Source organism: Eublepharis macularius, chromosome 1 (assembly GCF_028583425.1).
Source record: "Eublepharis macularius isolate TG4126 chromosome 1, MPM_Emac_v1.0, whole genome shotgun sequence".
NCBI classification, from domain to species: domain Eukaryota; kingdom Metazoa; phylum Chordata; class Lepidosauria; order Squamata; family Eublepharidae; genus Eublepharis; species Eublepharis macularius.
Window position 1 is genome coordinate 250,186,855 of NC_072790.1, and position 71,533 is coordinate 250,258,387.

The following is a 71,533-nucleotide window of genomic DNA, read 5'->3' on the forward strand; positions in this document are numbered from 1 at the left end:
CATAAGCAAAACTTCAACAGGAAAGAAGAAACCTTAAGAATGAACCGAGCATGGTTGCCAGTTCTGAAAAACACCAGGCTAACAAAACATTCTATCCTTGACAATAGCCCTGCAGAGAAGATTAGCACATCAAGTACCAATCCATATGGAAAAGAACCTCCTCAGGATACAGTGAAGCCTCCCGCCATTAGCATTCCACACCCTGGGAAACTCTTACAGGATGACTCAGCTCAACCCCACCCCTCCTGAGTAGATACAAATGACCTACATCTTTTCCACACTGTGACACTGAGAGATCTCTGTCTTTTGGTGCTACACCTCTGAAGATGCCAGCCACAGCTGCTGGCGAAACGTCAGGAACTACAATGCCAAGACCACGGCAATACAGCCCGGAAAACCCACAACAACCATCGTTCTCCGGCCATGAAAGCCTTCGACAATACACCTTGTAAATGACATCCTGTCCCAGTTGTTAAAAGGGACATTGTTTTCTCCAAGCAGTTGGCAACCTTACCATTGACCTTCCATGTTCAGAAGCAGTATACCTCTGCTGTCACTGACAGAGGGATTCAGATGAAAGCAGGATGCTGTATTATTTGGACTTGTTTACCAGCCTTGGTGACTAAGCAGAACCTCCATATACAGAGGCAATCAACCTCTTACTACCAGTGCTCAAGGTAACATTAGGGGGAAGACCTCTGTGCTCTGTTTGTTTCCCTCCCAGGACAACCGATCGGCCACTGTGTGAAACAGAATACTGCTCTAATCCAGCAGGGCTCTTCTTATGTGGGGCACTTGAATTCATATAAATGGGTAGGTATGCATTAAAATGCTTACCCCATGCCTTGAACTCCAGGTTCCTGTACGTTTAAATGGAGCCTCCATGTTCAGAAGTAGTATACCTCTAAGGACCAGATGCTGGGGACCAGGGCTTTTTTTCTGGGAAAAGAGGTGGTGGAACTCAGTGGGTTGCCAGCACAGGGGGCAACTCTTGGTGGGAGGTGGTGCCCCTGGTACCGCATGTGCATGTGCCAAGTGCACGCATGTTCCCAAGACCAATGACATCACTTTGGGTCAGCTGGAAGAAGGGGGGAGTTTTTAAAAGTTTAAATCGCCCTTGGGGAAAATGGTCACATGGCTGGTGGCCCCGCCCCCTGATCTCCAGACAGAGGGGAGTTTAGATTGCCCTCCGCGCTGCTCCGGCGTGGAGGGCAATCTAAACTCCCCTCTGTCTGGAGATCAGGGGGCGGGGCCACCAGCCATGTGACCATTTTCAAGAGGTGCCAGAACTCCGTTCCACTGCGTTCCAGCTGAAAAAAAGCCCTGCTGGGGACAAACAAAACGAAGAGATAATTCCCTTCCCATAGGTTTCTGGCTTGCCACTCATGCAAACTTGATACAATGCCAAGAAATTCTTATTTACGCAGACAAGTCTATCAGCAGCTATTAGACACGACGTCTTTTTTTTAAAAAAAAATTATTTATTTAAAATATTTGCATTCTTTCTTTTCCTCCAAGAGGTCTCAAGACGCCTTACACAAAATGTGCCAACAGGATCAAAAATTATATTAACAACCAGTCAACCTTAAAATGATTCACAGCATGAGTCAAGGGAATTGTCTGTAACGCGCTCATCAGAAAACACACACCCATAAAGCCTTTCAAATTGAGCATTTCCCAAGAGTCACAAACTTTTTAGAAAAATGGCTCCCATTCGTGGACTACCTTGAAATTAACAGATCCCACCCAGGCTTAAATCAGTTTTATATGTACGAATATGTGCAAGTCTTCTTCACGCTCTTCTTCTGTGGTTTCTTATGTTGTGTAACACATAGCTCACTCTCTTTAAGATATTTACTACGACATTGGTATAAGTTATTGCAATTTATTGGACTGTATTTTATCTCAGAATTTTTTGCATTTGCCATGTTGTAAACTTTATTTTCTGTATTCAAGTTTCAATAAAACCTATTTATATATTTTTTAAAAAAAGAAAACACGCACCCTCAGCTTCACCAAAGCTCCCGTTCCAATCAGCAGAAATCTCTCTGGCATACTGCAGTGCTTTTTTCCTAAGGGCGAACTATAATTCACAACTGTGCAAGGTGCCCACAGCTACTGTATGGTATTCCAGCACGGATAAGTGCCTTCGAGGCTGATATTGAAAGAGTTCAATCCAACTTCGTGCGAAAAATCACAGGTCTCCCATGCTGTGTTCCATATACAGTCCTTTGTTTAGAAAACGGCCGTAACATGGTAGAAACAAGAGCATGGCTTATGTCAATTAAATATTGGCTACGGGTGCAGTATAATGCTGGCCCTAGGAGCCTTCTACATCAAATGCTGTCAGAATTTACCATATCCAAAAGGACTGCCTTCATAGAGAAAAAAATAACTACAATGGGCTTCTCTTTAGATTCATTATTTATGCTCCCTTTTCCAAATGCACATCAATCAATTAAATGCAGAATTTTGGACACTGAATTGCAAAAGCTTGCCAGTTCTGCCCCCAAATCCTGCTGCCCTCTGAATTTTGAAATCCCTTTAATTACGGGCTGACTGGCTCCTTACTTATCTGCCTCTTATACCCCACAAATGCGCAGAGCGTTCGCACTCGCCAGGCACCTACGACAGATATAATAAGATCACATATTCTGCAGGACTTTGTGCTTGTAATTCAAGTTCAGTTGAGTCGGTTCCTCATATCCAGCTAACTGCTTTCACTCAAATTACTCTCGTTACCGTTATATTTGTTTACTGCCTGTATCGATAACCTGAGATATGCCAATAAAGGCGTTGTTGTTGTTGTGTAAGGTAGGCCAGGCAATGTTCAGCTCAAGGCCAACCAAATGAGTTTCACAGCTGAGTGGAAATTTCAACCTGGGTTTCTCTGTCCGTAGGCCAGCACTCTTACTGCTACACGGCGCTTGATGACTGGGTCCACCAAACCTCTTTGGGCATGCCATACTCTGACAAAAGTCTGGCAAAAGTTATTTGCCTCTGTGCAAGTCCAAACTCAGAATACAAAAACAAGCCACAATCCGCAACATAAGCTTTTATTAGGACTAACGCAAAGGGCACAAAACAATGTGCAAGCTGTCAAGTTCTCCAGAACTCTTCATCAGGCTGCATCCGACGAAAAGAGCAGTGGTTCTCGAAAGCTTACGCTACAATAAAGTTGGTTAGTCTCAGGGCTTTTTTTCTAGGAAAAGAGGTAGTGGAACTCATTGGGTTGCCAGCACAGGGGGCAACTCTTGGTGGGAGGTAGTGCCCCTGATACCACATGCGCACGCGCAAAGTGCACGCACACTCCCAGGACTGCACAATGACGTCACTTTGGGTCAGCTGGAACAAGGGGGGAGTTTTTTAAAGTTTAAATTGCCCTCGGCGAAAATGATCACATGGCTGGTGGCCCCGCCCCCTAATCTCCAGACAGAGGGGAGTTTAGATTGCCCTCCGCGCCACAGTGTGGAGGGCAATCTAAACTCCCCCGTCTGGAGATCAGGGGGCGGGGCCACCAGTCATGTGACCATTTTCAAGAGGTGCCGGAACTCCGTTCCACCGCGTTCCAGCTGGAAAAAAGCCCTGGTTAGTCTTAAAGATGCTACTGGACTATCTTCTATACTGCAACTACAGACTAACACAGCTAACTCCCCTTCACCAGGCTAGATGTTTCAAAATAAAAAAGGAGGGAGAGGAAACAGGATGTTTCAGGCAGTGATTTTGAGGCCTTTTTCCGCCAGCATTCCTGTGCTTAATACCAGATGCCAGTACGATGATATAATGCAGAGGATTTGGTGTCAGATTGCATACTAGTTTCTTTGAGCATGAAACAGCAAATGGTGTCTGGGCCTGGGACGGTCAAGACTAAATGCACCCAAAAGGGCTGCACAAAAAGTAGAGGCTTCATGAAGTTGATGGAGCCTCCATGTGCAGTGGCAGTATACCTCAAAATCAAGTACGTTGTGGAATCAAACAAGAAAGAAGGCCTTCTCCGTCATGCCTTCCTCATTAGCTTTTAGAGGCCTCTGGTGACCCGCTGTTGGCAAACGGGATGCCAGCCTCAGTCAGCCTTGGTTCTGATCCAGTGAAGGTGTTCTCTTCTGGTCCTTCTCCGAACAGCTGCCTCTCTCTACAGAGCCAGCGCACGTTTCCCAGTCGCCACATCTCCGCGCTGCGGGGTTGCTTTGCCAGTTGGGTTTCTGCTTCTGGTGTAACCTTGCCAGGGGAAAAAAACCCGAGAAAGAACAGGACAGGAAAGAAAGCAAATTTCTCCCACCCCCCAACACATTCTTGAGCAAGGTGGGGCCTGAGATCTCTGAACAGGCAAGTCTAGCTTTGCTGTGACCGAGGGAAGGGAAGGGGGAGGCAATTGCCAAACCAGGCAAGAGAGAAGAGAGGAAGGAGGGAGGGAGGGTTGGCCCAGGGAGGGGCAAGCCTCCCCACCTCCCCTGAAACCCATTGCTCACAGCTAGCGAGTCAGCCAACCCACAGCTCCGATCCACTTCGCCTCGCCTCTCTGCAGCCATGGTAAGTTGACGCCTGTTGCTTTTCGCTGATCTCTCAAGACTTTGCACTGCAACGTACAGGATTTCTGTTCTTCGTACTTCCCCTTCCCTGAACACTCCACAGAGAAAACAGACTCGAAAGTATTTGTTTCCATTTGGTGGAAACGCTAATGGGGAACGGGAGAGGATTTTGGCTGCCGAGCGCAAGAGGCAGGCCAAGGGTGAAGTCAGTGTCTCCACAAGGGGGGAAACAAGGGCCGGGCAGGAGCACGGGAAGGTGGGGCTGGGGCCAAACAAATCCAGTGGGGTCAACTGGGCGAGCACCACGAAATCAGAATTTTCGTGGCAATTCGTGTTTGCAGTGGGTACACTGATGTTCACTTCAGTGACTGCGTAAAACGAAAATTCGGGGTCATAAACTCGGGGTCATAGCAGGCATGCAGCAAGGAGTCAGGGCCGATCACGACACTACAGTAGGTGTGGCTGCTGTGTGACTTCCCTTCTCTGGGGTTTGGAGAACACATGGCTCTTTTTCAGGTGGCAAACGCAGCCACCATGTATAACGGAAGTTCCAACTTGCTCTGTGGGCAAATTGTGGGGCCAGTTTTCTCTCGTTTTCCTGTTTATCCATTTCATTCGAATTCCAAATCCATACTGCAAAAAGCAATTACAGTTAGGAAACGGATCCCAGGTGGTTAGGTGCTAGATTTCAAGGGAGACCTGGCATAGGGTGTGGCTGCAGCAAGGAGCCATTTTGGAGCCGCTAGTCCCGCAAGACATCATGCACACATTTGTGCACCTATATGCTCTAGGGTAGGCCCAGTACAGCCACATAAATCCTCATGTCATAGGGGGATCGTCCTGGCTAAAATTCAATAAGTGGAGCCAGGTCTGATATAGACAGGAACAGGGAGGAGCTTCTACCTGTAGAATTTCTGCCTGCCATGCAGCTATCAAAGATGTGGGAGCCAGACTGGGGAGGGAAAGTTAACAATCTAGCCCCGTTGACTACTTCTACTGCATAAGAATTCTTAATTTCAGGCTTCTAACTAGATTTGCCAACCTCTTTACCGTTTTACCGCTCCGGTGCGTGCTTTCTATGGCATGAAAAGCTTCATCTACTGATTTCTGAAAAGCACGCTATTGTTGACAGCATTAAAGCAAACCTGAGCAGCATTTTTGCTCGGAACTCTTTTGCTTACAGCCCTGAAGCCTGGACTGATTTATTGGACCAAGTGAGCTAATGGTCACATTAGTCCATACCACATTGTGTATCAGCTCCAACTCCCCCAAGGGGCTGATTTTGCACTGGTGGAAAACTTCCCATCCCCTCTCCCGGAGGCTCTGCTTCTGTGTCCTGCGTCCTAAGGCAATTGGGTTGAATGGAAGAGGAAGCTCCCACGTGACACAGCCAAAAAAGGTCTGTTTGCAGCCAAAAAAGAGCCAGCTCTGTGGATTTCCTGAGGGGATTAGAAACAACTGCAACCAGAGGGAAGGGCTTGTGTACTAGACACACACTTCCTTCCCAGGCCTACATTTGGCAATGTTGCCACCCTCCCATTTAGTCATATCTTGTGCCTTTCTAGAATTGCCAGCTTTTCTTCTAGCAGGGCAACTGTGCATTGAACAGCTGTCTGACAGGCAGAAATCCAGCCGGTGAAGCTTTCCCCACCATGACAGGAAAGGCTGCGATTCTGCTTGTTGCACCGCTATTAAAAGGCAAGATTCTCTCCACCCCCCACCCCCACCCCCAAATCTCAAATAAGCCCATTGAGCACATTTGGCTAATGGAATGATACCTCTGGGCATGGGCAAAGTGCCTTACAAAAGTCACAAGAAGAGCCTCGTGATCCGTGCCATGATTAGGAGGAGAGATCATGTCAGAGAGCCCCCACATTTCACCCAAACTTTGCAAACTGAGTGCTAATCCTGAGTCATGTATACATGTTCCTGGGGATATGCAGAAATCCCTCGCCCCTCTCATCAGAGTCGAGTTCAAGGGCATAAAGGTGCTATGGAAAACCCTCAGGGTTGACAGCCCATTTCAAGTGCGGCTTTTCTTTCTCTGGCCTGGCCCACATCTTGGGGTAGCCCAAGTTTGACTATAATATGTAAAAATGCCTCCCCTCCCATCAAACTGTTATCATTCCGGCGGGCCTGTTGAGGCCGGACCAACAGTCATCCGGAAAGCCTCCCCACCGGGCTCCTAGAAGGGGGGCCATGTGATCATCTGCCCCCCCACATGACTTACAGCTTGATCATCTGCCCCCCCATACGAGTTACCGCCTGATCAAAAAGGCCTGTTCCTCCTCTTTTTACCCACCCTTTTTGTGTTGTATGGTTGCACGGCCCGCCGTCTGGGAGTGGTGGCAACAAGAATTCCGTTGTTTTATTGACGTTTTTAAATGTAAATTATGTTTTATTGTTGTAACTCACACTGAGCCCACTTGCAGGGAGGGTGGGATAGAAGGCCAATAAATAAATAAATAAATAAACAAACAATCCCAACAGTTTGGACTACACGTGTACCAAATTTCAGCTTTCTAGCTGCTGCAAATGTACCTTCTGAGATGCTCTTCGAATCCCCTATTTGGGGGGAATGCCTTTGTGTTTAGACTTTTCAAGTAAACAGGATGCCGTGAGCGACACGTATATCAATTTTTCAATTTCTGGCTGGTGCAGAAGAACCGTTATGAATGAGTCAGTTCTCCGGGTCTATGTGTCAGTCTGTATCTTATTTTTTTCTCCATGTTCTGCCATACGACAAATCAAGAGCGAGACCTGTGCTGGTGTGTGTGTGTGTGTGTGTGTGTCTTGTTCCTTTTTCTTTCTCTGCATTTAATCCCGTGCTTTTAAAGCGAGGAGGAATGGAAACTTTCTCAGCTTCCCAAGCCAAACTTTTCCCCCTTTAGCAGACACACCCAACCCTCCCCCTCATGAGCTCATTCTTTAGCCCAAAGCAAACAGGCTGTTTCACACAGTCCCTTGGCAACAGGAATTCGGCTTCCCAAAATGATTTATCACCTCTGCTCCACCCCTCTCTGCCCATAGGCTATCGCTGCAGGGGTGCCTTTGGCCAGCAGAGGGTGCAAGAGAGATTCATCTTAATCTTTCCTTCAGTGGTTCGTAAACTATAGGTCATGATCCACGAGAGTCGTGACTCTCTCGCGGGTCGGTGGGTGAAGCTGCCACTTCCCCTCCTTTCATCCAGCAGCCGGATTCATTCCCCAAAATCCGGATTTCCCAAGAGTCTGGCATCTGACGAAGAGAACTGTGATTCTCGAAAGCTTATGCTACAATAAAGTTGGTTAGTCTTAAAGGTGCTACTGGACTCTTTTTGATTCATCATTCCCAAGAATCCGACATTCTCAATAGAGTGGCAGCAACGGGGCACAGCCTATGTCTATTGCCTCTCAGGGTTGCATTATCGGCACCCTGCAGCATAGCAACAGTAAGTCCCCAAAGGTGGCATGTAGAGGCACTTTCCAGTTCAAAAAAGTTTGTGAATCACTGCCATATGGGAAAACACCATGCAACCCTGCCATTCCCACAGGGTGGGCCAATAACCCATTTGCCAGTATCTAATAGCTGGGGTATAGAGGGCGAGGGCACAGATCCACAAAGGAAATGTTGGACAACAGTTAGCTCGCTTACCCAGTCAAATAGACCAGCTTACACTGCAGTATTTTTATTTTATTTTCTTGACTTCATTCATATTCTGCCTATCTCCTCAATGAGGAGTCAAAGCGGCTTATATCGCCCTCCTCTCCTCCACCCTCACAACAACGCTGTGAGGTAGGTTAAGTTGACAGGGTATGACTGGCTCACGGTTGCCCAAGCAAGCTTACATAACTAATTCAAACCTGGGTCTTCCAAATTCTAATCTGATATTCTAACCGCTATGCCAGACCGGTCCTGCACTGCACATTTGCAGAGAAACGAATTCCTATGTTCGCTAAAAATAGGTATACCAACATTTTAAAAATTATAATTAAAGACAGCTGCCCATTCTGTCTCTGTGTGATTAATTGCTCGAGCTTCTCTTTGCTGGAATTAGGCACCAAGGGGTGTTGCTCTCTGAATTGGATGTGTCAAGATCAATGACAGTAAATTTTTATATAGATATAAATTGCAAAGTGCTAGAAGATTGTGCAGATTCAAGACATAAATATAATCAATTTAACTAACAATATCCAACTGGTGGGGCACGTCGCAAAATATAAGGTCGTTTTCTGTATAAAATTATTCAATAAAGATTCACTACAAAAATACATGTATGACAATATATTACGTTCAATACAGTTTCTGTTCAAGAATAATCAATCCCAATTCAATATACTGAATTAGAAATGCACGCGGGCAACCAATCAAGTTCATGAATGAATCTCCATTATCCGTGCTCCAAACAGCCACACCTACGGGTTTTGCCGGCATATGTTGTCCCATTCCGTTTCATCCATTCACTTCCTCATAGGCATTTAAATAGCAATTGCTTCAGTCAGTCATATACCACCATGTTGGTTAACTCCGGACGGTCTAACTTTATATCTATATAAAAATTTACTAAGATTTTGTGATTGTGTACTTCGGGAAGGCTGTGGTTGTTGGTTGTTCTTCTCATTCCCGAAGCAGCTCTTTATGTGCTTAAACATCTGACAGTGACAGAGTCCATTTTTTGTCTCCTGAATTTGGATTAATGGCATGTTTCATTCACCACACCTGAAAATCTTTGAACTGACAGTGTATAAGATTTGAAGCCAGGGTTGTATTGTGGTTAAGATCTAGGAGACCCCAATCAGGGGTGGATCTAGGGTTACCGGCACCCAGGACAACCCAAGTCTGGCTTCCCCTGCATATGCGCACAGTGCGCATGCGCTCCTGGCGCTACATGATGATGTCACTTCTGTGACATCATCATGCAGAGCCCGGAGGCGTGCTGCCCACGCAGCAAGGCCCCCCCCCAGAGCACGGTGCGCCACAGAGCTGGCAGCAGCAGCGCAGGCGGCTGAGCAGAGGGCTCGGAGGCTGCCCGCGCCATTTGCCTGCCCCGCTGATGGGGCGGCCAACTTGCCGTGCACTCCCTGTCCTGCCCATCAGCGGGGCAGATGAATGGCATGGGTGAACTCCAAGCTCTCTGCTCAGCCGCCCGCATTGCCGCTGCCAGCTCCGGTGCGCTCCCGGTGGCTGGCAGCTGCGCCCAGTGCCCCCTCTTTGGCGGCACCAGGGGCAGACTATCCACCCTGCCCCCCCATCAATCCAGCCCTGACCCCCAACACAACTCTGCCATGAAGATCACTCAGGTAACCTTGTGCTAGTCACTCTCTCATCCTTACCTACCTCACAGGGTTGCCGTGAGGTCAAAATAGACGCACCCTGAGCTCCTCAGAGGAAGAGCAAGATAAAAAATTGTGCTAGATAAGATAGATTGGACTGGACACCTTTCCATTACTTTCCATTTGATGCCGCTCAGTTTACCTTCATTGGAGCACACCCTGTTTTTTTAAAAAATATTTTAATTATTTTATTAATTTTTTCAAACAAAAAAAAACAGGAAGAAAAAGCAACCACCATCCAAATTAAAATATTTTATATTTAAATATTTTATATTTAAACTAAATATGCAGTTTAAATAAATATTTTATTTAAACGGACCGCTAATATTTCGGGCCCAATCCTGGCAGTTTCAGGCCTGAATTGGGCAGAAACGTGCCCAAATGGCCAAAGCAGGCCCCAAATGGCCTGGATCGGGCCCGAATTAGACAGGATTGGGCCGCTAACACATGGGGGGACCCTCCCCCTCCTGGCAGTGGCCCAATCCTGGGCGGACTGAAAATCAGATAAATAAATAAATAAAATTCTTAAAAATACTCAGTCACGTGGGTATTTTTAAGAGGTACTGAAATGTTGTTCCTGGGCGTTCGGGCAGAAAAAAAGCCCTGCCGCTAGACATACCCTATTAATTTAATTTAATTTATTAGATTTATATTCCGCCTTCCCCCCGCCAGCAGGGGAGGGTGTAGGGTGAATGTACCAGCTGTTGATCATATGGACTTACATCATGTAATCCAACTTGAGTCTCAGTGAGAAAGGCGGATTATCAATAACATAACTTTAAAAAAAAAATCCTACTACACCATGAATGAATGAATGATCGAATTACACTATCAGGAAGAATCCTCTTTAATATTATGTTTTGTTATGCCTACAGTTGCCAGCCCCTTACCACAAAAGTGGGGAACGGGAAGTCACAGGCAGTCAAGGGGGCCTGATCCATATTCCTTGTACACGCATGCGCTCAAAGGTCTGATGATGTCACTTCTGGTTGAAAAACAGACACAACGGGGTCTCAGCAGGGGAGATCCCATTGCTTCCAGTTTGCAACTGAAAGCGCATCATCGGGGCCTCAGGAGTGCATGCATGTGACATTTCGTCGCATGCTCTGGTGGTTCTCAGCCTACCCCCCCCCACTCTTTCTCCCCACACTCACTGCCATCCAGGTGACCAGGGCCAGGAGGCATCCCCCACCTCAACCGGGGGGCTGGCATCCTTCGTTATGCCTAGTGGAGTTCTGGGTTGCTTATCAATACCCTATCATAGGAGGGGGGAGGAATCATTTTCTATATATATAAAAGACAAGTCTCCTGACTGACTTATCAATGGCCAGCCCAAACCCCTGGACCTAGAAACATGAAATTTGGGGATAACATTCCTTTCATGATATAAACACCCACTCAGAAGGGATTTTAAAAAATTTGTCCCTCAAAGGGGGTAAAGGCAAAAGATTTATGCTATCTGAAGAGAAACTCAAGTGTTTTACCCACTAAGGGGGTAAAAAGGGGTAAAATGTGTTTTCTCAAAGAGCTACAGCTTCCCTGTGTGGCTGGCAGGCTGCTGCCTGCTTGCGCCCCTGCCCACTGCCAGCTCAGCCACTCTTCCCTGATTGGCCCGGCCTTTCAAGGTCATTTGCATATGCGAGCTCATTGGTCCTCACCCCCCACATTCTAAATAATATGCAGTTGCTACTGGGAGTCATTGAATGTATCCTGAGGTAAAATGCAACTCCCAGTCTTCCCCTCGAAGTTCCCTCAATCTCCCTGCAGGGCCTGGCTTTCCTGTGTGGCTGGCAGGCTCCTGCCTGCTTGCACCCCCCTCTCTCTGATTGGTCAGCTGTGGAACCCTGTGTTCTAAGTTAAAAATCAAGTAAAGGAAACTGTCACATCCACATAAGTACTATAACTGGATTTAAAGTAGTTAAATACCATAGCAAAGCATGAGTATCAAGCTAGTATAAATATAAAAACAAGTTAAAACCTCTCTTATCCACAGTCGTCCAAGTACCCTGTTGGCCCCACAGAAACGGAACGCTGCATCGAGTCGCTGCTGGCCGTGTTCCAGCGCTACGCCGGCCGTGATGGGAACGCTTGCTCCCTTTCCAAAAAAGAGTTTCTGACCTTCATGAACACAGAGTTGGCATCATTCTCAAAGGTAAGATCTCTTTTCTACTGGTCAAAAGGGCTGAAATGTTTCCCTGCCACCCTGTCCCTGTAATGGGCTCCAAGCCCAGCAAGTACTGCTTGACCCGACTGCATCATGGAAGGTGGTCAGAGCCCCACCCCAAAACTGGGTGGAGCTACAGAAGCCAGAATAATCCCACCCACTTTCTGCAGTGAACTCAGCCAACAATACCATAAAGCAGGGGTGGGCAAATTGCGGCCCGCAGGCCACATGCGGCCCGCTACAGAGTTTTTTGTGGCCCGCCAAGACGGGCAGGCGGCCCGGCGGGGCATGTCCGGCGGGGCTAGGGGGACTTCTCGGCCTCCCGCACCTGCCCACTACCCCTCCAGCCGCGCGTCCAGGAGATGCTCCCTGGGGCTGCGCTGCTCTCCCGGCCCTGCCACTGCACCCTGGGCCACCGTGGAAGGCGCCCAGCTGCCGCCGGCTCAAGCTGCGTGCCACTCGGGCTGGCTGGGCGCCCCGCAAGGAGGCGAGTTTTTTTGCAGGACGCGCCGACCGGCCGGCACAAAGCCTGTGGGTCCCTCCGGGAGGGAGACGCTGCCGTTGCCTACCAACTGCTTGTCAATCTCCTCCGGCTGCCTGCTGATTGGGCGGGGAGGAAACGAAGCCCCACCCCACCCGTTGCCTGGGCAGCCGGCGCGCGCACTGCATCCTCACCACAGGAGGCGGGCAGGGGCCGCACCGCCCTCGGGGCGCCCAAGAGCCCCTGGCTCGCCGCCCGCAGGGGTCTCTGCCCCCCACTCTGCAGCACGGGGTACGGGGCTGGCCGTGGGCAGGGGCCGGCAAGCCGCGGGCGAAGGCAGTCCAAGGGGGAAAGGGCGCCTGCGAGCCCCACAATGACCCCCAGTCCAGCACGAGTAAACAGAAGGGCACAGCAGGCGGGGAGGGCGCGCAACTGCAAGGCCGTAAAGGAAAATGAATGGACGGGCACTAGCGCAAGAGCATCCCTTGCAAGATGGAGGCAGGCAGGCTCTCGGTCTGAGGGATGAAGCTTCAGGGCACGAGGGGAGGAACGTCAGCGAGGGAGGGGAATTCTTCTGCAGCTCCTGCTTACCAAAAGGACCCACGTGAGGGCCCTCTCGGAGCCAGGCCTTCTGCCTGCTGGCATCTGGGCAGGTGCAAAGCATTTCCTTGGCCCTGGGTGTGGTGCGGGTCACGTCCAAGCCCTGCAGTGACCCCAGCCTGACAGAGAACGCCCGCTGGCTCCCACTCCCCTGGTGGTGAGGAACGAGAAGCACCTTCCTGGTTGCCTGGTGGGCAGCTGGGATGCAGAATTGGCCCTGGGTGGCACCCCTTGGAAGGCAGAGGGGGAAAGGCCAGATGAGGGAGAAAAACAAAACATTTCTGGACACGAAGGAGATATCTCATGATTTTGTTACAAAAATGGAATGTGAGGAGGGGAGATATGAGATGATGTTTGCAGCTAATGTATTTGAGAAATTGAATGAACTGAATGTGACATTTCAGGGAAAGGGGTTGTTTGCACATGAAATGTGGAAGCATGTAAAATCATTCAAAGCAAAACTAGGTCTATTTGCAAGGCAAGCAGGTGAAGGCAATTTTTGTCATTTCCCTTTATTAGGAAAACAGAAAGTGCCTTAAAGTGTTTCTGCTAAGATTAGGGATCATCTGCAGAGTTTGGAGGATATTTCAGGACTTCAAGAAAATTGAGCCTAAATTCTCAAATTGAGCCTAGAATCTCAACAAGCAATCTCACTCCTGATTTCAAAAAAATTGTAGAAAAGTGTGATAGGGTACATTTGTCTCATTAAACTGATTCTAAAATTAATTGTGCTTGCAGCTATAGATGATATGAAATTAGCACAATAAATAAATTGAATAAAACTATCACTATTTTATTAAATTTATATTTATTGATTTTTATGATACAATTTATACCTTTTCTGAAATGCAAAGTTAACTAATGAATGCAATCATTTTAAAAGGTGCGGCCCTCCGCTAACCTCCGCTCCCACAAAGTGGCCCCCGAGCCAAAACAATTGCCCACCCCTGCTATAAAGCAATCCCACTACAAGTAATTCATTTGGTTTGTGACTTACTTCAGGGCCATATTTACTACAAAGGAGCAGGGCTTTTTTTCCAGCTGGAACGCAGTGGAACGGAGTTCCGGAACCTCTTGAAAATGGTCACATGGCTGGTGGCCCCACCCCCTGATCTCCAGACAGAGGGGAGTTTAGATTATCCTCCGTGCCGCCGAGCGGTGTGGAGGGCAATCTCAACTCCCCTCTGTCTGGAGATCAGGGGGCAGAGCCACCGGCCATGTGACCATTTTCTCCGAGGGCAACCCACTGAGTTCCACCACCTCTTTTCCCAGAAAAAAAGCCCTGCAAAGGAGTAAACTGATTTGATTCTCCAGGGTGAGAATTTCCTGGAGATTTGGGGGAGAAGGCTGGTGTGATTTGGGGATGGGAGGGACTTCAATGGAGTATAATGCTTTACACTGTGACTCCCAAAGCCTCCTCCTCCTCCTCCTCCTCCTCATCTATTTATATACTGCCCTTCAAGGCAACACCCACTCAGAGCAGTTTACAAAGTGTATTATTATTATTCTCACGACAATCACCCTTTGAGGTGGGTGGGCTGAGAGCGCTCTGAGAGAGCTGTGACTGACCCAAGATCACCCAGCTGGCTTCAAGTGGAGGAGCAGGGAATCAAACCCAGCTCTCCAGATTAACGTCCTGCCGCTCTTAACTCTACACCAAACTGGTTCTCCAGGGTAACTGATCTCTTTGGTCTAGAGCAGGTCTTTTTTTCTGGGAAAAGAGGTGGTGGAACTCAGAGGTACCACATGCGCACACGCAAAGCACACATGCGTTCCTGGGATCGTGTGATGATGTCACTTCCAGGAAGTGATATCATCATGCTGGGCATGGCCGTCCCTGGAAGCGTGCCCACGATTCACATCTGCTTGCCTCCCCACCCCAGGCCAATTCAGGCCCAATCCCATTTTGGCCATTTGGGGCCTGTTTCAGCCAGTATCGGGCTGCTGCCTGGCAGGGGAGTGTTCCCCCGCCCAGCAGCATCCCATTCCAGGCCAAATTGGGCCCACCTGGGATTGGAACAAATGGGAGAGAGGTTTCCAAGCTCTTAGCAGGCTGTAATATTTTGGGCCCCTTGTTGTCTAACACAAGGAAGAAAACCTCCTAACAAAGCCTTCCTATATAACCTTTTCAGAACCAAAAGGACCCAGGTGTCATGGACCGCATGATGAAGAAACTCGACATGAACAATGATGGCTGCCTGGACTTCAGCGAATTCCTGAACCTCATCGGCGGCCTGGCACAGGCCTGCCACGCCCAAGTGATGTCATCCCCGACCAGTGGTGGCTCCCATAAACCCTGATCCGCTCCCTCCCTCTCCGACCCATTACCAGCATAAGCCCAAACATTCCAGAAGAACCACCTGTGTGTGACCAAAAGCAGACGCCGCAGTACAAGCGGCACCATTTACGTTTTTATCAATAAAATCCATCCAAAAAGAATGAGAGAGCCCTAGTTTCTGAGTGGCCAGGGCCCCAAGGAAAGTAATACGCCCAGGAGATGCCCACCCGATGGGCGCGTGTGTAAAAATATGGCCACAGAGACGGGCGGCATGCCACCCCTCAGTCTCTGATGTGCAGTTTTGGGAGTATAGCATCAAAGTTTCCAGGAGTAAAATCTCAGGGAGAAGAGCAAGAACGGGGGGAGGGGGCGGCAGGCTGGTGCAATAAACCTTTCTCTGACCCCTGGGAAAAAAGCCTCCCCCACTGCCCTTTCCATTGGCGAAAGCGGGGAGGGAGGGAAGCCGGAAGCTCCTTCTCCAGGCCTCAGAGAGGTCCCTCACAGCATCAAGTGAACCAAGCGTTTTTAATTTAATTGCAATGCAGCATTCTGCTGGTTCGACTCCCACTCCTGCCTTGAGCTCTGCAGGTGGCCTTGGGTAAGCCACTCCTCTCAGCCCAGCTCCCCAGCTGTACTGTGGGGAGAATAACAGTGATTTGTTCACCACCCTGTCCAGAAGAGTAGCATACAAATGAACTGTTGGTGGTGGTTGTTGTTTATGGCGAGTTCTCCCAACGTACATCTGACTGCATGTCTGGTCGCATACCTTTGACCCAGCACATGTCAGGTGTATCATGCAGTCTGGCCCGTAGATACCTCCAAATACCTCACAGTTATTTCCCCTTGAGAATGAATGAAAACCAGAATCAAACAGATAGACAATCTAGTACACCATTCCATTTCACACAGAGGCCAACTAGATGCCCCAGGAAGGCCAACAAGAAGGGTACGGAGGTCAAAGTCTCCCCATGTTGTTATGGCCAGCACACATGCAGAGGTATACTGCCTCTAAACATGGAGGTTCCATTTAGTCTTCATGGCTAATAGGCATCAATGGATCTGTCCTTGGTGATCACTCATTCAACTACTGGTTTTGTTTAGCTTCCGAGATCTTACAAGATCAGGCTATACCATGCTGCCTGCTTACTGTCTGAAAAAGCAGTTTTCCAAAAAGCTAATGCCAAGTTTTCTTAAAGATGCCCTCGTCCAAAAAAACCAAAAACACCCTTCCCAAATGGCCAAAAAACAGGGCTGGTGACTGAGGTGAGGCAGGCTACAGAAGAGAGAGAGAATTGAAACACGTGCTTGAAACTCAATGCGTGTTTTGTTAGACAATTTCAAACCTGTTCTAGAGGAGGGGTAATGTGCAGTTTAGCCACCAGGGGGCACTGCACTGCCTACAAATATGCCATCCAGAAACCAATGCGCGCTCTATGGTACAAAAAGCCAATATCAAGAGGACGAAACTCCAAAATGCAAATCTAAACAACCCACATCCCTCTGTTTCCCTTCTCTATAAAATCACCCCTGGGAAACTCTGAGAATTATATCTCAGTGATGGGATTCAGGTTTACCAACAGCCCTTTTGCAAACTACAATTCCCAGGACTCATTGCGGGGAGGTATGATAGACACACTCTGATTATAGCAGGATTTGAGTCCAGTGGCACCTTAGTGACCAACAAGATTTTTAGTGTATGAGCTTTTGAGAGTCAAATCTCTCTGCTGGAGCTTTATAGTAAATAGTCCAGTAGCACCTTTAAGACTAACCGACTTATTTGTAGCATAAGCTTTCGAGAACCACAGATCTATGTATTGTCGAAGGCTTTCACGGCCGGAGAACGATGGTTGTTGGGGGTTTTCCGGGCTGTATTGCCGTGGTCTTGGCATTGTAGTTCCTGACGTTTCGCCAGCAGCTGTGGCTGGCATCTTCAGAGGTGTAGCACCAAAAGACAGAGATCTCTCAGTGTCACTGAGAGATCACTCAGCGACACTGAGAGATCTCTGTCTTTTGGTGCTACACCTCTGAAGATGCCAGCCACAGCTGCTGGCGAAACGTCAGGAACTACAATGCCAAGACCACGGCAATACAGCCCGGAAAACCCCCAACAACCAACCACAGATCTATTCGTCAGATGTGTTGATGCATCTGATGAAGAGACCTGTGGTTCTCAAAAGCTTATGCTACAAATAATTTGGTTAGTGTTAAAGGTGCCACTGGACTCTTTACTATTTTGCAACTACAGACTAACATGGCTAACTTCTCTGGATCTATGACATTGACTCTTGAAAGCTTATACCCTGAAAATCTTGTTGGTCTCTAAGGTGCCACTGGACTCAAATCCTGCTGTTCTACTGCAGAACAAAACAGCTACCTACCTGAAACTCTGATTATAAACTGCTTTATCTTTTAACATTTTCTGGGTAAAAACAGAGCCAAAACAAGGTTTGAGTTACCAGTAAACTGGCTTTGAATGCCCTTGAGAAACTGGAATTAGAAAGGGGCAGAGTTAATCAAAGTCCAACAGAGCTTCACGCCTTCTCTCTCTCTAAATTATGCATAAGGTGAAAGGAAGACCATAGAAGTGAACGGAAAGCATTCGGTACTATCAATAACATCAGAGAGAGGCAAAAACAAAAGCCGCATAATTCTTTTCATTAGGACTAACCAGAAGGGGCTTTAAATTCAAAAAAATGTACTAAATTTCACTGTTGGAATACGCATTTTGGTAATGCTGTGACACCTCTTGCCCTGATCTGGAGATGGAAGACCGCCAAGGAAGCCGAGGCAGGCAATGGCTGAACCACTTCGGAACAGTTTTTGCCTTGAAAATCCCATGGGGTCCCCATTAGTCAGCTCCAAAAAAAAAAAGACCTCTTAAACACAGCTTAGGGCCTTGGGGTTAACCGAAATGGCAGAAAACAGCGTGCAGGTTTTTGAGTGGTCTGGAACACTTCATCAGGCTGAGACTCTTAATAAACAGAAAAAATTGGGGGGGAAATGCATCATGCCCTGCTCTTAAATATTCTTGTCTGCATATTCCGTAGAATTCCAGGGAAAACAAGCAACTGGGCATAAAGCTGCACCGAGCACTGCTTTAGCTCTTCAAATCTGCCCGACATTCCTTACAAACGCAGACAAGAAGCCTTAAGATCGGGGCATGATACCTCTTCCCCCGCCCCTCCTTGCTTTTAGGCTGGAGGAGGACAGGGGAGACCTGGGAAGTCGAGATGCTTTCCTAACCCTTCCCAAGCAGCGAACCTCCGCAAATGCAAACACTAGGGCCTGTTGGCTGGGAGCAAACTCCTCTCCTCCTGACCCCTCCTGGTTTTGCCGCCGAGGACTGGGTCATGCCGCTCACACAAGCCGGAGAAGAATGGCTCTTTGGCTCTACATTCTAATGGCACCGGGAAGAACTGGCTCCTCGGTCTGAACTGTCTTGGTTCAGACAGGAGCCTGGAGAAAGCCGCAAGGAGCCTTTGCTTGTCAAGGAGACAAAATGTGACTGTCCAGATCGACGTCTCCAAGGGAGTAGGGCTGTGGTTCTCAAACAGTGTGATGCACCGCGGGGTGCCAAGCGGTGAGATATCAAGCTGCCATCCACCACTCATGCCTCTTGGGCGGAGAATTAATGGGGCCCCTTTCTCTCCTGCTTCTCTGAGACGGAAGGCTTCGAGATAGCCCAATGGAGCGGGCAGCTTCAAGGGACCCTCAGAAGGTTCATCCTGAAAGCAAAGCCCTAGCCGTGGGCGCTGATCCGTTTCCCTGACTCTGCCAAACTCCAGGTGCGGCCTGGATACCTCCTGGAGTTACACCTGATCTTCAGGCGACAGAGATCCATTCCAGTGATCGGAGGGCCAGAGCGGTGCAGTGGTTAGAGTCTCAGACTAAGATCTTGGAGACTCCCGTTCGAATCTCCACTCTGCCACAGGAAGCTTGCTGGGTGACTTTGGGCCAGTCACGCAATCTCGGCCTAACCTACCTCACAGTGTTGTTGTGAAGAAAAAGTGGAGGAGAATGACGAAAGCTACTCTGGGTCCCTATGAGAGAGAAAGGGAGGGTATAAGTGAAATAAATAAATAATAAATTATACCCCACTGAGGCACCTCCCTTCCTCAAACCCTCCCCTCTCCTAGCTCCACCCCCAAGTCTCCCAACCCAGAGTTGCCAACCCTACCTGTGAGATAAGTTAAGTGACAACAACCAGCTCAAGGTTACCACTTAGCTTCATAGCCCATGGGGGATTTTGTACCCAGGTCTACCAAGTACTAACTTACCATATACAGCAGGCAGATGGAAGGAGGACACCTAACCCTCCTTCAGAAATCCCATCCAGAAAGTATCATTGTGAGCTGAGTGTCTGATTACCACACAGAGGTCTATCCTAATGGTTTTGCTCAAACGGATGCCTGATGGGCATCACGGCCTTTGACAAAGGGACATTCCTGCCTTTTCCTGGCTACAGGCGTTGCCTCAGTGGGAGCTAGATGCCAGGATACAGTCTCCTGACTGTCAGCCCTCTCAGGTCTCAGCCCTCACACTCTTAACTACACCAGACCAGTTTAAAGCACCAAGCACTCAAATGCCCTACGAGCAATACACTTGCCCTTCAAAAGTGTCACGTGCTGCAGTCCTGCTGGGATTATACATTTCAAATTGCATGGATCCTGATTTTTTAAAAATCCTTGCACACAGAAATCTAGCAAATCAGGGAAAAAGCTAAGCGAGAACCCTTCTTCCCGATTTCCCAACTTTCCACCGAGAATATTGTCGACTTAGACTGGCAGCAGCTCTCCAAGGCCCCAGGCAGAGGAGGGCCTTTCATATCACCTAAAACTTGATGCTTAATTCAAGATGCCAGGAATCGAACCTGAGACTTTCTACCTGCTAAGCAGATGTTCTGCCACTGAGCCACAGTTCCTTCCCTATCATTCCAACGTGCCACGTCCCCTTTGCAAAGTTAAAATGGTTTAATTCTCAGGCAGCTATATCAAATGATAGCACTAATGACGTGGTTCGGCTCACAGAAGGAAATATGCAGTAGAGGCACAACAGCATACAGGAGGAAATGGGTTATGTTTACAAGGAAAGAAATGCATATTCAGCAAGCATCCTGTTTCCGATGGCCACTTTGCAGCGCCTGCATCCTCTGCAAAGTATGCAAAACCACAAGGCAGTCAGGCTGAATGCAGATCTTCAAATTCACCTCCTCAGCAATGTTGGATAAAAGGCACACATACACTACAACCCACCTCAGTTTTATACCATACTGACCACTGGCACATTACAATGGTTAGATTCAGGCTGCGTGCCCTGAATTCAAATCCTATCACCACCACAAAGAGTGGAAATATGTGTTGCGAATTACCTGGGAATGTTCGAGAGCAGGATTTTATGTGTGGTTCTCAATTCACGCGCAGGCTGCTCTTGCTCGGCGCACGTGCATGCCACTTTCACGGGAGCTCCCTTTGTGCGATTGCATCTGCAAGTGTGTCTGGAGGACAGAACGCCAATTCAGCTCTGTTTCCGCTGCAAGAACAAGTACTGTAGGCTCCTTTGACTTGCCAGTTTGCATTTCTTTAAGGTGTGAGAAAGTGTCAAGATCTGCATTTCAATGAATGGAGGTGGGGGGAACTAGGATACTTTTAGCAGTTGAGGAGGAACTGATAACAAACGCATGAATGTATTCACATGGAGCAAACTGAAGTGTGACAATGCAAGTGAGTACATGGGAGGGGGAACATGTGAAATGAGGTTCACTTGAGTGAACCTAGGTACTTAAGTAAAGGTAGGTAAAGGTAGTCCCCTGTGCAAGCACTGAGTAATTACTGACCCATGGGGGGACATTGCATCACGACGTTTTCTTGGCAGACTTTTGTTACGGGGTGGTTTGCCATTGCCTTCCCCAGTCCTCTACACTTTACCCCCAGGAAACTGGGTTCTCGTTTTACCGACCTCGGAAGGCTGGAAGGCTGAGTCAGCCTTGAGCTGGCTACCTGAACCTGGCTTCTGCCAGGATCGAACTCAGGTCGTGAGCAGGGCTTGGGCTGCAGTACTGCAGCTTACCACACTGCACCACGGGACTCTTTTTCCCTAGGTACTTAGTAATGTGTATTTTCACCCAATGCAGGGTGACCTTGAACCTAAAATACCTCACAGGGTGTTGTGAGGATGAAATGGTACCACATGCGCACGTGCGAAGTGCACACACGCTTCCGGGACCGTGCAATAACATCACTTTGGGTCAGCTGGAACAAGGGGGAGGAGTTTTTAAAAATTTAAATTGCCCTCAGCGAAAATGGTCACATGGCTGATGGCCCCGCCCCCTGATCTCCAGACAGAGGGGAGTTTAGATCGCCCTCTGTGCTGTGCGGAGAAAAAGTAGACGTGCTTATCTGTGACAGCCAGTTTGGTATAGTGCTTAAGAGAGGCAGGACTCTATCTGGAGAGCCAGGTTTGATTCCCCACAGCTCCACTTGAGGCCAGCTGGGTGACCTTGGGTCAGTCACAGCTTCTCAGAGCTCTCTCAGCCCTACCCACCTCACAGGGTGTCTGCTGTGGGGTGAGGAAGGGAAGGTGATCGTATTTGTAAGCCGCTCCAAGACTCCTTTGGGTAGTGTCGGCAACCAACTCTTCTTATACACAGCTCTTCTAGACAGATTAGTGCCCCACTCAGATTTATCAAGATTTAAAATTTATCAGGATATTCTTCTTGATAGGGAGAAACAGAGACCTAGGCCATGATTCTGGAATTTATGCAGCAATGCATGATGGGGACGTTTCTGGATCTTTCTCTCCACCTGCCTTGACTCCACCCACTGAGAAAATAGAAGCCCTGGGGACCCCAATAGCACACTTAAAGCCTTGAGCCTCCTGGATCCCACGGAGAGCCCCACTGTAGGCATCTCATTCCTCCGGTGGGGGCGGGGAAGCTTTCGCCTTCTGCTCCCCCCTCCACTCACCTGGTCGGCGGGGGGCACAGGACAGGTTCCAGGGGCGGCACAACGATGCCACTCCTGGCAGCGATGTCAGGACACCACCCTGAGAACACTCCTGCACTTTGACAGGCCCGTTTTGGCCCACGTAAGGTCAAAAACAGCCCATGGCGAAGAGCACAAGTGTCCCGCACCTGCATGATGACATCACTTCCTGGAAGTGACATCATCGCGTAGTCATGGGGGCGCACACAGGAAGGCCTGAAAGGTAAGCATGGAGTTGCTTGCCTCCTGCCGGGAGTCCAGTGGCACCGTAGTGACCAACAAGATTTTTAGGGTGTGAGCTTTCAAGAGCCAAAGTTCCCTTCTTCAGGTATAAGCAGGGCTTTTTTCCAGCAGGAACGTGGTGGAACAGAGTCCCAGCACATCTTGAAAATGGTCACATGGCTGGTGGCCCCGCCCCCTGATCTCCAGACAGAGGGGAGTTGAGATCGCTGTCCACGGAGAGCGATCTCAACTCCCCTCTGTCTGGAGATCAGGGGGCGGGGCCACCAGCCATGTGACCATTTCCGCCGAGGGCGATTTAAACTTTAAAAACTCCCCCCTTGTTCCAGCTGACCCAAAGTGACATCATTGTGAGGTCCTGGGAGCATGCGTGTACTTTGCACGCGCGCGTGTAGTGCCAGGGGCACCACCTCCCACCAGGAGTTGCCCCCTGTGCTGGCAACCCACTGAGTTCCACCACCTCTTTCCCCAGAAAAAAAGCCCTGGTTTATAAGCTTTGGCGAGTCAAAGAAGAGAGGTTTGTCTCTTATACTTATACTCTGAAAATCTTGGTCTCTAAGGTGCCCCGGGACTCAATCTTTCTTTGTCTGACATCCGGGAGAGCTGCTGCTAGTCAAAGGAATCAGAATTGCGCTAAACGGACCCAAAATCCGGCTTGCTAAAAGGCAGCTTCATACGGAACCCCGGAATGAGACCTCAAAGGCTCACAGTCCATCACGGGAGGAATTGAGGGCTTTTATTAGCGGCAGGTTCATTCCTGAGGAACAGCTTGCCACGGGATGCCCCTGAAGTGCGTTTGGGTAATTTAACATCTATTTGATTCTGAAACGTTGTTGAGGGGTAGACAAAGCCAAACCATTTTGGATGCAAATACGTTTAATTATTCAGAAAATCTTAGAGACTGATATAGAAATGAAACCGGAGGCCTTTTTGCTGGGATGAATGGATAAACAACTAAAAACTACTCAAGGCACGCTGGGTTTTTTGGATATGACAACAGCAATGAGATTTTTATATGCTCAAAAATGGAAAGCTACAACATTACCTACAACAGAGGAAGGGCTGGTGAAGATGATGGAGTTGGCCAAACTTGCATCTTTGATTTGGGAAAAGATATTCACTAAATTTATTGTTACCTGGAAATAACAACAACAACAACTACAACAACAACAACATTCGATTTATATACCGTCCTTCAGGACAACTTAATGCCCACTCAGAGCGGTTTACAAAGTATGTCATTATTATCCCCACAACAAAACACCCTGTGAGGTGGGTGGGGCTGAGAGAGCTCTGAGAGAGCTGTGACTGACCCAAGGTCACCCAGCTGGCTTCAAGTGGAGGAGCGGGGAATCAAACCCGGCTCTCCAGATTAGAGTCCCGCGCTCTTAACCACTACACCAAACTGGGTCTCCTTATAGACGTCTTGTAGGAATCAGAAAGAAATGAACTGATGGTTTGTGCTTTTGAAGACTGAGAGGCAAAAGAAAAAAAAACATTTAGAGGGAAAGGAGAAATATTTACTCATGGTAATTTTGGAGTTAGTGTATAATATGCAATACTTACATATTATTGTATTGTCGAAGGCTTTCACGGCCGGAGAACGATGGTTGTTGTGGGTTTTCCGGGCTGTATTGCCGTGGTCTTGGCATTGTAGTTCCTGACGTTTCGCCAGCAGCTGTGGCTGGCATCTTCAGAGGTGTAGCACCAAAAGACAGAGATCTCTCAGTGTCACAGTGTTACATATTATTCACAGAGAAAATTGGCACTTATACCCATTATTTTTCTTTAGATCTTTTTTTGTGTTTTTTCCTCTTTTTTATTATCTTGTTTAAAATTCTCAATAACAATTGTTGGGGTAGGAGGGGCCAGAACATGTGATATGGCGAGGACATCTCTTGCTATTTGCTGTACTGCAATTGCAGGAAACACTTGGATTGAATCAGAAACAAGCCCATATAAATATTATAAAGAAAAAGAAATAACTGTCCCCACAAGTAGAAAGCTAGCCCAGCAGGGGATGATGCTCTAGTCCAGCCACCTCCCTGCTCTGCTGGATTTCTAGATGGAGGGCATGGAAAAAACTAGCATGGGGTGGCAGATGGGCTAGTCTCTCTCTCTCACACACACACACACACACACTGCTGGGCTAGCTTTCTCCTTGCAAGAAAACAACATGGAACATTCAAAATCTTTTCCCACCGCATCTATAGCCTGAAGTGAGTCTGCTCACCCCATTCTGTTGCATAGATGTTGAGACAGTTGTTCCCCTGTGCCTCACAAGGTTGTTACGAGGATTAAATAGGAGGGAAAAAAACTATTGTGTACCTTGGCCAAGGCGGAAGGGCGGGATACAAATGCCAGAAATCAATCACAGTAAAGGAACGTTGCTAAGAAAACTCAGCACACTAAATTCTGAAAGCCTCCCTTGAGAACAGGCCGGATTTGACAAGTTCCTCCCATGTCACCCGAACCCCGAACGATCTAGCCCAACAAGCTGTGGCAGTTCTCCCCAGGCGTGGTAGGTGGGCTCCTCGGGAGCCACCCTCTTGCGCTAGCAACGGGATTAACGGGCGAGACAGAATAATGTGGTTAAGCACATCTTAACCACAGCAAAAAATCGCACTCCCTTCCTCACAAAAGGCCGCCTGCCAGTCAACGCCCGGCCGGGGACAATGCAGCTCACACACCTGGGAATGACTGCCCAACGTTCCTGCCAACTAGAGCCGGATCGGGGCTTTTCTGGGCCTTACACAAGAGGCGGTCGTCCAATTTTGCCCTGTGCGAGAAAAGGGCTTTAATCAACATGGTAGTTTTCCATGAATTCCCCAAACTCGGGGTAACTTGAGGGTCTCTCTGCCTTGGGAATGCTGATATTTCATATTAGTACTGGGCAAATATTAATACTGGACAGGCTGTTCCAAGCCCACTCGGAGCGTCTGCTATTATATCTATGTTTGCATGAGTTGCCAGCTCCAGTATGGGAAATTCCTGGAGGTTTGGGGGGTGGAGCTTGGAGAGGGCTGAGTTTGGCGAGGGGAGGGACTTCAGCAAGGTAAAATACCACAGTGCCCACCTTCCAAAGCAGCCGTTTTCTCCAGGGGAACTGATCTCTGTGACCTGGAGATCCATTGTAATTCCGGGAGATCTCCAGCCACCACCTGGAGACTGGCAACCTGTTGATGTGCATCTGTGGGGGGAGACAAGGCTTTTTTTTTTCTTGGACTTTAAAGGCAAAGTTGAAACAGGAAGGCGCCAGTGCACTGTTGGGCTTCTATTATTAAACAAAACATCTTAAACACAGACATTCGGGAGAAATCTACAATCAAGTGGGAAAGAACTCGGGCTACCATAAATCACGGAAACCTAGCTATGTTTGCATTACATATTATGTGTTGCTTTTAATTATTTATATGTAAATATATGATATTTTTATATCTGCATAGTTGTGTTAATTGATTAGATGTAGTGTTTTTAAATGTTTCAAAAGGTATGCAATGTTTGTATTTCTGTTATCCACCCTGAGCCTGCGAAAGCGGGGAGGGCGGAATACAAATGTAATAAATTAAATTAAATTAGATTAAATTACATACACTTCTCTCTGCCTTGAAAAATGGCTCACACTTGAGAAATGGCTCACACTTTATTTACTTATCTATTTATTTATAAAAACATTTATACCCCACTTTTCTACATGGTTCAAGGCTGCTTCCATCCCAGCAAAGCATCTGGGTGCGGCGAAAATAGGGAAAAGACTTACACGGCTTGGGTTAACTCTTTCAGGGTTTCTTCTGGATTCCGGGGGGATTCCTTTCAGGATCGGAGGGGGGGGGGCCCATTCAAAATTCCTCCAAAGGAAACTTTTAACCAATCTGCTTTCACTGGAGATGCTAAAAATGGAACCGAAGACCTTCTCAATATAAAACTCGGCCTCTGAATAGACATGGGCACGAACAGCATTACGAACAGAAAAAACCCACGAGCAGCCCAATCTGCTGTTCGCGAACAAGCTGTTCGTGAGGCCCCATCTTAAACGAACAGGGGGTCGTTGCAAGCCTCGTTCATTGCCTTCAGCAGCCATTCGTCGGGCACCTACAGTCAATCCCCTTGGCAACCGGAGGCAGGGACTGAACTCTGTCTGTACTCCTTCTGCCTTTCCTTCTGGCTTTAACCTTTCAAAATACTTCCAGCAGAGAATCCCGTTTTTGCCACTGTGAAGAGAAAATGACAGCCAACGGGGAGACCCGTGGATCAAGCCTTTCCCGGGGTGCAATCTCTCTGAAACTTGGGGGGTCTTCAGAGGACAGTGAGGACTATGTCCCCTGCAAATTTGGTGGGTATTGGACATTGGGACAGTCAGTTTGTGGGATGTTTAAAAGGCCCTGCTCCTTGCACGTGGCAGGAAAGGGCCCTTTAAACTATCAGCTGGCAGGCAGCAGGGGGGCTAAAGGGGGGTTCTGGCCCCCCCAAACAATGAACAACTAACATGTCCCGGAACAGTTCATGTTCGTTGTTTGTGGATGGCAATGAATGACGAACAGGGTGTTCGGGTTTTTTTTTCCGTTCGTGCCCATGTCTACCTCTGAACCACGGCCCTTCTACTAAAACCAAAAGTGAACCATGCAGGGCAAGACTGGGAATTGGCCCGCAGGTGTTCCTAAGATGGAAAATCATGGAAGGGGAGATCTGGGGAGAAATTCCAAATTATCCCTATCCTTCATGATTCCTTGCAGGTTTTCACTCCTCCCAATAATGAAACACAGTGCTGCTTCCATTCCCGTTAATCAGGCATTGAAATGGGGCCACAAGAAGACAAGAAGGCAGGGAGGTTCTATATGCTGATGGGGTGGGGGGGGAAATAGGTTGAAAATTAGAAAAGAAAAAAGGTTCAGAACACCCCATTGAGGACTCAACATGCGCACTGCCTTCCGGGACCCAATGAAGGCAAGTTGAAAGGGAAGAAAAAAGAAGGGACTCGGTTTGCTCAAACCTCTTGCAGTTTCAATATCTTGGAGGTAGGGTTGCCAACTCCAGGTTGAGAAATCCCTGGAGATTTGGGGGGGTACAGCCTGGAGGGTGGGGTTTGGGGAGGACAGCAGGGTATAATGCCATATGGTCCACCCTCCAAAGCAAACTTTTTTTCCAGGGGAACTGATCTTTGTGGCGTGGAGATCAATTGTAATTTCAGGAGATCTCCAGCCACCACCTGGAAGCTGGCAACCCTACAAGGGCATGACTGCTGCAGCACAGGGAAGGGGAAGCAAGTATCTTGCAGCTTTGCATCGGTCTGGAGTCAGGAATCAAAAAGTGATTCATCTCCCCCGGAGTTCAGTAATCACACACTACCGTAGGGTTGCCTAATTGTTTATCTTTCCTGAAATTCCTCACAAGTCTCCAACACATAAATACTAATTAACGCTCGAGCAAACAGGAGGGACTTAACTTGGCGTCTCCAAACGATGCCAGACAAATACGGCCCTGGAGAGAATTCTCCAGATGGGGCAGCCCCACAGAAAAGACCCTTTCCCCATCAACAGGGGAGGACCTCCAATGAAGATTGGAATTGATGGGCAGGTTCCTAGAGGGACCGAGCAAACTTGCAGATAGCCTACTCCTGGGTCGTTATGGTCTTTGTAGGTATTCCCCATTACTATGTATTAGAGTTGCCAGCTCCTTAGTGGGAAATCCCTGGAGATTTGGGGGTGCAGCCTGGAGAGGGCGGGGTTTGGGGAAGGGTGGGTCTTCATCTGGCTATAATGCCATAGAGTCCACCCCCTCCAAGGAAGCCATTTTCTCCAGGGGAACTGATCTCTGTTGTCTGGAGAGCAGTTGTAATTCCGGGAGATTTCCAGCCACCACCTGGAGGCTGGCAACCCTACTATGTATGAATGTGAACATTGGACGGTGAAGAAAGCGGACAGGAAGAAAATTGATTCAATTGATATGTGGTGCTGGAGGAGAGTTTTGCGGGTACCATGGACAGCCAAAAAGACAAAAAAGTGGGTACTAGACCAAATCAAGCCTGAATTCTCCCTAGAAGCTAAAATGACAAGACTAAGGCTATGATACTTTGTTCACATCATGAGAAGACAAGATTCTCTGGAAAAGTCAATAATGCTAGGAAAAGTGGAAGGCCTAAAGTGAGATGGCTGGTCTCGATAAAAGAAGCCACGTCCTCCAGTTTGCAAGATCTGAGCAAGTCCGTTAATGAGAGGACGTTTTGGAGAGGACGTCTTTCCTTCGTAGGGTCGCCATAGGTCCGAGGCAACTTGACGGCACATCACCGCCCAGAGCCCCTGGGAATGGGCGGCATATAAATTGAAAAAATAAATAAATAAAATAACACACAGGTTGAGAATTGCTGTCTTTGGAAGGACACTGGAAGCTAGCGAATGTCTTTTACGCATATCCCCAAGGTGTTTGCCAGTAAACAGTCTGGCTGTGGTATTTGAGAGATTATCAAACATTTCTCAAAAGCAACTCCACTTACAACATCATTAAGAACAGCAATCCCCTGACGAGGATAGCACAGGTGAGCCTGATCTTGTCAGATCTCAGAAGCTAAGCAGGGTCGGCCTTGGTTAATAATTGGATGGGAGACCTCCAAGGAAGACCAGAGTTGCAGAAGCAGCCAATGGCAAACCACCTCTGTTTGCCTCTTGCCATGTAAACCCCAATAGGGGTCGCCGTTAGTCAGCTATGACTTGAGGGCACTCCCCACCACCACCAAGTAAGAGACACAATGGGTTACCAAGTAATTCCCAGAATGCTGGGACCAATCCAAAGTTTTTCCATCATTGCTTAAATTTTAACAGAGCAACTGCAGGGAGAACCACTGCCAGGGAAGGTATGCCAAAGCGCCACCACTGAAAAGGTCCCGTCTCCGGTCACCACCCACCTTACTTCCAAAATGGGGAGGGGCCACAGGAGGGCCTCTGATGGTGCAGTGGAGTGAACTCTGGGGAACATAGGGCGAGAGGCGGTCCTGCAGAGATGCTGGTCCCAGTTCGCTAAGGGCTTTGAAGGTTAAGACCGAAACCTGGAACCTGAGCTGGAATTCCACTGGGAGCCAGTGCAGCCGGTGTCCCGAATGGAGTCCCGGTCAGAACATGCAATGCCACATTCTGGACCGAGTACAAATCAGGGCCAACCCTGTTTAGCTTCCAAGATCTGATGAGATCCAGCTAGCCTGGATTACGCAGGTCAGGGCCTCCTCCTTATTGCTATTATTTGAAAAACAGGACTAGGAACAAATGGAAGATTTGGCAGAATCTGCATACAATAGGAATTCTTCTAAAGCATTGTGTCCTGGCGCTATCAGCTGGGAGAAGATTTCCCAAAACATCAGAGCCAGGAACATGATGAGCAGAACAGCCAAGAACAACAGCTAGGGGGTGGGATTTCAGTGCGGCGGGGTGCGGCCTGGGACAATCTTCCGAGGGGTGGAAAACGGAAAAAATAAAATGGCCAGGAAAAGAACAGGTGCTCTCGGCACAGAGTGTTGTGTGTCCCTTTCTCAGTATCCAGAGGAATTAGCCGTGTTAGTCTGTAGCAGCAAAATAGAAAAGAGTCCAGTAGCACCTTTAAGACTAACCAACTTTATCGCAGCATAAACTTTCAAGAACCACAGCTCTCTTCATCAGATGCATCAACAGCTTTTGAGAACCACAGCTCTCTGTCAGATGCATCATCAGCTTTCAAGAACCACAGCTCTCCTCATCAGATGCACTGTCAGCTTTTGAGAAACACAGCTCTCTTTGTCAGGTGCATAGTCTCCTTTTGAGAACCATAGCTCTTTGTCAGATGCACTGTCAGCTTTCAAGAACCACAGCTCTCTTCGTCAGATGCTTCATCAACTTTCGAGAACCACAGCTCTCTCTCAGATGCATCATCAGCTTTCAAGAACCACAGCTCTCCTCATCAGATGCATCATCAGCTTTCGAGAACCACAGCTCTCTTTGTCAGATGCATAGTCACCTTTCAAGAACCACAGCTCTCTTCGTCAGATGCATCATCAGCTGTGGTTCTTGAAAGCTGATGATGCATCTGACAAAGAGAGCTGTGGTTCTCGAAAGCTTGTGCTACAATAAAGTTGTTTAGTCTTAAAGGTGCTACTGGGGTCTTTACAATTTTTCTCGGTTTGTGAGGCTTCTGTACAACTAGAAGAGTATCTTAGATCTTATCCAAGAAATGTGTCGTTACTTGGCAAAGGGGAGAAACCCATATTTAGCTTTTAGCATCCTGCACCCAAAGATCAAACTGCTTTTCTTTGTACTCATCTGACATTATTCCCCCTCCACTTCTAAGCCCTACAACCAGGTTCTTCTTCATCCCCAAGAACTCAGCAACCTTGACTCATGGCCAAGTTTCCTGTCTCCCAAAAGCCCCAAAAGGCACAGCTCTCCCCACCCCCACACCAAGTGGACCCTATGTCAGAATTTCCTTCTGTTTGCCTAGACAGAAACAACACCATAGAACAATATTGGTTGTATGTATGTGTGCAATTTTACAATAGAGAGCCAGTGTTGTGTAGTGGTTAGAGTTCTCGGTTGGGATCTGGGAGAACCAAGTTCGAATCCTGCCCCCCTCTGCACTGGAAGCTCACTGGGTGACTTTGGGCCAGTCACTCAATCTCTACCTAGCCTACCCCGTAGGGGTTTTGTACGGATAAAATGAGGGAGACGAAAATGAAGCAAGCCGCTTTGCATTCCCACAGGGGAGACAGGTGGAGTATAAACGAAGTAAGTAATATAAATGATAATGATAACTGGTCGTAATAGCACATTAATGGCGCCAGGCACAAATAAATAATCAGGTGTGGTGCCTTAAAGGGCAAAACGAAAAAGCAGGTGCACCTTTCAGGTATGTACCCAAACCGTCCACCAAGCCGGATGCTGCCCTTTAAACCTCCCTTTGCAGTCCCTCTACGTCCAGCCAGAGTTGCCTTTTACCCCTGCCGGGAAGGTCAGCGCCGTTCTGCCCCTAGCGCAGATGGAAGGGTATCCTAAGCCCACCTGGTTAGACGACTTCCTAGTTCTCAGCTTCTTCGACATTACAGGATTCCCCCCTCTGCACCTGTTGAATGCCTGCCTGGGCACGGGGCTGCTGAATCCACAAGAGCCCCTGCCAGAGAGACGCACAGGAGACTGGACTCGATTGCTCTCGCTATGCAGGTTGAGCTGTTCTCCTCCACGCGGCTCCTCTCCAAGGGGCCGGTCCGTTTTCCTACCCAGCCACAGAACCCTTCCTCCCTCTCCGCCCACTGCCCGGCCCAACCCCTCGCAGTTGAGGTTGGCCAAGCCTGCAGAGGCGGCGGCTAACCTCACTGTGTCTCGGCCAGCTGTCGCTGCAGGCTGCTCTCTTTGCTTCCAGCTGCTAAGCTCTGCCTCGGTGAGTGACTTGCCTTTTTTTCCCCCTGTGCGTAACGGGGACACTGTGCACCAAAAAGTGGCGCCTTCGCTGCGCGTAAAAGGGGACGCGTTCGCTGCGCGTAAAAAGGGGCGCGTTCGCTGCGCTCTGCTTCCGAATAGGAAGATTTTTTTCTCCGGAGGCAGGAGGAAAGGGGGGTCCCAACCGAAATGGAGGGGTGCATCTCAAAAAATCCTGCAAAGGGGAGGGGCTGGATCTGCATGCTTTTTAAAAAAAAAATGGACTTCAGAATTAAAAACCGCAGGGATTTTATTTCTCCCATCCAAGGCAGAAATGGGGAAAGGGTGTGTGTGTGTGGGGGGGGGTGTTCCTGGGTTAAGCTTGCAACGTTTGGGCGAGGCGTGCCCCTCGCTGAGAGCAATAGGAGAGATGCGGGCCGGATGACAAATTTGGAGAGAATTTGGTATCCCCGGTTTTTTTTGGGGGGGGGGGAGGTTTTCCATCAGATGCTCCAAAAGAAAAGGGAAGGCGCCCCCCCCCCCATTAGAACCAGGGAACGTCTCTGGTGAGAACAGTTAAGAGGGGAGTCTCGTATCTTTAAAATTTTAAATGTATTGGTCTGAGAAGAAAGCGCCGCCGCCCCCCCAGCTAAAACTAGAGCAATTCGGGATCGTCCAGCAAGAGCCATTGGCCGCTGCCAGAAGAAAAAGGGTGTGTCCCTTGGCGCCCTTTGCCCTGCCGAGTTGTGAAAAATCCAACTGGAGAAGGGACAGAAGCTAGCTTGCTCTCCCTAGCACAAAACGAATGGAGCCACACCCAGTTCTGATGTCCTAGCCCAGGATTTCCCAGAGTTTTTTCCACAGAGGAGCCCCTAAATTAATTTTCCAAATCCGGATAAGCCCTACCTATAAAACCGTTGACAGGCCAGAAATAGTTGAGAGTGTGGAGTGCAATTCACTTACTGCTAAATTATTGTCACTTATCGTCAGTGCTCCGTAAAATACAGATCCAGTACAACTAAATATAACATTAGTAACCGTGATATTTGGGGGGGACATTTGGAATGTATTGCATTATTTCAAAAATTTTATTTATTTATTCTGCGGAACCCCTGACAATCTCTTGCAGAACTCCAGGGTCCATTATTATCATTATTAGTTCTAATCCGCTCTCCCCCCAAATGGGCTCAGAGTGGAATACAACATATATAAAATACATAAACACATTACTTTAAAACCAGATAAAAACATCAATAAATATATAAAACAATTTCTAAAAAGCAGTGCCACACATATTGCGCAACCCAAACAGCAATCCGTGGGGCCCGGCGGCTAGCTATTAGACGTTAACCACAACGCAAAAAAAACAGAAGGAACCTACAATTAAAAAACGATGCAAATATCTTACAAAAGGTGTATTGATAAACCGTTCTAAAAGTGCAGAGTGCCCGATGGCTAACTATTAGACGTTGGCAGAAGAGGGGGTGACGCCCCACCCCAGCAAACTCTGGTTGGGAAATGCCGACCTAGCCAGGGAATAGCCTGTTTATTCTGCCATGGAAATCATAGTTTATGGCAAGATTAGGAGGGCTCTTTCCCTCACAGAATCTTGGTGAGCCACTGATACGTTTTGTATGTACAAAGGAAGAATTCTGTATTCAGGCATTCTTAACATTTGCAATAGAATAAGGATCAAATGACCCCGTTCCTGCTTAAGGACATCACAAGTGCTTTGCAAGCCAGGTCCAGCCCACCTTGCAGAAGTTCCAGAAGCCAGCAGCCTCTAGACAGACTCCCAGCAATTGTCCAAGGGACTTCTTTCAACTGACCACTGACTTGTGTGGGTAGAGGGTTCCCTTTGGCCTTGGTGTGTTTTTGCCCCTCAGGGGAGAGGTACAGGCCCCTGCAATGTGAGCAGCATGAGTTATTCTTTCCTCTGTTCTCCCTGGAGATAATTCCAGATGGGCAGCTGCAGAATACAACAGGAGGAGACCCATGGCACTTTAAAGACTAACGTCTATTCCAGGAGAAGCTTCCGTGACTCTGTGCTCACTTCATCAGACGCGTGGGCTGTGCATGTACATCCATCAAGCTCACATCTATGTGCAACCCAAAGGTGGTGGGAAAGGGGGCCAGAACGCTACAAAGAGAGGCTGGTTCGAAACAAGATTCAATCTGTTTGCTCGGAGTGGGGATGAAACACCCTTGACTGTTGTTAGAAAGGCAAATGTAAAACTAGTTCCAGGATGTAGTGAGATAAGCAGATCCAAGTAGGAAGCGACAGAGAGAGAGCCGAATTAATTAACATCTGTAAATAGGTGGAGTTGTGAATTATTTCGGCTATATCTTTGCAGCGCCATATTGTATTTGCTTATCTCCTTACATCCTGCGCGAGTTTTACATTTTGTCTATCTAACAGCAGTCAGGAGGGTCTGACACCCACTCTGAGCAACCGGGGTAAATCCTGTGTTGATCCAACCCCTCTTCATACCATTTCCCCCTCTGCCTTTTTGCGGTATATATACATCAGCCTGATAGATGTACGTAAACACTGCCTTCATCTGAGGAAGTGAGCTCTGACTCACGAAAACGTGTGCTGGAGTAAATGGTGCGAGTCTTTTAAGGTGATACTGGACTCTTGTTTCATTTCTTTACAAAGGAGATAAAGAGTTCCTGGGTAGAAGAAGACAGGCTACTGCTTGCTTGGTTTTATGTACTTAAAACGTTTCTAACCTGAAGTCGAGTCAGTTTTGTTGGGTGGAGATTAGCGAAAGGGAGTCAGAGCACATGGAAACAGGTTTCCTGGAAGGGGGGAGGATTTGGGGCCCCCTCTCTGCCCCCGAACATGCTTGCCAACCTGTCAGTGAAAGGAAACCACAAGCCTGTGAGAGAGAAGAGCGGCATCAGCGGATATCTAACTCAGACTAGCATATCTGGGTGTGGCCAGTTTCACACTGCTCAGAATCCTTAGGTATCTGGTTAGATGGATAGTTAGGCGGGTAGCCGTGTTGATCTACAGAAGAACAGAAGGATTTTTGTCCGAGCTCCCTTCAGACTTCTTGACCTGAAGAAGGGAGCGCCGACTCTCGAATGCCTACACCCTGAAAATCTCGTTGGTCTCGGCGGTGCCGCTGGACTCAAATCCCGCTGGTTAGATGGATTATCTAGCCTTCTTGGCTCCCTTTTAAGCTTACTCTCCTGACATTCGGCCGTTTCCTTTTTCCGGCTGAAGTTTTAAATTCAGTGGAGGGTTTTGAAGTCTGTAGTCATTACAGAGAAAGTTTGAATAGTGGTGTGCACACGGTATGTAGGGCTTTAAAAGCTCCAAATGTCTTCAGATTTTTAATTTGCTGGATTGGAGGGGGGGGAGCGTTCCAGTCGATCTGGTGGTCTGGCTATTTCCTTTGGGGCCAGGAAACTGAATGGCCCACAGCAAGCTCTTACAATGGAGAGAGGGGTAGGCGAGGCTGGGGTATCCCTTGGGAGCTGGTGTGACCTCGTTAAAATGGATTAGATCACATGTTGGCAGGAGGCTCTTCTGTCATCCTTATGGAAGTCCAAATCCCTCCCTTTCCAACCTGGGGGATAAGGGTGGGGCCCTATCGCTTCCAAAGAATGCACATTTGCATAGCAGCAATATGAGATTGCATCTCTTTGGGTCTTTAGAAGAGTCCAGCATCGGCTTACGGGTCAGTGTGTTCCAGAAAGCCCCCCAAAGACATTGGTCCTATCCAACTGTGTGCAGCCCCCAAGTGTTTCGTATCCAGAGAATTGCTGTTCCTGTGGTTGTTGAGGAAGCAAGGCTCAAATTGTCTCAATGTGAATAATTACGCTGTTGTTTTCGCAGTCAGACCGGGGTTCAAAATGGGTGGGTTTCTCCAAGATATGCTTGTGGGCGTGGCGGAATCGCTAATCTGTGTTAGTGCTTGGTAGTAAACAGGTGGTAGCCATAACAAATTAGGAGAGTGCGTGCAGGGTGCTCATTGTGTTTAAAATCAAGGTGGCGAAGGAAACTTTGCCCACTTCTGAATCTCTCTACACGAGACATGTGACACGTGAAGAACACACGTTGGGAAATGCAATGGTAGCCGAGAAGGGTAGTTTAACAAGACAGAGCCGGCGGCAGGGCAAAGGCTTTGCTATATACATTGGAGCTGAGTGAAGGGGCTGTGAAATGCCAGAAGGGAAACTTCAGCCCATTATAACCTCTCCAGGTCCAAGCCCGGCTCTGGAAGGCAGCTCCAGCCCATTTCCATCCCTCGCTGCCCTCTGGTTGTGATCCCACACAGTTTTAGACTAGAGAGGTGAAACTGACAGAGCCTTCTGGGAGGCAAAGATGAAATTAACAAATCTTCTCAGGAGTGATCTCTGCCAGCTCTGTCTTTTTAAACTACGCTTCCCGGTTAACATCACGTCACTCTACACTTGACAAACTCACACCGAAGCATGTAGAGAGACTCTCAGTGTAGAGTCGGGTACAACCGTGTATCAATCTGTGCAAGGAATCAAAAAGGCGTGGCTGGCCTTGTAACTAACCAGATCGAAACTTAGAATGCTGCATTCAGATTTCTTTCCAGATGATTATCTGTCTTCTTATTAACGTTTGATGACTTTAATTAAGGCATGCAGTGTATAACTGCTGCATAGCAAGCGAGTATTCATTGATTTCCAAGGACCTGTAAATTTCATGGCAGCTTTCCAGTAGACCCATCGTGAGTCACTGCAGACTGTATCCATTTTTATTCCCGTCTTCCCCCACAGAGCTCCAAGCAGTGTACAAACCTGCATCCCCATGCCTCGGTTTTGATCTCACAACAGCCAGGTGAGGTAGGGATAGGCAGAGGGGAAGGGGGCTTGGCCCAAGGTGACCCAGAGAGCTTTATGGTGCGGTGGGTATTTGAACATGAGCCTCAAAGGTCCTAAACTGATGCTCTCGGCATGACACCTCTCTCTTTCTCTCCCACACACGCATGCGCACTCAGTGAGATCGGTGGTGTGGTTTGAAAGCAGCTCAGGAGATTGGTGGTGTGGTTTGAAAGTACGTTCTTGGAACACTTGGGGCCACAAACGCCAGTATCTGGTGAGAGCTAAGAGCCTTTCCTAAGCACTCTCCCAGAATCCTTTGGAGTGGCAGACTCATGGCGACTTCTTAGTATGCAGATTGATACGAGATGAGACTCTTGGCAACAAATAAAACTTGATCGTGGTTGGAAGAGTTGAGTTTAAATGGCAGAGACCCAGACGTTGGATCTGTCTCGGGCAGGGAGGATCCGTGTTTATTCAGCCCTATGTCCTATTATTTATTTATTTATTTATTTATTTATTTATTTATTTATTTATTTATTTATTTATTACATTTCTAGACCGCCCTCCCCATCGGCCGAGCTCAGGGCGGTGTAACAACATACAATTTATAACATACAGTTTAAAACAATAAAAACATTATAAATAAACATGTAAAAACATTATTCGTGTGCAATAAAATTTCTCAAATGGTGGGTATAAATATTAAAATCCAGCATTTTAGACGCAAGGCGTCTACATAATGACCTGTGACATAATGACCTGTGACATACTTTATGAGCTTCTGCATGGGTGGTGGGTGGTCTTCAGTGGTATGGCCGGCAAGAGGACAGCCTAGCCCCCACCAAATGCCTGGCGGAACATCTCCGTCTTGCAGGCCCGGCGGAAAGATAACAAATTCCGCCGGGCCCTAGTCTCCTCAGACAGGGAGTTCCACCAGGTCGGAGCCAGGACTGAAAAGGCCCTGGCTCTGGGAGAGGCCAGGCGGACCTCCCTGGGGCCAGGGACCATCAGCAACTGCTTATTAGCTGATCGAAGTGACCTCTGGGGAACATATGGGGAGAGGCGGTCCTGAAGGTATGCTATCTCTTGCTTTAAGTATGTGCTCCTATGTACTACCTGTTGCTTTAGTTATGCCCCTACTGGGTAATTCTATGTTGTCTAATGTCAGTCCTAGAATTGCTAATGGTCTGTTTCAGCATTTCTTCAATTCTGTATTGGATTTTTGCTACTGTGATGTCTTTGTAAACTTGCATTTATTTATCCTATGGCATTGTTTATGGAAATGCCCTTGATACTGACTGCACTAATCTCACACTATGTAATCCATCTTGCATCTCAGTGAGAAAGGCGGACTATAAATGACAAATAAATAAATAAATCCCCCAAATTCCTTGGAGCAGATGTGAAAGAGACACTTCCACACTACTCTGTATTTTTAAACTATGGCTGAAATGATGAGGCTTTTGAAAAAACACCCAAAGTGTCTCCTTCTTTTTCGCTATAGTTTCAGACTTCCTCAGGCGTAAAATCTTATTCCTACAGGGTATGTTCTTAATTCCTTACCTAAATCTGAGCTGGAGAAATTAACTGGTTGGGCCCTTGAAACCGCTGACCGACAAAATGCCTGCTGCTCCGATACAGTAAACCGTTGTTTGGAAACAGCAGTTTCTAGAAAGGAGTGATTTCAGAGTTAGTGGCTGGAAACTGCCAATTTTAATTTACTTTATTTATAGTCTGATCAGACCATTTATTTATTTTAATTTACTTTATTTATAGTCTGCCTTTTTCACTGAGACCCAAGGTGCGTTACACAGCACAAATCAATAAGATCAACAGCTAGGATATTATTACTTTCTTGTTACTTCCATGTTAAATAGTAACTAACCCACATATTATGTGCTTTCCTTAGAAAATTACAAAAATTTTGGCACTTGCTTTATGTATTCGTTTATTTTATTTATATCATTTATGGTCTACCTTTCTTGCTGAGAAACTACAGCTGGTATTCCGAGATACACTGTCATTGAACATGGAGGCTCTATATTTATGGGAAGTAACAACTACTGATGGAACTAGTTCAGAAAACAAGAATTGATCTTTACAAGGGTTGTCAACTGCCTGCAGGAAAACATGTCCTGTCTCTTTAACAGAGGCTTAATGGGATGTTATTATTCGGCTTAGATTATTTATTTCCATGCCACTAAAAGCTTCAGTTGTCCATTTCCACATGTTAAGCTTCTGTTAAAGGGAGAGGACATTTTTCACCAAGTATGTTGGCAACTCTAGCTGGGTCAGACCAAAGGTCCCATTTAATCCAGTATCCTCCAACAGTGGCAAACTCCGAAATCTGCAAGTAGGTCCACCCCTGTTTGCCCTTTTTATGTGGTATTTGTGGTATACTGCCTCAGAACATGGAGGATCCATTGACCGGAGAGACTGATAACCTTGCTACAATCCCAGCATTTTTGGTGCTCTAATTATTTGGCAGCTAAGTGCCCGGCATTAATTCATGAGGCAGTGAATTCCATAGGCGGATTGCTGTGCCCTGTGTGAACTGAAGAGGCTGGATGAATATTTGTCAGGGATGCTTTAGGCTCATCCTGCATTGGGCAGGGGATTGGACTAGAAGGTCTGTATGACCCCTTCCAACTCTGTGAATCTGTGAACTGCTTCCTTTTTATCCATGTAACACAGAACAGGCCACCCCAAACCAAAAACTGTAGCAAGCGTGGAAACCCAAAGTTCAGGGGACGTTTCAGTGGGCACCTCTGGCTTCTAGTAAAACCCCTGCACGTTTCCATTTTCTGGTACTTGTCTATACGCCCAGAAAGCTTCCCCACGCAAAAGATGGCTTAGCACCGACCATAAAGATCAGCGTACAGGCTGGGGCGGAGGTGGTAACAAAGGAAGTGTTCTTCTGAACAAAAGACCTCCCTTAAAAATCAACAAAGACTCGCTCTGTGTGTGTGTGTGGTGTGTGCATACTTTGGAAGGCCACTGATACAGCATGAATGGAATTCCACTTATGAAAACCTCACTTCTCGCTACAAGCTTAACGCTCCTTTCATACACCCTGCTCTGGCAGGGGAAAAGCTACCCTGTTAACTCACTAGGGCAGCGTCTGTGTTATCTAACTGAATTTGGAGCAGGGGGAGCTGTGTGGTGTAGCACTTAGAGCATTAAAAAACAAGTTCACCTACCTGCTAATGAATCTCACTTGGTTTGTTCTAGCAAATCCCTTTCTCTGTATGCTTCAACGTTGGCCCCAACTGTTGTTAAAAAAGACTTTGTTTCATGTCAGAAATTAGCATGCCAGGGAGAAGCCTTCTCGCTGAGCCTTCTCTTTGGCTTGCTGCATTTCTGCATGCGGGGAATGTGTTTATTGTAGGGGCGGAAGCTTTTAAGCATGCAATCTTCCATCAGCAGACGGTGCCAGGAAGGCTGTAGCATGTGATTTCTCTTCATGACTTGAACATAAGAGCCATCAATATGGATCAGGTTTCCTGGGCGCAAACAAAAAACGCTTGCGGCACCGATGTTTCGACAGTCTGAAAGCGGGCAGCTTCTGAAAGACATGTGACGGTTGAGCCATTTGGTGTAAATCTTTGCCTGATTCTCTCAGAATCAAAGCAGATTTCATGTCGCGCCCTTAATTTAGGGTTGTGTTTCGGTCTGGATCTCTGTGTGCTTTTCTCAGTGCCATGCCTAGACTCCCAGAAAGCTTCTGAAAGGGTTGGAGGCCTTGGCGCTGACCAAGCATGCTTATAAACGTCTTCTGCCACCTCTGACTCAACAGCGGCCAGGCCTGATGTTTGCAAAGCTGGGAAACACATTCCTGTTTCCCCGAGGGACTCTCACGCAGTCCCTCGGCAACAAGACCGCGTGTGTCCAGGCCAGGAATCGCTCCTCTGTGCAAACAACGCAAATCATGCACATTTAAGCAGTGCTTGAATAATTTTTCTTTGCTGATTGGCATAATTTATTCCAGTTTTGCTAAACACAGGGTTGGTTAGATCAGTGATGTGTGGTGCCCAGTTCCCTGATGTTGTTATTGGGTCACCACTCTGAGACTCCAGCAAGTACTTGGTTAATTTATTTCATTATTGTTTTGTATATTGATTTTAGAATTGTTTTTTTGTGTGTTTTTATCGATTTTAAACTGTTCACCGCCCAGAGCCCCTGGGATGGGCAGTATATAAATTGAAAAATAAATAAATAAATAAATAAATAAATAAATAAATAGGGTTGCCAGCTCCAGGTTGCGAAATTCCTGGAGATTCGGAGGGTGGAGCTTGGAGAGGGTTTGAGGACGGAAGGGACTTCATCAAGGTATAATGCCATAGAATCCGCCTTCCACAGCAGTCATTTTCTCCAGGGGAACTGATCTCTGTGGCATGGAAATCAGTTGTAATTCCGGGAGATCTCCAGCCACTACCTGGAGGCTGGCAACCCTACCAGCAAGCCCTGTTGTGTCCTATCAAGCATTTTTGGGGGCTGTTAAAAGGTCTAGAAACTTGCCCTCTGCTTTTTTTCACAATGAAATCTGAGATTCTCTGGAAGTTGAATCCTGCGAGCCATTCCTTACCACTCCCGATTCCACACCCAAGGTGGATTTTTTGTTGTTGTTTCAGGGTAATGGCAGCCTGTGCATAGCCGTCCAAAGGGTGCACTGAGATGGTTCCAATTGGAGGGGAGGGATTACGTCCACGGTACGAATGTTTTGTGTTAGGGAAAGCTTTATCTTGTGCTTTTCAATGCTGCCCGCAAGCGCCAGACTGTCTTCATGACTGGCTCCAGCTCTAAACGTAGATATGTTGGGGAGAGGGGAAGAGATTTTTTCCCCCACAAGGCTGCTTACTTCCGTGAAGAAAGGTGGTATACCTTGGTGTACCTGACGCAGGGGACAGTTGGCTGAGAAGGGCCATCACCACCGTCGTCTGCTTAAGAGTCGCTCTATACAAGACAGTAAAGAGTCCAGTAGCACCTTTAAGACAAACCAACTTTATTGTGGCATAAGCTTTCGAGAACCACCGCTCTCTTCGTCAGATGCATCCGATCGCCTAGTTGCATCTGACGAAGAGAGCTGTGGTTGCTGAAAGCTTATGCTACAATAAAGTTGGTTAGTCCTAAAGGTGCTACTGGACTCTTTACTATTTTGCAATTACAAACACAGTTAATTCTTCTGGATCTCTACAGAAGACATCTTACACGGGGATGGACGCTCAAGTGAAAAATCTTACATTTGCTCTCCCACTGTAGACATACATGCACGGCTAGGGAGACAGAGTACACTTGAATATAAGACCACACAGAAAGGAAGTCAGTTGAGTGTCCCCATGCAAGATGTCTTGTGGAGATAGACTCTAAGTGTGTGCCAAAAACATCTAACTGATCACTGTTGGAAGCAAGGTACTAGATTAAATGAACCTTTAGCCTGAACCAGCTTAACCACTTCTTATATTCCTAAAATCCGAGAATCCCTAGCCATGTGCAGGGTTCTGCATGAGTGCCAACCACTTCAGCTTTTTTTAAATGTAAAAGCAAAGGTCCTTAAGATTTGTAAAGGCAAATGGGTGGTACTTGCCACTACCCCCCACCCTGAGCTCTTTAAAGAAAGGGCAGAATCAAAATGAGACAAGTAGTAAATCTAACACACGATGATATCAGCTTGCTAAATCCGCAGAGTAAATTTAAACTGGTTCAACCCGCAGGGCTTCCTTCAAAGTCAGATTTTAGGGGACAGTTTCTCGGTCATGCTAAGCGCTTCCTCTTCCACCCCTGAGAAATTCTGTTAAACAGGCTGTAAACCTCGCATGACTGACAGTGCAATCCCAAGAAGAGTTAAACCCTTAAGCCCTGTCCTTTCAACCTTGTCACTTTAGGACTGCATTGTAAATCAAGGCCCCAAAACGTGGATTTCTTTGCTGCAGAGTATGGCATTTTTTTCCCTTCCGTGATGCCAAAGATGCAGAGTCACTTCCCCCAGCGCAGGGGCCAACCATTGGCAAACAGCAGACTGGCGACGAGGGCAGTGCCCGTCTGCTCAAGATTCTGGGAGTGGGGGAGAGAGGTGCTGTGGTGGCGACAGCAGAGGAGGGCGGGGCAGCGAAGGGAACTTTGCCAGCGCCTCTTAAGCTCCTGATTTATTCATCGTGGCAGTTGGCAGGAAGATTTCGTTTTCTCCTTCTCTGCAGGCTTCTTCTGTAGCCTTCAGCAAACACCCACCTCTGGGGAACACCCAGGAGGGAGCAGGCACCCACAGGAAGCAGCTGCGGTTGAACAAAATCGCTACCCGGGCCGGTCGGCAGGAGTTCTGCTTTCTATAGTTCTGCTTTCTGGATCTTGTAGGCACGATGGAAAAACTTTAAGACGACCGCTTGAATTTTTAAGAGCCTCTGAAAGCTTTGTGCTGTGTAGAAGAGAGACAGTGTGGTATGCTGGTTAGAGGGTCAGATTTGGTCTGGGGGAAACTGGGTTCTAATCCTCCCTCTGCCGCAGAGGCAAGTCGGTTCTGGGTTGTGAAATTCCTGGAGATTTGGGGGGGGGGGTTCAGGGAGGGGAGGAGCCTCAGTGGTGTATAATGCCATAGAGTTCACCCTCCAAAGCAGCAATTTTGTCCAGGGAAACTGATTTCTCTGGCCTGGAGATCAGTCATAATTCCAGGAGATCTCCAGCCACCACCTGGAGGCTGGCAACCCTATCCTTCATTATGTCATTCTTGAGCCATTCATTATTTCTAAGCCTAAACTACTTCACAGGGTTGTTGTGCGGATAAAATGGATGTGGCGTAGGATGGAGCATAGGTTGCTAACCTCCAGGTGGTTCTCCAGGCTGCAAAGATTATCTCCCCTGGAGAAAATGGCTGCTTTGGAGGGTGAACTCTTTGGCATTATATCCCATTGAGGTCCCCCCTCCCCAAACCCTGCCACCCCTAAATCTCCAGGAATTTCCTAACCTGGAGTTGGCAACCCTAGGACATGTGCAGTTCTGAACTTGGAAGCAAAGTGGGACAAACGTGAGGGCGGGGAGGAGAGCTGTTCATGATAGGATGTTGTAGAGGTCTTTTGTTCATAGAGTTGCCATAAATCAGAAGCGAACTGACAGCACATAACACACACACACACAATACAAGCTGGACTTTGCATTGAAGGGCTGTGAAAGTGCGTCCTTTCTGCTGTTCAAGATGGCAAAAGTCTCTCATGGGAAACTGAGAGCCAAGCTACAAGTGACGCCTGCACAGGTTGGACACTTGTCAGCTTCCCTCAAGTTTTGATGGGAAATGTAGGCGTCCTGGTCTTGCAGCTGTAATGGAGAGCCAAGCTGTAAAACCAGGACGCCTACATTTCCTATCAAAACTTGAGGGAAGCTGACAAGTGTCCAACCTGTGTAAGGCGTCACTTGTAGCTTGGCTCTGATTCTCAGATCAGGCTCTGAGATTTTGGCTGTCCTCAAATCCAGATCTGAAATTCCAGTTCTTTGCATCTTCTGCAAAGCAGAGGATTTTGATCCTGAAGCACCTGGTAGTAAAATGTCCTTGCGAACGGCACGCTCACGCCGATGACTGCCTTGATAATAATCCCAGGTGGAGAGCCATGTTAGTCGTTAGCAGCCGAATAAATCTGCATATCCCACTCACTTCCAGATCTTCAGCCTTACCTCTGTCACTTCCTATAGCATCTGCTTATCTCATTACATGCTGCACTAGATTTATATTTTGCTTATCTAACAACAGTCAAGGATGGTTCACACCCGCTCTGAGCAAACTGGTTAATCTTTGGTCTGGGTCTGGTTTTCAACCAGCATCTCTTTGTCACATTCCTTCTGATGTGCATATAGATGCGCCCGATGCATATACAACTATGCTTCATGCATCTGATGAAGTGAACACTGATGTATGATTATACGCCGGAATAAATTTTATTCGGCTTTAAGAGGATGTTGGACTGTTGTTTTGTTACTCCTTGAAAATGTTTGAGATGTGTTCCTCAGACAGATAACTGCAGCTGTTGAGGAACAGCTTGGATGCCTGTGAATAGATTTCACGTTTCGGAGGGCCAACAAACTAAAAAAAAATGTCCTTTTCTTTTTTTCTCAGTCTGCTACTAGTTAATTCACGGTTGCCCTCAAGGTAGAAACTGATCTCAAACGATTTGACTCACCTACCTAAACTTGGAACTTTTCAGTTTAGAAACGAGATGACTAAGCAGGGGAGATGATAGAGGTTTATAAAATTATGCACGGGGGAGAGCGAGTGGATGGAAAGAAAGCTAATATTCATCGTTCTCTCCTGCTTTTGCTGTTCATGCAGTTTTCCTTGCACGGAGTCATAGATGACACTCAAAATTATGTCATAAAACGGGCTGCTTAGAAGCTTCCAGAAGCCTCTCCACACATATGCAATAAAACTGTACATAATAATGGAGGACAGAGTAAGGTGAAAATTTTGATCTGGCCTGATTTGTTTTAGAGGCAATATTATATTGACCATGTTATCAAATATCCCCTTGTATTTTATTATTCCTTTCCATTCCTAGAGGGGGAAAATGCTGTCCAGAATTATTGGAGACAGCGAGGATGTCTGTCTATCTTGTCTGTCTGCCTGCCTCTCTTTTAATACTAGAATTTGGGGTCACCTAGTAGAGCTGATAATAGGTTTGGGCTGCTAAAAAAATGCTTCTTCATGTAATGCATAATTAGCTTATGTAACTCACTGCTACAAGATGTGCTGATGACTGCTTGGGGGGGGGGGGGTTCAAGCGCATTCATGGAGGATGACAGATCTGCCGTAAGCTGCTACAGCTAAATAGAACCTCCATATTGGGAAGCAGTATACCACTGAATGTCAACTGCCCTCACTTTCATACATCTGGTGTTGTTGATGGAATGGTGGCCTACCTACCAAGGAAGTGCTTGAATTCATCTGGGTTGTTAGCAGAAGAGCTCAAAAAATTGACAACTGGCTCTACATAAGGCCGCGTTCACCCAGGAGCCCAGTTTTTGTGCCACTGACGGTTCCTTGAATGTGTGAAGCAACAGTAGCCTCTGAGCATGTCCAGAATGCTTTTTTCTTCCCACCATCACCCTCTTGGATTTTGAAAGTGAAGCACAGCTAGTATGGACCCCGGCAGGAGGGTGAAGTAGATCTCGGGTGTGCTTTGGACAGCGGCAGATGGCAAACAGATGCTTTGGCTTGCTACCAACCTCAGCATTGAAAATATCCTAGAACCACTCCCTCCGGCAAAAGTGTTGGGCAACAGTTCACCCTGCCTGGCATCGTGCCCACCTCTTCCACCCCACCCTGGCCTTTGCACCAAGATGTCTTGCAGTGAAACTCTCGAAAGCTTGAACTGTCACAGGCGGAGGGGCGGGATGTTAAACAACTCTTCTTGTGTGATGATGAACTCGTTGGGTTGCTGATTCAAATGAAAGGAACACTAGCAGAGAGAGGCGTGGCTATCAGGTCTTTTGGTAGCTAAACGGAGCATTCCTGTTCAGAGGCAGTCTACCTCTGAGCACCGTTTCCTAGAGGGCAACAACACAAATGTTTCGTGCCTTCCTTGCAGGCTTTTTGGAAGCATCTGGTGTGCAGTTCTGATTGCCATAGCTCAAAAAGGATATTACAAAACTGAAAAGAGTTCAGTCGAGGGCAACCAAAATGATTTAAAGGGTTGGGATATGAAAGGCCAGAGAGCTCGGGTCTTTTTACTCAAGAAAAAAGATGGCTACCAGGGTGGGGGTAAGGGGCCATAACTAGGGTTGCCAGCCTCCAGCTGGTAGCTGGAGATCTCCTGGTATTACAACTGATCTCCAGGACACAGAAATCAGTTCACCTGGAGAAAATGGCTGCTTTGGAGGGTGAACTTTATGGAATTACACCATGCTGAGGTCCTTCGTCTCCCTAGGTTTCCAAACACACATACCCCAAATCTTCAGGAATTTCCCAACTTGGAGATGGCAACCCTAGCCATAACAGAGGCTTATAAAAGTGGGTGGGAGGGAAGGCAGCATGGTATAGCCTGATCTTGTCAGATCTCAGAAGCTAAGCAGTGTCAGTTCTTGGATGGGCAGCCACCAAGGAAGACTTAGCAGAGGAAGGCACTGGCAAACCACCTCTGCTTCCCACTTGCCTTGAAAACCCCTGACTGGGTCTTGGGGGAACCCAGTGAAATTGTTGGGAAATAATAGTGCCAGCAAGTGGGGTGTGGCTAGATCTCTCGCAGAGAATTCTTGGCACTTGTAACAGACTACAATATGCAGAACTTTGGAGGAAGCTGCTAAAATATTACCGAACTAGCGTAAATCTGCCATGTCGACACAGAATCTCTTTCTTCCATCCTTTCTCCTTTTTGAAAAACGGCTTCGCCGTTCACAAATGTAGCAGAATGAAGTAATTTTGAGTTTTTGAAAAAATGCCCTGCGCAAGTGGGAGAAAGGTTCTGCCTTTTCTGGCTGGGCTGGTTTTCTCGTTGCCAGGAGTCTGGAGAGCGTCCCAGCCGTGAGATTTGCAGGAGGGCTTCCCCTGGCCAGCTAAGGGTTAAGAGTTTCAAAGGGGACTTGGTCTGGGAGACGGATGAATGCAGGGTGTGCTTCCCTCCAGTGCCAACCTAGAGAGGGAGGAGCGGTGGGTGGGTAGAGAGCTCCCTGGCTGGAAACACTGCCATGGGACTGTGGCCAACGCCTCCCAGCCTTGAGCAGGGCTGTCTCCAGATAGGAACCAGATGGTCTCTCAGGCTTGCAGATGTTCCTGGCAGCCACCAGGACTGCTCAACAAAGACAACGCGCCAGCAGAGGCTGGGGCTGGAGGGGGTGATGGAAAGAATGCTAAGGGAGGGGCAGGGGGTTGCATTGGGTTAGACTCAACAGAGTTGAACAGCGAGCCTGCTCAAAAACCAGATATTCAGGATTGGGTTTTTGCCTGGGCTGTCTCTAGTCTCAAGGAGGAATTTTCCAGGAGGTTAAGAGTGGCCATAGCATGCCTGGCTGGGAAGCCATAAGAGAAAAGCACTCTGCATATGCTCAGAAGCACAGGGTAGGGTCAGTTTGCAGATGGAAAGGCAAAGCCTCCATCTTTGAGTAACAGCCTGCAGAGCTCTCTTTTGTTCCACTGCATGAAAAGGGCTTCACTTGTTTGGTTGTGCTAATTTAATAGAACCCTGACCTGGGCCGTTTCCAGACGCGATGTCGCGCAAAACCCGCGCGCGAAAACGCGATATTTCGCGTTTTCCCCGGCACGATCCGAAACGTGGCGCGACGTCCCGGGTGCAGGTAAGCTGTCTGGAAACGGCCCTGGATGGCCCAGGCTAGCCCGATTGCGCCGGATCTCAGAAGCCAGTCCAGGTCGCTACGTAGAGGCAAGCAATGGCAAAGCACCTCTGACCAGCTCCTGCCTTGAAAAGGCAGTGGTTCCCAGCCTTTTTGGTATGGTGGCCCACAAGTCCAAACTTACTTCATATGGTGATTCATCCGAGGCTGGTGCAAGAGACTGAGAGCCAAGCTACAAGTGATGCCTTACACAGGTTGGACACTTGTCAACTTCCCTCAAGTTTTGATGGGAAATGTAGGCATCCTGGTTTTACAGCTTGGCTCTCCATTACAGCTGCAAGACCAGGATGCCTACATTTCCCATCAAAACTTGAGGGAAGCTGACAAGTGTCCAACCTGTGTCAGGCATCACTTGTAGCTTAGCTCTGAGAAGGCACTGAGGGGGAAGGAAGAGCGTCGAGTTGAGGAGATGTAGGAAGATGGCAAATATCAGCCAGTGGTTCGGTGCAGTACATTTCCCAAAGGTTGGAAGCAGTGAAGCACTCCAGGGGATTTGGGTCGCTGAAGATGAAGCGCCAAGACCCAGCCTCTGCTCCCACACACAACCTTCCTTCCTCTTCTTCCAGCTACAAGTGTGAAGTAACTCATTGCCAGACAATGTTTTTCTCCTCATTGGTGTTGGAAAGGGAGACAAGGTGAAAATGTGAGGAGCTGAAATGGAGGAGAGGAAGAACAGAGTGCAAAGGGCTTCCATTGGGGATGGCTTCCCTGTGGCCCACTTTCAGGGGCTTCATGGCCCGCTTTTGGTTGGGAAATACTGCTAGAAGGGGTTGCCTCACGTCAGCTATGACTTCTTGGCACCTTGTGTGTGTGTTGTGTTATGAGCCATCAAGTCGCTTCCAATCTGTGGGGACTGAAAAATCTCCAGCACGTTCTACCATTAACAGACTTGGTCTGATTTTGCAAACTGGAGGAGGTGGCTTCTTTTATTGAGTCCAGCCATCTCGTTTCAGGTCTTCCTCTTTTCCTACTGCCTTCCAGTTTTCCAGAAAGTCATGTCTTCTCATTATTGACTTTTACAGAGAGTCTTGACATTATTGACTCTTCCAGAGAATCTTGTCTTCTCATGATGTGACCAAAGTATGATAGCCTCAGTTTTGTCATTTTAGGTTCTAGGGAGAATTCAGGCTTGATGTAATCTAGAACCCACTTATTTGTCTTTTTGACCATTCATGGTATCTGCAAAACTCTCCTCCAGCACCACATTGCAGATGAATCAGTTTTCTTTCTGTCAGCTTTCTGCATTGTCCAACTTTCATATCTATACATAGTAACGAGAAATACCATCGTTTGGATTACCTTGATCTTTGTCCCCCCAGGAGACATTTTTATCTTTAAGGATCTTCTCTAGCTCCCTCACAGCTGTTCTTCCAAGTCTCAATCTCCTTCTGATTTCTCCATTGCAGTCTTCTTTTCGGTTGATGATTAAGCCAAGGAATTGAAAATCTTGAACCATTTCAATTTTGTTATTGTCAGCTTTAAAATGGTGTTATTCAGCACCTTAGATACACAATTTTATTGGGGGGGGGGTGGATCTGGTAGATCCATTCCACTGGACGATGCTTTCCTCCAGAGCAGGGAAACTTTACTAGTGCAAAGCACTCCTGCTAGCGGAGCAGATCCACAGTATCAAGCCTATCCCTTGCTGTGTCAAGGAATCACTTAATCCCTAAATTACTGTCTGTGGTTTGTGTGTTAATTGGGGCTATAATAGTTAGATAATTGCATTCTTGGGCATGACCTTGAGGGCTCTTTTTCAGATGAGATTGAGATTTTGGTTGGATGAACAGTTTTTAAAACGCTGCTTGTTCATAGAAACGGCATCTGTGAAGTCGCTGCATGGAAGTCTGGTGTTAAAAGAAAGCAGCGCAAATGGAACCAGCAGTTCTTATTTACCACCCATGGCTGGCTTTGGCGTAGTGGCCAATATTTTCCATAAAGAAACAAGTTTGTTGGAGAGCAAGGATGTCTTTTATTTATTTTTATTTATGTCATTTATAGTCTGCCTTTCTCACCGAGACTCAAGGCGGATTACACAGTATGAGCTTAGTACAATCCGTATCAAGTACATTTCAATATAGTATCAAGGACATTTCCATAAACAATGCCATAGGGGAAATAGAGACAAGTTTAAAAGACACAGTATTAGCAAAAATCCAGTACTGAGTAGAAAAATACTGACTGACATTAAACAACATGGAGTGCTGGTGGTACATAGGAGTACATATTTAAAGCAACAGATAATACATAAGGCAATATAGTGATAAAGTCTCTGGTCCCTAACTCATTAGCGAAGCCTCTGAGACGCCATCCCTACAATACAGCCCTCCCATTTGAGTAAAAAAGCCTTTTTGAGCTTTCGAGAGTCAGAGCTCCCTTCGTCAGATACAAGGAGTGGAAAAAACTTGTTGGGGCGCTTTTTTACCCACCCTTCCTCCAAGATGCTGAGGGTGGAGTGATGTTTCTCTTCTCCTCCGTTTTATCCGCACATTTTATTGTCACGTGGCACTGTGACCCAGAAGCAGAGCTAGAGAAAGTGCCAGGGCAGTGATCCCCAACACGGTGCCCACCAATGTGTGCCCTGATGCCCATTTGATTCTTCCTCAAGTATACCTGCGGGACCGCCTCTCACCCTATATTCCCCGGAGGGTGCTCTGCTCAGCAGATAAACATCTGCTTGTGGTCCCTGGCCCCAAGGAGGTCTGTCTTGCCTTGACCAGGGCCCAGGCCTTTTCGGTCCTGGCCCCAACCTGGTGGAACTCTTTGTCTGAGACAACTCGGGCCCAGCGGGATTGACTATCATTCCACTGATCCAGTAAGACAGACATGTTCCACCAGGCCTTTGGTGGTTGAGGCAAATGGGTCTCCTTTCTGGCCTCCTATGGGGGGGGGAAGCATCCCCTCCCAGTCTTAGCTGTTTTTATCTGTTGTTTGCCATGTCCCCGTCCTCCCAGTAGCACCTACTTTATGTGCTCCTGGGCCCGTGCAATGATGTCACTTCTGGGAAATGACATCATCACATGGGGCATGGCCACCCTGTGAGCGCTCCCATGCTCTGCGGGGGACCAAATCGGGCCAGATTCAGGCCGATTTGGCCCAGATTGGGCCGCTGCAAAGCACAGAACCGCTCCCATGCTCCACAGCAGCCTGATCTGGGCTGATTCGGGCCTGAATCTGCCTGGAATGGGCCACTGTGGAGCATGGGAGCGTTCCCGCACTCCACAGCAGCACAATCCAGGCCAATTCGAGCCTCCTTCAGGCCCGATTTAGGATTTATCTCCCCCACCGGCCAGGTAAGCGGGGGCAGGGGTGGAGGGAGGGAGGGGGAGGGGGTTAAATCTGGTTTTCAAGTCCTGCATTTTAACCACCGTGCCACTCTCGCTTCTAATGGAGATTAGGCTCTTCAAAGATTTCAGCCAGGGACTTTCCTAGCAGTGGTGATCTTTCCAAGGGGAGATATTAGAGGCTGAACCTGAGCTGTTCTGCATACCAGTTGGCTGCTTTGCCCCTGAGTTACAGGACTTTTAGCTGGGCTTCTGCTTCTGCTCACACAGATCGTTGCAGACACGTGACAGCTGTTTGCAGCACAAACGTGAATCACTGCAGGGGACTCCTATCTACAGCTAGGATTTTTCACAGAAGGAAGAGTTTCTAGCATTGATACAGTCATGAAGAATAGGCTGGCTTGCCTAGTTTTGCTGAACGTGTTGGCTATTGTTTGAACTCTCTGTCCATTAAGGGGCTTAATCAGGATTCTCTCTCCCCTCCCTCTCTCCCTCTCTAGGCTTCGCCAGGTGCCAAAAATCAGCGCAAAGATGCCGTCACATCCATCTCAGTTAGAGCACGCTATGGAAAACCTTATGTTCACTTTTCACAAATTCGCAGGCGACAAGAACTATCTAACGAAGGAAGATCTTCGGCAGCTGATGGAGAAGGAAGTGCCGGGATATATGGAAGTGAGTGGATGTTAGACTTTTGAAGCTGAGCCTGTAATTCTGAGGAATTTGAGGAATGCAAAGCCCTGAAGGGGTATGCGGGGAGAGCGGGGGTTTCCAGGCACTGCAAAGGTGTGCGGGTTTTTTCTGTCTAGTACATTTTTACCCCACCTTTCCTCTAAAGAGCTCAGGGTAAATAAAATCCTTTCTTCTTTTGATCTTCACAACAGCCTTGTGAGGTAGGTCAGGCTGAGTGAGCGCAACCGGTCTAAGACTGAGTATCTGAACTCAGATCTCCTAAATCCTAGTCTGACATTCTGACCTCTACACTACACTCTTTACATGTATCAGACTACACTGGACCCCTTCCGTTCCATCCACAGCATGTGCTTGTTTGTTCCTGTGGCCTGTAAGTTCTCATTCTCCCAACCAAGCTGAGTTTCCCTTTTGCAGCAGCTGTGTTGTTGGTCAACACCATATCCCTGACCCTTCCCCCTCAGAATGTAGAATGTCTGCCAACATTCCATGGCCACGCAAGAGCTTAGCCAATAGTCTTGGAGTAGGGGCATAAAGAGGAAGGATTAGTTAGAATGGGTGCGACCATTTCTTTAGTTTCCCCTTCAAAAACAGCGCTCCATGCATGTCCCTCAGCAGAAGGAAGTTCCAAGGCGGCATTAGAAGTGGGACTTCTGGCGCCTTTTGTTACAGATTTCATATGAACAGTAGATTAAGCGTCTGTTTCAAATGTACAGGTTGAGCAGATAGAATGTAGGCTTGACAAGCAGGAAATGCCTGTCCCAAAGCAACCTTGTTAATTACAATATCTTATGGAGCCTTCGCAGTGATTACCACCGGTTCTCCCTCAGCAGTTTTCTACATACAGTGTCATGCTCGGGATATTTTTATCTTTGCTCAGATCACACATGAACACATCCAGCACCTTAGCGTTCATGCGCATACGTTAACATGAATGCATTCCAGATACGAGATGCAACGTCCATTCACTGAGACACTTTATGACTTTGGAGAACACAGACGCTAGCAATTCACACCAGCCAAAATTTAACCAAAGCATCCCCCAAAGGCAATTCATTTGTTTTATTTAATTTATAGTCCTCTCTCCCTGCAAGCGGGCTCAGAGCGGATTAACAACATATAAATACATATTTGGAAACAATTAAAAACACTGGTAGCAATCGTATTTATACAAAATACAGAGGCGGATTCATTCAGGATGGGTAGAAAACCAGAAGGCACCTTTGTCAATGAGACCGTTGGCCTCTGAGTAAACCAAATTCCCTTCTCTTCCTTTCCCCCCCCCCTTCTTGTCCTCAGAACCAGAAGGACCCAATGGCCATTGACAGGATCATGAAGAACCTAGAGGAATGTCGGGATGGAAAAGTTCATTTCGAGGGGTACCTCTCTCTGATCGCTGGGCTGACCAACGGCTGCAACGAGTATTACGTGAAGAAAATGAAGCCGACAGGGAAGAAGTATTAAGATGGGAGGCAGCTTTCCGTCCTCCACAGCACTGACCACACAGTTGGGCCTCTGCCAATAGCTCCCAGAGAACCTACCTGTCCCTCCAGAGTCATCCCAGTTCTTCTTAAAGGTGCCACTTGCTGCCTCAAATGTAAGCGCAGTCGGGTGCAGGAGAATCGAAAGGTCCCTAACCCCCCTTCCAAAATGTTTGAACCCTCAAATCACCCAGCCAGGAACCCCAAAGTCAGCTTGCCCTTAACCTATACTCCTCTCTACCTGTGCTATGAAATAAAACATTCTGAATGGAGGATTTTTTAAAAAAAACAAAAATCTGTGTGTCTTTTTCTTCGGGGTTCATCCTGAACTTGGAAGGAGAGGGTGCCGTTGCAGGGACCGATGTTTCAAAATGTGATGTGAAAACCAACGTGTTACTTCTGGAACCCAGACCTGGACTCGAACCTGGGAGTTGTGGAAAGATTTACACCTCCAGCGAGCTGTAATGGAAGCAGGGAACTACTGGAGGAACGTCCTTTTTAACACTAGGAGGCCAGGATGGGTCTAGAGATACTGTATAACAGGGCTCCTTAACACAAGGCCCACAGGCACTGTGGTACCCTCTCACACCTTTTCTGGTGCCCACCAGGAGTTTTAAGAAAGTGGGGGGCTTTTGCCCAGCAGGACTTCTAACGGGCTGTCAGACATCTGATTGACTGTGCTTGTTTTTTAAAAGTTGCTTCGGCAGCAGCTGCCACCACAACATCGGGATTTTTCACGACCAAAGGTTAGCAGCGTGCTTGTGTAACCTCTCTTTTATGGGTTCCATGGGGCTAATTTAGGAAGCAAACTTTCACACAAATGTAAATTAAGAAAAAAAAATCACCAAACCTTTTAACAATTAGAACAACACAACTATTATTTTTCTTTGAGTGCAACAAAAACAGAAACATTCAGCCAACAATATCTTTGAAAACCACTCAATGTAAGAAAAATAGTAAGAGTCCAGTAGCACCTTTAAGACTAACCAACTTTATCGTAGCATAAGCTTTCGAGAGCCACAGCACTCTTCGTCAGATGCATCTGACAAAGAGAGATGTGGCTCTCGAAAGCTTAAGCTACAGTAAAGTTGGTTAGTCTTAAAGGTGCTACTGGACTCTTTACTGTTTTGCTACTACAGACTAACGCGGCTAACTCCTCTGGATCTATGACTCAATGTAAGCAAGTTCAATTTGTAGGATCCCACCAAGTGCTAAAATCCTTTGCCAGAATCCTTCCAGTTATGAAGCAACTGGAACTCAGGCTTCTGTCCTGTTCCCAGGGAATTGTAGCCCTGCAAGAATAATATGATTCCAATAATAATACCAACTAATTCTAACACATACACCACTTTTAGTTACTGTTCACGTATAACATGTTTCTGTTTTATTTTTGATTTGATTTGATTTATAATCAGAGCGGATGACAACGTAATAAATATATATAATAAAAACATACAATAAAAATACTAATCATCATATAAATGCTATATAAAACATATTAGAGGCACACACAATGCACCCCACATCTCACATCTCAGATCTCTTCAGGGTCCACAGGGCAGGGTGGTCAAGAGCTAAATACTACACGGCCGGGATACATACCCTTGCTCACTGGCCGGGATTACCTTTTTCAAGGTGATAAGAGCACATCAGATGTTATCAAGCGCCCCAGAAACCCACCCCTCAAATGACCCCACCCTTACTGGGCTAAACCAATCAGTTCATGGGAGTTACATGTGCAAGATAATATTTTTTAACAATATGTTCATTTTAAAAGATATGTTGGTAAGTTACTATTTAGAGTTACTATTTAGAGTTATGCATGGCCTCACTCCCAGTCCCTGACATTTTGTGACTGGCTGCGTCCCCTGTGGTTGCTGCCTCCTACAGGAACAGAAGAGTCAGAGGGAGGAAGAAAGGAGCATTGTTAGACAGCGATATGATGTCACTTCTGGGGGAAACCTGGAACTAATGTCACACATTTCCAGGACAGCAGGATTTATAATAATACATTCAATTTATCCACCGCTCTTCAGGACAACTTAACACCCACTCAGAGCAGTTTACAAAGTGTGTTGTTATGGTCCTCACGACAATCACCCTGTGAGGTAGGTGGGGCTGAGAGAGCTCTGAGAGAGCTGTGACTGACCCAAGGTCACCCAGCTGGCTTCAAGCGGAGGAGGGGGGAATCTAGATTAGAGTCCTGCTGCTCTTAACCACTATACCAGACTCGCTGGTTGGACAAGTTAATGCTACACACAGAGTGGTTTACAAAGTGTGTTGTTATCCTCACGACAATCACACTGTGAGGTGGGTGGGGCTGAGAGAGCTGTGACCCAAGGTCACCCAGCTAGCTTCAAGCAGAGGAGTGGGGGATCAACCCTGGCTCTCCAGATTAGAGTCCTGCCGCTCTTAACCACTACACCAAACTGGCTCTTGGCACTTTAGAGACCAACAAGATTTTCAGGGTATAAGCTCTCAAGTGTCGGAAATTCCCTTCGTCAGGTATCAATTGGTACCACAGCACACATGGATCTCATGTTGACGACCCCGGTTACACAGCATCACATGACCCATTCTGGCCTACTAGTGTTAAAAAGGCTGAAGAAGGTATCTGAAGAAAGGAGCTCCGATCCATGAACCCCAAAGTGGGATACTTTGGCTTTGGTCTATTTCTGAAGCCCTTCTGCCTTGAGCTGCAAGGGTGTTTGTGTAAGCTCTGTGACACTACAGCAGAGCTCTGCCTTGCTCCCAAGACCTTGGCTGGAACTAAAACCGAGAGTATCATTAGAGTTGCCCAATGGCCAACATTTTACTGGTCCAGTAAGGAAAAGTGCATTGAGTCTGGTGTCCAGTACGAGTCTGCAATACCAGCGTGCCCCAAATTCTGCCATGCTCCACTTTTTACCTACCCAGTGCTGTTAGGCTTTGCCCAGAAAAAGTGAACCCCTCCCCAAAGGCCCCCCCCCCCAGGATCTGCTCTGGCTCAAGCCCCTTAGTCCTACTCATAGAGCCAATGTTCTAATCTCAAAAGTTGGCAGTTCTGCGTAGCTGGAGTTCAAGAACTGGCATTCCAAGTGCAACTTTGGATTTGGAAAAGCACCTCTGGGTAGGGACATTCCGGAGATTTGGGGGATGAAGAGCCAAGCTACACGTGACGCCTGACACAGGTTGGACACTTGTCAGCTTCCCTCAAGTTTTGATGGGAAATGTAGGCGTCCTGGTCTTGCAGCTGTAATGGAGAGCCAAGCTGTAAAACCAGGGTGCCTACATTTCCCATCAAAACTGGAGGGAAGCTGACAAGTGTCCAACCTGCATCAGGCGTCACTTGTAGCTTGGCTCAGAGACTGGAGAGAGCAAGGTTTGGGGAGGGGAGAGACCTCAGCTGGATATAATACCATACAGTCCAAGGCAGCCATTTTGTCCGGAAGAACTGAACTCTGTCTCCAGGAGTTCTCCATCCACCATATGGACGTGAGCAACCTTACTGTGGGAGGAGAAGAACGTGGCTCAGGGTTCACTCCCCACCTCCCACTTGGAAATCTATAACTGCATAGTTTTAAACCCCTGGCAGCTGGGAAGGGCAAGAAAACACTGCATACTTCTCTTTACAGGGTTTAAAGCAACTGTGAGATTACCAATCAGGAATTAAACTCCTCTTTCCTAACATCACAGTCTTGATACATAGTTCTCTCTTTCTCTCCCATTTTTAGAGCCAAAAACTACATCTGGAGTTCCATCGTTATATGTAGTGTCTATTTACTTACGAAATTATATCCCATCCTTCTTTCAAGGAGCTTAGGGTGGTGTGCATAGTTCCTTCATCTCTGTTTGATCCTGACAACACCCCTGTTGGGTAGGTTAGGCTAAAAGAAATTGGCTGACCCAAGGTCACCCCATAAGCTTCAAGACCTGGATCAGGGCCTCCCCTAGAGCAACACTCTAGTCAGTAAGCCACAGTGTGTCTCTGGTTGACCTCATGATGGCAGCCATTTTGTACCCACAAGGCCTAGTCTTCTCCAATTTGCACCTAGAGGTGCCCGCTCTGAGTTGGGAAATTCCTGGAGATTCGGGGGCAAAGCCTGGGGAAGGTGGAGTTTGGGGGAGCAGGGATGTGATATCTCAGAGTCCTAGAGTTGCCCTCATGATACCTGGAGATCTAGAATTATGACTGATCTCCAAGCGAAAGAAATCAATTCCCATGAAGAAAATGGCCCCTTTGGAGGCGGAATTCTATGGGACTATACACCACTTAGGGCCAAGCTACACGAGACGAATTACACATGTTGGACGCTTGTCAGCTTCCCTCAAGTTTTGATGGGAAATGTAGGTGTCCTGGTCTTGCAGCTTGGCTCTCTGCTGTCCAATGGACTTTTCAACTGTCATTTGTCCAACATTCCGCCAAGCGGCCTACATTTCCCATCAAAACTTGAAGGAAGCTGACAAGTGTCCAACCTGTGTCATTCGTCACTTGTAGTTTGGCCCTGAGGCTCCTTCCCTCCCCAAATCCCATCCTCTCCAGGTTCCACTCTCCAAATCTCCAGGAATTCTCCAACCCTAGAGTCCATCCCCTGACGCTGCCATTTTCTCCAAGGAAACTGATAATTGTCGTTTAGAGATCAGGTGTAATTCTGAGAGAGCGCTTAGGATTGCCAGCCTCCAGGTGGTGGCTGGAGATCTCCTGGAATTACAACTGATCTCCAGACCACAGAGATCAGTTCCCCTGGAGAAAATGGCTGCTTTGGCGGGTGGACTCTATGTCATTATGCCCCATTGAGGCCCCTCCCCTCCCCAAACTCCCCTCTTTCCAGGCTCCACCCCCAAAATCTCCAGGAATTTCACAACTTGAACCTGTCAACCCTAAGAGCGCTGGAGGTTGCCATCCCTATACTTGAGGCCCTTCCTTTTGCTGAGGCCCTTTTTTTGCCAGAGGACCTCCTCTCTTTGTTTTGCCTCTCTCTGCTTCCTGACAGCATTATCGGAGGTGCCAAAGACTGGATCTTGAGGGATTAATAAGTAGCCAGGATAGCTCGGCATAACCAACCCTAGGTACATCACACCGACCCGGAGGGTAATTAATCTCCTGGAAATTGCCTACTTCAATGACTGTTGCACACTTAGCTTCTCCAAACAGAGGCAGAGGATTGCGCCGTGCACATAATTTACCTCAGCCCCAAGGAATTTTATCAGGAACGCTCTGGTAATTGAGGCAAAAATGAAATCACGCCTCTATGGGTCACCAGCCAGAGATATGGGCTGTTTGAGGAAGATCCCGGCAAAGGAGGGCACTGGGGAGTTGGTCCTTGGGTGATCTTCCTGAGGGGGTGATCCCAAAAGATTCCAAGACGACGCACTTTAGAATAAAGTGTGTGCCAAGATCCTAGACTTGCTAGCCAACCAGAACAGTAACACCAAAATCCCCATAGGCTTGGTTTGCTTTACTAGCTAGCTGGCAAGGAGGCAGGTGCTTCCTCTTTGCTCGGTCATTTTTAAACGTTAGTTTTTATTAAGAGCTGTTAAAGTTTTGGTGACTAAGAGCCAAGCTACAAGTGATGCCTGACACAGGTTGGGCACTTGTCAGCTTCCCTCAAGTTTTGATGGGAAATGTAGGTGCCCTGGTCTTGCAGCTTGGCTCTCTATTTAATTGAAGTTTACAGAGCGGCAGTCTATGGGAGGGAGAACATGAGGTTGGAAGGGGAGTGCAGGCGTCGGGCTCTTTCCAGGACCCCCCTTCCCCTCTGCTGGGGGGCGGTGGTTTCTGTAAACTTCAATTAAATGGAGAGCCAAGCTGTAAGACCAGGACACCTAGATTTCCCATCGAAACTTGAGGGAAGCTGACAAGTGTCCAACCTGTGTCAGGTGTCACTTGTAGCTTGGCTCTAAGCTTTTATGCTGTGCCTTGAAACTGCTGGGCTGTGGTTCTCCTTCCCAGCCCTACGTTTGCCTATTCAGTGATAAGGACAAGACAGCTGTTAGCAGATCTGTTCTGCCAACAGCAACTCTTTCCTCTGATGTCATTTTCTTAAAACGCTGCTAGGGCCTGGTGGAAGCTCCACTGTTAGGGGGAATGAACCGCAAGATCCAACCCGTCGTTGTTAAATTTGCAGCACCGTAAAAGGTGACAACCAAATAATGGTCAGTTTATTCCACAAAAAAATACACTTTTGGCCCGTGGAGGACAGCATGAGCTTGGAGAACCCCTGAGCTCACCTGTTACAGGTAACCTGTCCCGCACTTCCTGTGGAAGAGGATTGCTCGCAAGCCAATCATTCATCAATTAAGACTCGTCTGCAACTGGCATTCCCTGGGCCAAAAACCTGACCCTCTTGATGATGCTGTATGCCCCTCTCCCATAAACACAGGTTTGTCAAGTCCAGACATTACTCTAACTAGAGGTCTCCTTGTGAGTTGGGGAAATAGATGCAGCAGGAGGGGATAACTATGGTTCTCCAGCAATGTACACCAGGATTGTTCCCTTAGAGAAACTCTTAAATAAACAGGCAGATGTTCTAAAGGAAGGGTTTCTTTGGGTGAAGCTACAAGTGACGAATGACACTTGAACGGCAAGTGTATTTCTCCCTGTTCACTTGCGCTCCACTCAATCTACTTGCCGTTCAAGTGTCATTCATCACTTGTAGCTTGGCCCTTTATTAATAAGGAATCAGAACATTGAAATTGAGGTGGGTTTTAGGTGGGCAGCTGTGGTGGTCTGCATTCAAACAGAAGAATTTGAGTCCAGTGTAGGATTTTCAGAGTGTAAGCTTTCGAGATTCAGATCGCCCCTCTTCGGACACTATATTTTGTTTGATAGCAGAGTTACGTAGAAGCATTTTCCCCAACATGCAGAAATTATTATCCAAGGCATGTTGAGTTGCCTATTCCATCAGGCCCTTCACCTCTGATTCCATTGTTAAAAAAAAAGTAGCTGATGAGGATAATAGACCAGCGGCTGGCAGAAATTCCACTCCTTCCTCGGGCCACATGAAAATGCTTCATACCCTGGCCTGATGACCTCATTCCAGGTAGTTATTTTTGGTGAGCTCCACCTGAACCAACCCAACAGCATCCCTCATCCATCGCTCCATCACCAGTTGGGTATTTTCTCTCCCCAAGCGCACAGTCCTCCTGCCCAGATATTTTTGTCAGTGGTCCCAAGACACCTTGACGCCTTCCTTAGACTTTGTTTTTGAGAGCTGTGTTTTTAAGACTGGGTGGATATGCAGGAAATCACATCTTGCTCTTGGAAGCGGGCAAATCTGACAACTGAATTCTCCATACTCAAAATGTGGACATTTTCTTAAAAGTAAGAACTCAGCCAAGAACTCGTCGTCTTCATCATCCGATACTGATCGCAGGATTCATTCAAATGATGGGTTGCATCATATTTGATTAAAGTATGGGAGTTCCACCCTACCCTACCACACACAAATACACAATCAGATCTCTCCCTCAAAGGCACTATTAGCTGTATTGTTGAAGGCTTTCATGGCCGGAGAACGATGGTTGTTGAGGGTTTTCCGGGCTGTATAGCCGTAGTCTTGGCATTGTAGCTCCTCACGTTTTGCTGGCAGCTGTGACTGGCATCTTCAGAAGTGTAGCACCATGGATGACTCAGCCCAAACCCACCTTCCTGAGTAGATATAAATGACCTGCCAACATCTTCTCCACACTGTGACACTGAGAGATCTCTGTCTTTTGGTGCCACACCTCTGAAGATGCCAGCCACAGCTGCTGGCGAAACGTCAGGAACTACAATGCCAAGACCACGGCAATACAGCCCGGAAAACCCACAACAACCAACACTATTAGCTCTTCAGGGTTTGAGCAGACCAGTTTTCCCCCATCTCTTGTTCTCATTTTTTTCTTGAAGTGTCAGATACACTCAATATTCTGTGCCTCCTAGCGCATGCTCGATCTTCATGCTTTATTTTTGCTATGAGAAGAAATGATGAAACGGGCTGGTGCCTGGCCTCTTATGGACCATGTATTGCCTGCCTCAGTGGCAAGGTGCATGATTTGTGTGAAGAAGGTCCCAGGGTCAAGCCAGAACTGGGTCAGTGTGACCAGAATGGCCTTTGGGCTACGCTGTACAGGAAGAGGCAATAGAAAAGCCGCCCCTTGTTGCCGCTGGCCAGGTCTGAACCATGTAGTTCCTGCAGAAGCACCACCAGGATTTAGCTTGGTTTGCACCTTGCCATAGGGTCGCCCGCCTCCAGGTGGTGGCTGAAGATCCCACGGAACTGCAGCTGGTCTCCAGGCCACAGAGATCATTTTCCCTGGATAAAGTGGCAGGTTCAGATGGCAGGCTCGGTGGCATTATACTTCACAGAGGTCCCGCCCACCCCAGACCATGCCTTCCCCAGGATCCACACACCTCAAATCTCCAGGAATTTCCCAACCTGGAGCTGGCAACCCTACAGGCTTGCCACCTGTGGCCCATCAGGCCAATCCATCGACCCCTGGTTCAAGTCACAGCCTGACAGAGGGTCTGCTGCCAGCCAGAGACACTTTGCACACAGAGTAACGAGTCCAGTAGCACCTTTAAGACTAACCAACTTGATTGTAGCATAAGCTTTCGAGAACCACAGCTCTCTTCGTCAGATGCATCTGATGGAGAGAACTGTGGTTCTCGAAAGCTTATGCTGCAATAAAGTTGGTTAGTCTTAAAGGTGCTACTGGACTCTTTACTACTTTGTAACTACAAACCCAACTAACTCCTCTGGATCTTTGCACACACATGCTCCCTCCCTTTCAACATGCATACATGCAACATGCGCAAACTCCATGAAACATCAACCTGCTCATTCCGAGGCCTGCAATCCTAAGCATGCTTAAGTGGGAGTAAATCCCATTGAATATAGTGGGACTAAGATCTTAGTAAGCATGGTAGACATGCATAGAAAGAACACTGGTTTGGCTTCCTCTCTGGCCTGCGCCCCGGACTCCAGGGTGTTAGCGCCCCTCCAGCTCTGGCACTCTAAGCAGTCACCTAGGTATGCCTAGCGGGTAGGCCCAGCCCCGGCCATAAGGCAGATCCCAGTGTCAAAGCACTAAACAGTCCCATAGTTCCCCCTTCCAGGAAGGGGTGTGTGTATATCCGCATGCGTGTGGGGAGGAGGCACGCTTAAGAGGGACACCCAACACCTGGAACAGGTAGGCCCTGGTTCAGTCCCAAGCATCTTCAGGTAAGAGGTGTTGGGAAAGACCTTCCCCTGCCTGAGAGTCTGGGGAGCCACTGCTAATCAGAGCAGAGGAGACAATGCTAATAATCTAGATGGACCAAAGATCTGACTTCAGTCAGTTGGGCAATCCAACTATTATTACAACAGACCTGTTTTTCTGGTGTGTTTTATTAATTTGCAAGAGTCACCTTTAAAATTCACATGATTTGAAACGGACTTGGCTTATTTCTTTATTTCTTGTATCCCACCTCTCTCCCCGACGAAGAGGCTTACATCATTCCCCTCGCCTCCATTTTATCCTTGCAACAGCCCTGTGAGGTAGGTTAGACTGGGAGCGTCCAACTGGCCTAGCGTTACCTCGCTCCCATGGCCGAGCGGGGATTCAAACCTGGATCCTAGTCTGACATTCTAACCGCTACACCATGCCAGCTATCAAATAAATGTTTAATATAAATAAAAGTTACGTGAATATCTCCTCTTTTATATCTTTCATGTACTGATTAATCAAATTTTTTCCCGCTCCAATTTAGGGCTGCTCCTATCAGTCTTCAAGAAAACTTGAAAATTGTTAGGCAAATCCCAAATAAGCTGGACAAGGGCAAAAAAAGGGGGGGCATGGACTTGCACCCAAGCTATGGGGGCACTGAAATTGCAGAAGAAGGAGAACGCTTTTTGCACCGAGAAGACTTCGGCCTCTCTTCGTTTTGCCCGACTGAACCTCGGCCTTCCCAGCGTTCCCTCCCTCCTGGAAACGGCAACTGGGACCAGCCCCGGCAGGGCCTGGTACAAGCACTCCTCTGTTTAATGGGAAACAGACGCTCCGCATGCCCGTCGAGTCACCCCCACACACATGCACACTCCACTCTGGGTCGGTCAGTGTGATTCACTCATGGTTCCTGTGTTTTTGCCAAAATATTTGACGTTGCCCAGGAGACAGCGGGGCTGCAGGCCGGGCGTGGCACCGCCAGCCACAACAGCCCCTGCTGCTTATTCACACTGCGTTGTTGCTTGCAAACGGTTTTTTGGAACGGTTGATCATCGCACAGGAAGTGGGTTTCCTCCCCTATGGAATGCTGGGTATTTGTGCCCCTCCCCAGCAAGGAATCTTTCCTTGGGGTGGGCGAGGGCACCTGGGGGGAAAGTGTCCTCATGACAAAAAAAGATGTTTTAGCACAGCGGCTGCAGCTTCTTCACAGGTCTCCTGTTGGCACAATCGGTGCCATAAATGATGAGTTCTTAAAATAATCTCCCGTGTCAAAAAACCACAGAAGTCAATTAAAAGTGTGCTTCAAAGTAGCAAGCACCGGGCATTCCTAAAATGGCAGGCAGCAAATGATTTCCAACCTGTGCGCTGCAACGGAAAAGCTAGCATTACCATGCAAAATAAATACATTAAATAAGTAAAGGCGTCCACTACAAGGAAATCCGTTGTCTCCGAAGAGGCTGTCTGCCGTATCTCTGCACAAGTCAGTCTTGTGTCCTTCTGGTCAATCTCTGCTTTGGATGAGCTGGGTTATTTAATTACTTCATTTACACTCCAATAAGACCCTCCAGTAGATTCACGTTCCCTCCAGAGAGGCTATGCCATGCCTGTTGCATCTCTGTGTGAGTTGCTGCTCTTTTCCAGCAAGGCAGTCAAGCTGTTGCAGCCAAAAAAATAAACAGAAGCACCGAGGCACCTTTAGGACTATTTTTAATACTTTGTTTAAATGTGGTTGTAACAGATTTTTAACAAGAATCAAAGAGTAACAGTGGTCTAACAACAATATCGGGTGCTGACTTATCAAACACAACTATTGCACTTTTTAAAATATATATAATTCTAGTGTCAGCTTTTGTAGACTAGAACCCCAAGAGCTATAAAATGCATGCAGACTACAAGAAAAGCACAACCTCTACCTCTTGGCGCCCTTTGTAAAACTGCCTTGAGCCAAGAGCAAAGGGGAGGTGTAAATATTTTAATAAATAAAGAGCGGAGATCTCGGCGCATGGTTGCACTGTGCGAATGCATTCTTTATCCTTCCTGCGATTTGCAACACAGGCCCCATGCTACCAAGACTCTTGCTACTCTGCTATGCTTCCTGACTACACAGATCTGTGCAATGAAGAGGGACTTGGCCAGGGAGAGAACTCCTTTTGTGGTTTACCCTGAGCAATGCCAGTAACCAAGTTACAGCTTTACATTGCCACACACTCAGAGTGCTGACTGTGAGTAAGCCCCTGACTCATACTTCCTGAACTGTAAACCAGAGTAGATTACAAAGGGCCTGGAGATCCCCTGGAATTACAACTGATCTCCAGATGACAGAGATAGTTGCCCTGGAAAAATGGCTGCTTTGGAGGGTGGGTCCTATGGCACCATACCCCACCGACGTCCATAACCTCCCCAAACTCCGTCCTCCCCAGGCTCCACGCCCCAAATTTCCAGGCATTTCCCAATCTGGAACTGGCAACCTTGGTAGGGTTGCCAACCTCCAGGGAGTGGCTGGAGATCTCTCAGAATTACAACTGATGTCCAGGCAATAGAGATCAGCTCACCTGGAGAAAATGACTGCCCTAGAAGAAGGACTCAATGGCATTATACTCAGCTGAGGTCCCTTCCCTTACCAAGCCCCGCCCTCCCCAGGCTCCACACACACACCCCAATTTCCAGGAATTTCCCAACCCAGAGTTGGCAATCCGAGCTCAAGCTCAGACTTTGTCCATCTATCTGGTCGATGACTTCTATCCTTGCCCATCTCCTCTATTTTCCGGTCGCTAGGACTCGACGTTCCCAGGATGCTGCTTTGATGTAGGTAAAAGTCCGGACTCTCTCCCTCTTCTAGCACTGGACTCCCTGGACCTAGTTCAGCACTTTAACCACTACCCCACACTGCACCAAACTAGGACCTATTTCTTCTGGAAAACAATACTGAAGATCTGGGGGTGGGGACGACCGAAAACTCTGCAAGCCAATAACAAAGCTCTTGTTTATTTGCAGCATGCGCTTTTGGAGCCTTACTCCTCCTGCGTCCTTGAGATAAAACAGCCACTGGCTACTGAGTGGAAAACACGTCTCTTGCAAAATCTCAAAAGGAAAATCTGCCCCACTGTTGCAAAATGTACCATTGGAGAATGCAGCCCTATAGCCCAAGCAGCTCCTTTTCGCAGCCAAATTGCCCAGAACGAAGGAGCGTTGTGCGCTTCTGGGGAACGTCCATGCTCCATGTGGAAGGGGGAGGAAGCTGAGCCAAGCGAGTTTTTCGTTCCTGGGAGCTGAATTCCAGCATAGGGCAGGCTTGGATCTGTGTTGACACATTCCCATTCCACCTGCAGTCCGATCACATTCTGCCCAGGTCACAGTTTGTATCCCGCTAATACTCCAAAGACGATCTGCCACGCCAGGGTGATAGCTAGAATTTTTTTGCGAGGAGGAGAGGGCCTCGCCCATGAACCCGGGTCAAGAGCTGTCATCGCCTCGAACGCAATCAAAGCAGGGCTTACGCACAGGTGTTTTTCAATTCCTTTCGGGATAGGGAGACAGCCTCATCTCTGAACTTCACCATCTCTGGGGTCCTCAGGGTGGAGGTCAGCCCCAGAGCCTTCTATACTGAGCGTGTCATGGCATGCACCATCAGGAGTAGCGGAAAGAGGCAGAAGGGAGGAGGCAGAGAGCAGAACCACAAGTGACAAAAGGCACAGATTGGACACTTGTCTGCTTTCCTCAAGTTTTGATGGGAAATGTAGGCAGCTTGGCGGAATGTTGGACAAGTGACAGTTGAAAAGTCCATTGGACAGCAGTCAGAGAGCCAAGCTGCAAGACCAGGACGCCTACATTTCCCATCAAAACTTGAGGGAAGCTGACCAGTGTCCAATCTGTGCCTTTTGTCACTTGTGGTTCTGCTCTGAGAGGGGACCATGAGAGTATATTGGGAGTCCCTGTTATGAACAGAACCCTGCTGCGTTTGAGTCCGGTGGCACTTTAAAGACCAGCAAGATATTCAAGGTATAAGCTTTTGATAGGATGTTTTCGAGGTCTTTCCTTCATAGGGTCGCCATAGGTCGGAGGTGACTTGATGGCACATAACACTCACACAAGCTTTTGAGAGTCAAACCTCCCTTTGTCAGATACTTATCTGAAGAAGGGAGCGTTGACTCTCAAAAGCTGGTACCCTGAAAATCTTGTTGGCCTCTCAGGTGCCACTGGACTCAAATTCTGCTGTTCCACTGCAGAGAAACATGACTGCTTACCTGAAACTTCTGGATAAGGTCCATCTTCCAGAATCCTGTTCTTCACAATGGCCACTTAGATGCCTCTACCATCAAATACCAACCTGTCCTTGCATTGTGCTTAAAAGTGCACAGAAAGGTAAGGCCAGATGTTTGATTTTCCTTCACAAGAAGGGAAATAGGGAGAGGATGGCCCTCTTTCCCCCCCTATTTTTTTAAGGAGACTGGACAGGTTGCTGGCTGCCAATCTTCCTAAATAAAAATGCTAACGCAAAGTTGAATGAAAAGGAAGGAGAAATCACAAGAGGATAAGCAACAAGTGTCGCGTTGCTGTGCCAGAAAATAAAAAATCTAATCGGATCGGTCCTTCCGCCTGGAATACTGATCTGGAATTGGGTGCGCTTTTGCGTGCGAGTTGGCAATGCCCACACACACTCCTGCTACCTCCCCATCATTTAACGCGGGGTTAACAGTTTTAATGAAAGAAGCCCCAAAAAGCCTTCCCCTTACAGCTGGCATCCTGAGGTATACTGCCTTTGAACACGGAGTTTCCATGTTTCTCTATGATGGTGAAAAGCTGCTGACAGACCGAGCTAAGAATACAAGAACTGATGCAGGATCAAACTATTGGTCCATTTAACCCAGAATTTTATTTTCAGCAGCGGTCTGCCAGATGTCTCCAAGAAAACCAGCAGGAAATTCCACTCCCATCAATACACACCAACAGGGCTTTTTTCTGGGCAAAGAGGTGGTGGAACTCAGTGGGTTGCCCTCGGAGAAAATGGTCACATGGCTGGTGGCCCCGCCCCCTGATCTCCAGACAGAGGGGAGTTGAGATTGCCTTCCGTGCCGCTGAGCGGCACGGAGGGCAATCTCAACTCCCCTCTGTCTGGAGATCAGGGGGCGGGGCCACCAGCCATGTGACCATTTTCAAGAGGTGCCAGAACTCCATTCCACTGCGTTCCAGCTGAAAAAAAGCCCTGCACACCAACGTTTACAATACTGTTTAAATATTATAGAAATTTACTATTAGAAGAATTGTTATTTTAGGAAATACAAGAGAGGGGGGAGGTCGAGAAAAAGGTTCGGTAATTGGGAGGAGGGTGCGAGGGAGGGAAAGGAAAGAGGGATTATATTAGCATGGTTTATAAGGGTTTCAATAACAGTAACAAAATCTTTTCTTCTGTTTTCTTTCTTATACTACTATCGTTAACTGTTTTACAGAGGCTACATATTATAATAATACTTAGTTATTTCCAATCTATGACGGAGCGCTTAGCTGTAAGAAATCTTATTTGAAATCACTATATGCAAACCATTTCGAAGGAAACTCATTCAATATTATTATACAACAATTATATTTTTTGAATTTGTAACTGTTTAGGAAGCATATTTAAATTTTAAAAATGGGGGGGGGAAATACACACCAACGTTCATAGGCAGGCAAAGTTGAGGATACTAGCAGCATACAATCATCAAACAACCTCATGGGGTGAGAAGGAAAATGGAAGAGAATGCCGTAAGCCGCTTTGGGTCCTCAGCTGGGGAGAAAGGCAGGTTACAAAAGAAGTAAAATGAAATAATAAAATAAATAATGTGTGTGTGTTTTTATGAATGCAGGAAGGGAGCAGAGAGAAACGGGGAGGGGGCTGGCGGTTCATGGCAGCCCTGTTCAGAAGAGCAGGACAGAAGTTCCAATAACATGGAGTTTCCCTAGTCTCTGAACCTTTTTTAAAAAACCATCTAATTTTCTAGTAGCCGTTGTCCCATCCTGTCAGGGTGAGCTCCACGATTGTGAATTGCGTGAAGAAGCCCGTTCTTTCATCCATCCTGAATCCACTGCCAGATGAAACCTCGACTGAGTCTTTCGGCCACCAACTCCCTACCGCGCCGAAAACACGTTGTCTATAAGGAAGTAACTTGGCAATGGCCAGAAATGACCCCAGGGCCGTGGCTCCTGGGGAGCGGATAGGAATGTGGATCGCCTGGGCAGAGTCACCTTGAGAAGCTCTCCGCCCTTCCTAGCTCGATCCCAAGCCACAATAGCAGCTTATGCAATTTAACAATTCAGAAAATCCTTCCTGCACCTATAATGAATTCAAATCCATACACGTTCCTTGTGTGTGTGTCATGCCCTCAAGTCACAACTGACTTGTGGCGACCCCTGGTGGGGTTTTCATGAAAAGAGACTAGCAGAGGTGGCTTGCCATTGCCTGCCTCTGCAGGCCTGGTCTTCGTCGCAGGCCTCCCATCCAATTGCTAACCAAGGCCGACCCTGCTTAGCTTCTGAGATCAGACTCACCTGGGCTATCCAAGTCAGAACTCTCCTTAGTGTTCAATAATGAAATTAGGAAGGTTACGTGCCAGAAACGTGAGCAGACAAGACTACATTGATGTAGCAGAACTAGTGCAGAGAAATGGCAGACATCTCATCTCTCTCTTTTTTTAAAAAAATCAAGAGCGAAGTTTCTAGTCCTCAAGATTCCCAAGATTTTCTTGAACACTCTGCATGGGCAACATCTGCCCTGAAGAAGCACTGAATTGAATTGCGTTTCCAGCGATCAGAAAATAGGCCTCAGCAGAAGACTAAAGAATTTTTTTAAAGCTTCAAAAGTCAAACATCAACAACAAAAGGGACACACAATGCCTTGGTTTGCATGATTTATGCAGAAATCCAGAAGTCATAAGGTGTCTTTAGCAAGCTATTCCCTCTCAGCCACAGACCTCCCCAACTCCCTTAATTATAACACCCACCAATTTACATTTTTTTTTGGTAAGGATGATTTGAAATATTGCATATGATAACAAAGGTATTACGGTTGCCAGCCTCCAGGTGGAGCCTTGAGCTCCCCTAGAATTATAGCTGATCTCCAGCCTAAAGACATCAGATCCTCTGGAGAAAACAGCTGCTTTGGAGGGTGGACTCAGTGTTGTGTTATACCCCACCAAAGTCCCTCCTCTCCCTAAAAGCTGCCCTTCCCAGGCTCTACTCCCAAATTTCCAGGAACATATCAGCCCAAAGTTGGCAACCCTAATCTGTGTGCATCATGTAATGAAAAACTGAAAATGCTAAACAAATACGAAATATTGGAAGGTTGATGGGAAGCGTCTCTAGAGCCGGTTGATGTCCCTTTTAAGAAACGCATGGAAAGAATTTTGGATGGTTCTGCTTCTCCCTCCACAATGCTACAATAAAGGGAGGTGCTGTGCCTGTATGCGCCTCCCCAATCCCCTTCAAACTAGCATATCCAACAACAGAGTTTTAGCTTTGCCTCTTTCCTTACATGCTATTTTTCTATGTGCAGGGAATTTGTTTCTTACATGGAGTAGAATTCTAGGAAGGCAAAACTTCCCTCCCCCTTCTGCTAGCAGCCTGAAGTTCAGGCACGGTCTATACCCCTTTGGCAAGGACCAGGCCCTGAGTGCAGGCATAATTGCTGAGCAGAACATTTTAAAAGCAATCCTCCCAGGGAAAGCTTCATGCCGCTGTTACACAGTGTTCTAATTCCTTCTCCTCTTTTGCCAGCCTTTGATCGCATTTCTCTCTAATGAGGTCTGTGGCTCCTTGCCATCTTCCATAAATGCATTGCAAATACCAGTCAGAAATCAGGTTGGAAGAAAAGGCAGGCCAGCTGAAGCTCCTGGAACACTCCCTCCCTCTTGTGTTGGGATGGAAGCAAAGCATCTTGCTCCCTCTTCAAACCTCTTGGGCAAGTCTCCTAACTGAAAACAGTAAAGAGTCCAGTAGCATAAGCTTTCGAGAGCCACAGCTCTCTTTGTCAGATGCATAGAGATGACGAAAGGAGCTGTGGTTCTCGAAAGCTTATGCTACAATAATGTTGGTTAGTCTTAAAGGTGCTACTGGACTTTTTACTATTTTGCGATGACAGGCTAACACAGCTAACTCCTTTGGATCTATGATTGAAAAGAGCCAGTTTTCTGGGACAGTCTACTGCTGCGCTGAACTAACTCCACAATGCATGCTCATTGGGCGTGGGGAGCTCTGTTAAAGACAGCCAGTGTAGCATAGTGGTTAGAGCGTTAGATGAGGATCTGGGAGCCCAGGATTCGAATTCCCACTCTACCATGGAGACTTGGTGGGTGGCTTTAGGCAGTTACATGCTTTCAGCCTAACCTCCTTCTCAAGGTAATGCTGTTGTGAGAATACGATGGAAAGGGGAGAATATTGTAAGACAGAATGAAAGGCCTAGCTGGTACCCATCTTGAATGTAGTGTGCCCCTACATCCCAGAATCCTTGCAATGTGCCGGTTGGTCCACATTGAAATGTTCTTTGAAGGTAGAAAGTTTGGGGAGGAGGCAAAGTTGTTATAGGGTGCCTAAAAATCAGATGTAGCCTCTGAACTCCTTCATTTCTAAGAAGCAAAGAAGGTAGTCTGGAATTTGAGAAACAGTTGAGTAGGTAGGACTGCCAACCTCCAGGTGGGACCGGGAGATTTCCCAGAATTACAACTGGGCTACAGAGATCAACGCCCCTGAAGAAAATGGGGGGCTTTGCAGGGTATACTCTGTAGCATTATACCCAGCTGAACTGACGCCCCTCTCCTCCCCAAACTCTGCCCTCCCCTTGTTCCACCCTCCCCCACAAATC

The 71,533-nt window shown here is 47.5% G+C and overlaps 2 protein-coding genes across 2 annotated transcripts; both read left to right on the plus strand.

Annotated features, from left to right (window-relative positions):
* Positions 1-4,421: 4,421 nt before the first annotated feature.
* S100A11 (S100 calcium binding protein A11) lies at positions 4,422-15,525 on the plus strand. Its single transcript, XM_054972786.1, has 3 exons — positions 4,422-4,530; positions 11,835-11,993; positions 15,219-15,525. Exons 1-3 carry the CDS (start codon positions 4,528-4,530, stop codon positions 15,384-15,386), a joined length of 330 nt encoding a protein of 109 aa, XP_054828761.1. The 5' UTR covers positions 4,422-4,527; the 3' UTR covers positions 15,387-15,525.
* Positions 15,526-31,870: 16,345 nt separating this feature from the next.
* On the plus strand, positions 31,871-53,828 carry S100A10 (S100 calcium binding protein A10). The gene is made up of 3 exons (XM_054981289.1): positions 31,871-31,974; positions 51,865-52,036; positions 53,351-53,828. The coding sequence occupies exons 2-3, from the start codon at positions 51,896-51,898 to the stop codon at positions 53,513-53,515; spliced, it is 306 nt and encodes a 101-aa protein (XP_054837264.1). The 5' UTR covers positions 31,871-31,974; positions 51,865-51,895; the 3' UTR covers positions 53,516-53,828.
* The last annotated feature ends 17,705 nt before the right edge of the window (positions 53,829-71,533 follow it).

What these genes read in the sequence shown, in the direction of transcription:
- S100A11 (XM_054972786.1), top strand. An exon ending in AGTTGGCATCATTCTCAAAG is followed by an intron (nt 11,994 to 15,218) that starts GTAAGATCTCTT and finishes TAACCTTTTCAG; the next exon opens with AACCAAAAGGACCCAGGTGT.
- S100A10 (XM_054981289.1), top strand. Translation starts at nt 51,896, where the DNA reads ATGCCGTCACATCCATCTCAGTTAGAGCACGCTATGGAAAACCTTATG. An exon ending in AAGTGCCGGGATATATGGAA is followed by an intron (nt 52,037 to 53,350) that starts GTGAGTGGATGT and finishes TCTTGTCCTCAG; the next exon opens with AACCAGAAGGACCCAATGGC.